Source organism: Anthonomus grandis, chromosome 2 (genome assembly GCF_022605725.1).
Source record: "Anthonomus grandis grandis chromosome 2, icAntGran1.3, whole genome shotgun sequence".
Classification (NCBI taxonomy): Eukaryota; Metazoa; Arthropoda; class Insecta; order Coleoptera; family Curculionidae; genus Anthonomus; species Anthonomus grandis.
The window spans coordinates 25262855-25334943 of NC_065547.1; the positions used below are offsets into that span (position 1 = coordinate 25262855).

The 72089-nt window shown below is 32.1% G+C and overlaps 2 protein-coding genes across 2 annotated transcripts; one reads left to right on the forward strand and one right to left on the reverse strand.

Moving 5' to 3' along the window:
- Positions 1 to 303: 303 nt before the first annotated feature.
- On the reverse strand, positions 304 to 24977 carry LOC126750513 (SUMO-activating enzyme subunit 2). The gene is made up of 8 exons (XM_050460154.1): positions 24722 to 24977; positions 19109 to 19263; positions 18763 to 19050; positions 18494 to 18702; positions 10076 to 10384; positions 9843 to 10021; positions 5268 to 5640; positions 304 to 621 (listed from the first exon to the last, which is right to left on the reverse strand). The coding sequence occupies exons 1-8, from the start codon at positions 24860 to 24862 to the stop codon at positions 464 to 466; spliced, it is 1812 nt and encodes a 603-aa protein (XP_050316111.1). The 5' UTR covers positions 24863 to 24977; the 3' UTR covers positions 304 to 463.
- Positions 24978 to 28039: 3062 nt separating this feature from the next.
- On the forward strand, positions 28040 to 54043 carry LOC126750375 (aldo-keto reductase family 1 member B1-like). Its single transcript, XM_050459981.1, has 6 exons — positions 28040 to 28207; positions 38338 to 38622; positions 38687 to 38881; positions 38940 to 39128; positions 50784 to 50950; positions 53927 to 54043. Exons 1-6 carry the CDS (start codon positions 28136 to 28138, stop codon positions 53955 to 53957), a joined length of 939 nt encoding a protein of 312 aa, XP_050315938.1. The 5' UTR covers positions 28040 to 28135; the 3' UTR covers positions 53958 to 54043.
- The last annotated feature ends 18046 nt before the right edge of the window (positions 54044 to 72089 follow it).

Sequence of the window (72089 nt, forward strand, 5' to 3'; positions counted from 1 at the left end):
GTTCTTTTTGACCTTTTATCAAAAAAATCACAAACTGCCGTTTATCCGACCTATTGAAATCATTTTAAAGGTATCTTCAAAGCCTCTTGGATTAGGATTCGAACCGCAGAATACTTTACATACATATGCCATTATTTGCGTCTTTTGTAACTTTAAAAGATAAAGACACACATTGCAAGTTACAAAACAAAAATATTTATTGTCATCAAAAAATCAAGGTTAGTTGTACTGTTGACTAATCAGAAATATTAAACGTCAAAAAAAAATTAGATTTCCCGATGTTTACTAAGAAAAACAAAGAAAGACCGTTAATAATTTATTTTTTCCAAAATCGAGACTTTCTTCATGGCTATATTGGCCTTAATAACTTCACAACACCAAGACAAAAACTCAATCATAAAAAAATAATAGATTTCTTAAAATATTACAAACTTAAATGTGTAATCATGGCTGTTTGTAGTGATTATACGGGGTTATCAACGATCATAATATCATCGTTGTCCTCGCTCAGCTTGCTCCTTTTGCAAGACGATCCTTCTTGAGGGTCATCAACGGAATCAACTGCGATGAGATCGTCGTCATCGCTTTCGGGTTCTTTTTCAGAGGCGCCATTTTCTTTGCCTGAAATATACAAAAACACATTAAGGAGAGTAAAGGATGTTTCCTTATTTTCCATGTTACTTCTACAGAAACTACAGAAAGATTAAATATCCTGTTTGAAACTTAACCGATTTATAACACAATTTGTAACTCATTAAAGAGATATATATTCCAAAAATCATCTACAGTGATAACCAAGAAAAATATAAGTGCATATTCAATTTCTTTCATTCAAAAATTATTTATTTTGTGTAATGGAGTATGAAGAACATAGAAAACGAGTTGCTATGAGTCGTCGGCAAAAAATCAAGCAGTTTTCGAAATCGACAGTATTTGCTGCAGCTCAAAAGCGTAATGATTCACTTGGTGGGCTAGTGGAAAATCGCATTATTTATAAAGAAAATTTAGACGCAAAAAAAGCCCTCTTTCACGCAACCTTCTATCATTTCAAAAGTATGGGAGACCGCAAGATTTAAAGATCTCTTCGGCAAGGGAAGAAATTCTTCATTATACTGAAAACAATGAAGACTGTCAATTCACGTTATGAGCTAAAAAAGACCTGTATAGCTCTTGTTCCTGGCTGATCGTGAAATCAAAACTCGTTGAAAAGTACGGTAGAAAAAATAGAAAGAGTCAAAGTGCAACTATGATTTGCTGCTCCAATGTTCACCATGATATCTTAAACAAAACATGGTATAAAAATCAAAAATACGATGAAAAATAACAACGTCTCACAATTTTAGAGGCCGCTGCAGCAATAATTCGCAAATATGTTCAATCGACACTTATCAATAGCTTCTACTAATCAAATGTTCGTCAATATTAATTATATTAAAAATATTCCTGAAAATTTACAATATTATATATATTGTAATATATATAATATTATATAATATTTATATTACTTTTTTTATAATATTTATAAAAAAAGAAAGCTGGAGACACTGAAATTGAATAAATTAAAGTGTATTGCTTGGAGTCACTGCATTTAGTGCGTCCACGATCATTTGTATAGCGTTTACAAATTGGCGTATCCGCTTTTCTGCATTGGGGTATAGGCGTATTCTTCAACATAATATATCTATAACATATTATCAAGCTTGAGATTATCATCATCATATAAAGATACAAAATTGCTGCAACTGACCATCCTCAACCGTTCACCTGAAATTGGAACTGTTATACAATTTTGGAAAAAAAACTATTATACGCTGCTGGCAATGCTGATATTAATAGTTATACAATTGATGTCCATAAAACCGTTCACATAATGGAAGTGATACAAATGATTACACCACTCGACTTACCGTAGAGGATCCAATTGTAAGATAGATGGCTATCTTAACTGCTATTGAAGTTGCAAAAATTGTTGAAGCTCCAATTAAAGTTTATGAACATAATGATAACAATGGGTTGAGCAAAATTACTACGGAAAGTCTTGATTTTGAAGATTCCAGACCTCTGTCATTTATTTGCATCAGATAATAGTCATTCATTCCAGATACTGATTTAGTTTATAATATAAGATAGTGCATTAGCGAGAAAAATTATATTTATATTTCTCCCTATTTTGTATATTTAAAATACTAGCTTCAAGGAATTCTGTATAGAGGTTTCCTTGACAAAAAAAACAAATAGGGCAAAATAGAGTATATAAAGAGTTTACATCAGCATATACATCAGAGTGACAGAAGAGATATTCATTGCTTTTCCTAGGAATACATTGAACTGATTTACAACTATTTTTATATTTTAATTAGGATTTTTATTTTCTGATGATTGTAATAGTTTGTGAATACAGTAGAGTGCCGATTTTGCGAAATTCCAGTTCTTTGTTGAGGATAGGGTAATTACGTCATTGGATTAGGAATTCATATTATGTATGTAATGCTTTTTCATGATACACTAGAGTACAGTACATATTATGAATAGACACATACACATTAAAGTAGAAATTGCACATACGGTACATAAATACATATGTCTAAACATTTTTTGGTTAACTGACTGAAAGATGTGATAATAGTACAAAACTAATCTAAAAAAAAGTCGAACATGTTTGCTTGCTTAAGTTGTGAGACTCGTTTTTTTGCCGCTAAATCTCTTAGGTGTTTTAAAGACAGCAACTGCACAGAATCGCACTCGTCTTGGTGTTCCAACCATTTAATAGCAGACTCAAAGCATTTAAAGGCTTCTTCATTGGACGGACATTTTTCAGCTGAGACGATGTCATCACTAAATTCGTGTTCATCGTCGTCATCTTCAGAAACTTGAACCTGTGCTATTATATCGTCGTCTGTCAACAATTCGTAGTCAGGATCATCCTCGTGAAATTCTAGCCATTCATGCATGTTTTCTTGGTCACATTCTTCAAATCCTGAAGCCTCTTTCATCAACTCAACCATTTCTGAAACAAAGTTTTTATTTGTTGGTTCTTCAGATGTAGGGCTAGCTTCGGATTCAACTGCTGGACAAAGCTTATTCCAGGATGTCTTTAGAGTAGTCGCTTTGACATTAGCCCACACTTCTGTTGCCATGTAAACAGCATCCTTCAAGTTAATACCTTTGTAGATTTCAAGAATTGTTTTATCTTCCTCTTGGCCGATTAGGATACTACAAAGCAATGCTTTTCGGTAGTAACGTTTGAATGCTTCGATCACCACCTGGTCCATAGGTTGAAGGACTGAGGTAACATTGAGTAGCAAGAAAATCACCTTAAATTTTCCATCTTTTCTCTCAAGTGAAAGGTTTGAGGGATGACTTGGAGCATTATCAATAACTAATAAAACATTTCCAGTGTCTCCAGTTTCTATCTGATGTGAGACGAGGGATTTGGTCGGCATTCTCTTCCAGTATAACCCGCTTTCGTCTGCATTGGAGACGTTTCATTTCTAATGCCTTTTCGCAAATCAAAGTGTCTAGGTTTTGATTTTCTGCCATTTTCATTGTTTTTCTATGTAAGCTTCCATTTTCACTGTTCAGCATGCAAGCAAACCTTGTGATAAATTCACTGTTTTTTTTTTAATGCCTTTTCGCAAATCAAAGTGTCTAGGTTTTGATTTTCTGCCATTTTCATTGTTTTTCTATGCAAGCTTCCATCTTCACTGTTCAGCATGCAAGCAAACCTTGTGATAGATTCACTGTTTTTTTTTTAATGTCAGTTATCGTTGAATTCCCAACACCAAACTCTCGAGCTAAACTTGATCCACTTCCACTTTTTTTAATCGTTCCAAAATTTTAAGTTTATCAGAACGACTAAGCACAACTCGTTTACGTTTCGGCATTGCTTGGAGTCACACAGCCCAAAAAAAACAGCACGGACCGTTAAAACAACACTGAAGTCAGTCAACGTCAATAGAGAAACAAACTGATTAGACGGATCCGTACTTCTGCCGGCCGCTCGTGTTTTAATTGAAGACACGGAAAATGCCAAAATCATGATGGTCCCTTGGGTCGCTCTCCGAGTCATTTCTATTAAACGTTTCTATTTCATTTGTACTTTTTTTATTCTTTATATCCGAAAAAGGCGTCATGTTTCCTTTCGGTTAACCGACGTTTCGGATGACCGGCTTTCGGATAATCGACGCTCTACTGTATTACGATAGTCATTTATAATCAAAATTAAAGTGTAAGTGAAATATTTGAATTGTGAAAAAAATAGAAAGCAACTTAAAAAAATTATACAGTGCCAGATAGACTTATAGAGCGCTAACAAGCAACAATATTGTTGCTTCAGTGTTTATCTTTTTATTTAATTATAAAAATTTAATTAAATATTTATTGTACATTGTAATACAGATGCCATAATTATTATCACTCGTCTATGCAAAATGATTTTATAATTTTAATAATGTCAATTTTTTTGTTTTTTCTATTAATTATTATTTTTTTTGGCTTTTGTATGTAGTTGTCATGCTAATAAATATTATTATTACATTCAAAATTTTCTTATTTGCCCTCAAGATACAGAATTACAGAGTTATAGTTACAACACAATAATAATACAAAAAAAAAATGTGACAAATAACTACCACCTCGCGATTATATAACCGATCCACAAGACTCGTGTGAATACAAGCTTGTGTGAAGTAGCCTAATAGCTACATACATAAACGTAAAAAATTTCATAAATTATAAAAGTATTTGTGCTTTCGCTCCTCTGGCATTGATTACATGTTTAGTTAAGGTGAAGAATTTACGAAATGACCTCTCGGAAAAATTAACCAAGAGCGGCTACTGTTAGGACACTAGATTTACCTGTTATTTTAAAGACAATCTACCAATATATTTTACTCATATAAGTAAAATATCCCATATAAGTGTATGAAATTATATTTAAGGCAAGCCCTTCATACCTGAATACAATTTTTAATTTTTAAGAAGCCAATAATGGCGGTTAGCACATTAACAAAACTATGGCCCTCAGTAGTTGCCGCAGCAACGTTACGTTTCTCAGTATTCTTACTTTGAAATAATTGTTTTACTTTTGCATCGCAGCAATGACCAAAGAGAGTTGATATGTAACTTTTATTTTCCATTTTCGTTTATTTTCATACGAATTTTTGTTCTTAATGTACTTATTTTTTTTTTAAAGAAGACTAATCTTTTACGGGGTAAATCAAAAGAATATTTTATACAGTAGTTTAATAAAGTGCAAAAAAACCTACCATTTTTATCCTCTTTCGGTTTAAGCTCTTCCGGATCCGCAACAACTTTATAAGGCGGATCATCTTTTTCTACTGGAGTATAATGATTAATCGCGACGGTTAATTCATAATTTTGTAAGAAATCGTCGCATTTTAGCATGCTTCCATCCACGATACCCAATTCAGACAAGACCTTATCATTATTCATTTCAGATTCTCCTTCTTCGGATGAGATGACAATAACACCTTTGCCATCTAAGACGGCATCTGGGGCCACCATGTTGAGTTGTTTCTTTAATATCTCAACATCGAATTCTTTCACTGTCATTTTGTCTACGTTTACGAAGACATTGACGAACGGTTGGGGGCTGCATACGTAACACTTGGGGTTTGCCTGTAAGGAACATTGGGTTATTATAAATCAAAATGTAAGATTATTGAGTTTAACAAATAAGAAAAACTGACCCAGAAAAAAGCGAGATATACAGAAAGCCCGTCTAGAGCTTAACTATGCGAACTGATTTATGGTAAGACACAAAGTCTTTAAATTCTTTAGAATAGAAGAAGTTTAGAAATTTCTTATATATCAAAAAGCAGAACCATTTAAAAATGGATTTGCTATTCTTTGTTATCTTTAATACACTATTTTAAGTATAAGGTTTTGTTTATCATAAGATCTTATGAAAACTAGTTTCTAAGGAGTAAAATTAAAATAAAATAATTGCAAAACAGCCCATATTTTATATAAAAAATATATCATTAATTACAAAAAGATACCAAATATTGATCCACGTTAAAAAAAACTATAAGGCCTAAAAATGAAATGTTCTAAGAGAAAAAATCTTTCTTCTTATCGGATGTTTCCAGAGCCGTACAACATTTTTGAAGAAAAAAACTTACTTAAAGGTAAACGAATTAAAAAGTAAAAAACTAAAGAATAAGAAAAAGATAAAAACACAGCTCAATTATAAATGATTATAAAATATTGGTATTTATAATTGAAATATGTGTGATTACTGCGTTTTCATCTTCCTTTTATTTACAGGGTGTTTCAGAACCCACTGTACATACTTAAGGTGGTAATATTGGATACCTAGGTGTTCAAAAATTAAGCTCTTTAATTAGGTAGTACTACTTTATTGCCAATATACAACGTAGTTTTGTTATTTCTGCATAAATCGCACCTGTAGCTTTGTTAATAGTTATTTTCAGTGTATCTGCAAAAAATTAATTTCGGGGTCGAACTGGAATACTTAAATATTTGTTGCCCATATAAGAGAACATCGCTTCATGGAATATTCCAGCAAATTAAAAACAAAATTGACGAAGCTCCAGGAACTTTCTATTTATGCAAACATAACAAAACCAACCTGTATAGTCGCAATAAAGTCGTATTGACCAATTTAGGCGCTTAATTCGTGAACACCTATTATAAGTATCTCACCTTAAGTATGTACACCAGGTCCTGGAACACCCTCTATATCTTCTAACTTCTTTGATTTTCACCTTTTAATTAAACTTATAGAACCCTTGAAAAAGTCATAATAAATGTCAAAACGTTGGGATAAACTAAATTGAATTTTCTTGCCGCTCAAATTACCACAATTATCTAAACTAAAGTTTTATTAACTGGTCACTACACCCAAAGCCATCCTATATATTTCAACGTTAAAATATATACTTTTTGCTACATCCATCGCTATTATATCCTAAAATAAGAAACTCTTCGAAACTGTGTTTTAAACTACGACTGTATCATAACTATATACGATATAAAAGTAGAAAAAATACTGGTACTAACCGGAAATATTGAATATAAGGATTTGGTTTATATTTAAATACATCTTTCGTGATAAAAGAATCGCGCTCTTTTTAATTCTTATTACTTCTATCTTTTCTAACAGCTAGAGGTCCAACATGTCTAGAAAAAATATCTAATCTAATTTACTATCCAAAGCATGAGATTTATTATTGCAACTGTAGATTTATACTGTGGTTTTTTAATCAAAAGCTTAAGTCATATATTTAGGGGTTTTTGGGTTATTAAATATACAGGGTGTCCGGAAGCTAGATGCAATCCTTTAAGGGGGTGATAGCTGATTTAATTTAAAACATTTTAAACTAAATAATATGTGTAGGTCGAAATTTGTTTATAAATTTTTTATGGCAAATTTTGCATTTTTCTCAATAAATACCAAAATTTCACACTTAAACGGTAATAGAGCGCAAGTTACAATTAGTATCTGAGTTTCAAAGTTTATTTTGTTTTGTCTAATGTGTATTGATAAAAATACGATCAATTTCAAGCTTCTGTGTAAACTTATTAGAAAAAATAGAGATATTGAAACCTAAAAAATAAATATGGAGTTAAAATAAAAATGCTTTGTTTTATGTTTAAATAATTGTTATGAAAATGCTTTCGTCGTTCAAAACTCTCTAAAAATATGCCTAGCTTCGGCCCTTTATTTTAAGATATCACTCATGCTGATGCCTGGCCAATTCTTAGAATTATGGCCTCTTTTGTGCGGCAGGTCATGTAATCAAAACTTACTGGATTGGTTTTCTATTATGGGACAGTTCAGGTAAATATTCAGGTAAATAAAAAGTAATAAAAACAAAATTAAGCAGAGGTACCTAATACTAGATACTATTAGATGTAGGGTAAGGTCGCTTAATAAATAAAAACGTGTGATTTTAGCCTCTTGTTGTTTAGTTTCACTCTCGCCTCTAATTTTGTAAGATTATCAACTTCGTACTGATTGCATCCACTGTTTTTTAAATCGAGTTTCTGCCCGTTTTATTAAACAGTATTGTAAAATGGAATTTACCAACCAAGAGTAACGGTAACCGACGCGTTAACGGTAATGGAGCTTTGGCACGACGCCTGTACCAGGAACGTTATCCAGATCGGAGGTTACCAAACTTCAGGGTGTTTCAAAACACCTTTCGCCGTCTTACTGAAGTTGGCATTGGGAATAATCCGGCACATGGAGTCAACCCTGGCTCTACTAACTAATAATGTAGAGATTGAGGAGCAAATACTGGAAGCTTTTACCGCAGACCCTACTGCAAGCGTCAGCAAAGTAGCTGAAGACCTTGGCCTTTCTAGATGGAAGGTGTGGACGACCATGAAGAAAGATGGACAGTATCCCTTTCATGGTACGGGGGTGCAGGGCTTACAAGAAGAAGACCCTGCAAGACGAATTCAGTTCTGCCGCTTTTTATTGAATATGAATATCGAGGACCCGTCATTCTTAAGAAGTATCTTGTGGACAGACGAATCCAATTTTTCCAGGGAGGGTATTACTAACTTCCACAACCTCCACAAATGGGCTGCCAAAGATGCAAATCCGCACTGGAAAAAACAAAAATCATTTCAGAACAGATTTTCGGTCAATGTGTGGGCCGGAGTAATAGGCAGGACTATTATTGGGCCACATTTTCTACCAGAGAATTTAAATGGTGCCAACTATTTAGATTTTCTACAAAATGATATCCCCGTTCTTCTAGACGAAGCTGGATTATTGGAACGAGAAAGACCAATAATCTTTCAGCAAGATGACAAAAACAAAGGTAAGGACACAAAGTCACGGTCTCATCCAATCTATATAATTTATTAAAAAAGCTTAAAAGCTACACGTGTTTCGCTCCTGTCGGAGCATCATCAGGCCTAGACCTACACAGATCACATTACAACTTTGTTGTACAACAGATAAAGGGCGTTTCAATGTCTCTACTTTTTCTAATAGTTTACACAGAAGCTTGGAATTGATCGTATTTTTATAATTACACATTAGACAAAACAAAATAAACTTTGAAACTCCGATACTAATTGTAACTTGCGCTCTATTACCGTTTAAGTGTGAAATTTTGGTGTTTATAGAAAAATGCAAAAATTGCCACAAAAAATTTATAAACAAATTTCGACCTACACATATTTAGCTTAAAATGTTTGAAATTAAGTCAGCTATCACCCCCCTTAAAGGATTGCATCTAGCTTTCGGACACCCTGTATTATTACCGTCACGAAAACCACATTCAGTTAATCAAGATTGCCAAGAATATTCATTAGACAACTACCAAATTCCTTTTTATGGCACAGTAAATAGATTATAAATTAGCAAATACGAAAATTTTAAAGAATAAAATATACTTAAAATAATATATACATAAAATATAATATACATAAAACAACTAAGTAATCGACAATTCTTTGTATGCCAGTGTCTGCAAAAATAAATTAAGTTTTACTTAAAAACCCGGGTTGAAACAGCTAGTTCCCAACATGAATATACAATGAGAATTTAATGATACTTAAATCTAATGCCAAAAGTTATAGCCTCCGTCTTGATGAAGGAATCTTTATTTAGACATTAAATACAATGTTTTACTATTGCCTATTTTAATGTTTGAAAACAAATTTAAGTCGTAGTTGTCACTAGAAATATTTTTTTATTAATAAATTGCATACTGTCTTAAATTTACCTAGCTATTATCTATTATAAATAAAGAGATTGCCATGATCAAGTTAAAAAATAAAGCACTTTTATATATAAAAAAATATACACACCTTAAACCTTAAACAAATTGACTTACCTTTGTAAGTACCTTATCGGCACTAATAACAGCCTTAGAACTAGTTGATTTCGGTCTCAAATGCACAGGAGTACATTTATCATACTCGGCAATCAACAATCGGAAAGCATAAAGCACCACTAAACCGGCAATTATTGCGTTTGCAGTTGCAATGGCCGGGATAATGTTTCCTGCAATAGCTAAAAAAGAGATAATCAACAAAAAACTAAAACAAACGTCTAAGTTTCACTTACATTTAATTTGGAATCGAGACTTTTGAGTGATAGAAAAGATATGAGAGCGGATATTGGCACATGCAGCAACAAAGTCCATAGCAGGATGATCGTCTTTATCCCAAATCAAGAAGGTTTTATCTGCTAGTGCCTTTTTTAGAGTGGCAATACTCTCGGCGAAAACTTGGGCGCATTTCGCTATCGGCCAAACTTCCATATCTCTTGCTCGAACGCTATCATCATCATTTGTTTTATCCTTGTCGCCTACGAGTTTTTGAGCTTCCGCCCAAGATAATGGTTTAGGTGGGGTGCGTTTTTTCCATAGGTTCTCTGGAAAAATTTAAATTTTGTTCGTGGACATTATAGTAAACACTAAAATGTCTTGATGGGCATTTGACAATATGCAGTGGGGACGTAAAAATCCTGCTTTGTAGAAAGAGATATAAAGGTTAAACAAAAGTAAAGTTCAACCATATTGTGTACTAATTTTTAATACATATCAGGGTACTTATAATAATAATTTTATACTTTTAAATCGCTATTTCTAAACTATGGCTATAAATAAATAAAACGTATTTTTATATAAACTCAAACCCTGGTGCGATAAAGTATAAAGAACATAATATATTAAAACTATTTAGTTATCAGATCAGCACTTTTTCTTCATCACCGATTTATAACAGTGTAATATGTAGTATATCTTCAAATGCCGATAAATCTTCTCAGAATAAAGAATATAATTATATTAAAAAAATACCTTACAAAAACCTAAAATTTTAACCTTAAAGTATTACTCAATCATTAGTATCATTATACAATCAAATAAGCCAGGAAATTAGAAATATTACTCCAGATGTCATTGACAACGTTTAAAAAGAATTTTATTTTTAATGAGTCGAAAAAGTTGAAACAAACATTTCTAGTATCTTAGAAACACATTTCTTTTTTTTTGAAATTACCTTTAATAAAAGTTTTAGGGCCTTGGGTCAAGAAGATTGTCTCTTTATTACCTTTATATCCTTTGCTCAAAACATTTACATCGGTATATTATCTTATATGTTGATTTCATTAATCTTGTTATTGAATTGATGTTTAAAAAGCAATCCCTATGCTTTAGTTTTTATAATTGGTTTCTAGGGAACCAATCTACCAGAATCAGTTGATTCTTAACGCTAAATTTGTGTTTATATCTTAATTACCTGGATTAGTCAAATAATTTTTTTAAACTTTGGAAATTACCATACTCTTATTAAGTTAATTGTTTTATTCATTTCACAGTTTATAAACATAAATACTTTTTTTAATGTTTTATAATTACATGTATTATACCTTTATTAATGTCCAAAACATTTTTACAAGATTATATTTGGATTATTATTTTTTCGAAACTGAAAAAAATAGGCACCAAAATTTGTCTGACCTAACGCGTCAAACGATCTTAATCCGGCCCTGATTATGTGAAAAATTTACCACAAACTCCATTGAGCAGGGATGAAATAAGGTTTAAAAAGTGAAATTTTAATATATTCTGCATAATACTTATATAAAGGCTCTACCGCTTTTAGTTTTGGAATACAAAAAGTTTGAGGCCTGACTTTTCATATTTCCCTGAAGGTACAGAACAGAACTCATGATCAAAAGTCTTCAGTCTCGGGACTTACTATTCTTTTGGCAAAATTCCTCTTTTTCCTTCAACACAATATCTTCAAGAGTGTTATATGTATTTCAATGATCCAATGTATGTATGTATTCCAATGAACATTGTTCGATGGGGGAGAGGACAAACAAAACAAACAACACTTTCCACACCAAAAACCAATAGTCACTAGAGGCCAAATCTGGAGAGCCCTGAAATTTGCTCACATTACACCTATTTTTACGAGTAGAGACAAAATTGATGTAACCAATTATAAGCCCATTAGTATAGTGAATGCTTTAGCCAAAGTATATGAGATGACTTTATGTGAAGATTTATCCATCTTTTTAGGTCCTAAGCTATCCAGATCTTAATATGAGTTGAAAGATTGATCTGATTGAAAGTTTTCTTTAATCTGCTAAAATTTTAAAGAAAACTCAGTTAGATGTTGTTTGTACTTATTGTAAAAAGCAGTAAATAAAGCGAGGCTATGTTAATAGAGGTTGGAAGATAAAGATCATGCTCTGCGTTCCTTAGTGAGTACCTGTGCAGTGGCCCTTCTGAAGTAGCTGTAATGTGCTTACGGATTAAACAAGTAGATTCAAATATGAATAAGGAAGGAAGTGTTAAAATTTTAATCTTTTAAAGAAATCCTGGCAGTGGGTTCTACTGTTTAGCCCAAGTATGTAATGAACAGCTCTTTTTTGAAGCTTGAAAATACGCTCAAATTGAGTAACGCAACACGTACCTCAGAATGGAAGGGCATAAGGGAGATGCGACTCAAAAAGGGCATAATACCACTGCTCTAGCAGTGGAAATTAAGTTCGTTAGAAACTGATCTGAGCGCAAAACAGGCAGAGGTACAAACAGGCATTAATTTTTTTAATAAAGCGTCGATATGCAAATCCCATTTTAAGAAGTTATCCATAATAAGTCCCAAGAATCTTACTGAATCAACGACGTCAATAGTGGTGTTATTTAGTATAAAAGATTGCAACGTACTTTTATATGATGAACCCTTAGTTTTAGAAATGTTAAGGCACAGGAGATTAGAATCGCACCAACACTTTATAGTCAATAAGTCAATAGAAACGATACTGTGGAGTGTTGTGTTGTCCGGATTGCTCCAAGTGAAACTGGTATCGTCCGCGAAGACACAAATTTTCCCGCTAATATTCAGGTTAGCAAAGTCGTTGAAAACATCAGAAATAAAATAGGGTCTAAAACAGATCCCTGAGGTACTCCACATTCATTTGCATTGCAAGAAGACGTCGTCGAATTAACCCTTACAAGCTGGCATCTGAAAACATCTTATCGAACTTGCATTGTCTTATTTATTTAATGTAACACGACGTTTCGGTTGGTAAGTATCTCCAACCGTTATCAAGTGTAAACTGAAGCAAGTTCGACAAGATGTTTTTACTGTACCATTGTCTACCACCTTCAAAAACAAGCTGGCTTCTGTTATTAAGATACGACTTAAGCCATTCAAGAGGCGTGCTTCTGAATCCGTAATACTGTAACTTGTTAATTAGAATGTTGTGATTTACACAATCAAATGCTTCCAACAAAAGATTGTCGCTGTTGAATGATGGTTGTTCAGGCTGGACTACACATTATTAAAAATCCAAACTGATGAGGAGTGAGAATTTTATATTTGGACAGAAACTAAAGACTATATACAGTGAGCTCTATACAAACTCTTAAATAAAATGGTAACAAAGGAACTACATTGGCAATGTAAATGCCAAATTACATCAATACGGTTTTTTAGCAGGCCGTTCTACTGTTACCAATCTCGAGTTTTATGAAGACTGTTTCTCGGGTGTTTCTGAAAATAATTTGCAGGTAGACGCCGTGTATATAGACTTCTCAAAAGCATTTGATAGAGTGAATATCGCTATTATGCCTACTAAGCTCTTATAGTTGAGATTTATGTTAAATTGATTTACACACTTATTTGCTTGGGAGATTTTTTAGTGTGTGAAATGAAGAATTTTTTGTCTAATTTCCAGTGTCCTTTAATGTTTCCCAGGGATCTCAATTAAATTCTCTTTAACCTATCTATTAATGATATTTCAGTGTTTATACATTCAAGCATTAATAATTACAATCTATAATCATTTATGATTGTAGTTTTTTGCTTTTTGATTTTAAATTGTTTGAAATCCATTTGTCATTGTCATTGTCAGTTATTGCACGACTTGTCCAGTTTTTGGTTAGTCGACGTCTTGAAAAATCCATACAGCGCTAATATAAAAGTTTAGGTTTTATATCTAGATTCAGTGCTGACTTTTGATGTTCTGTATTTCAAGCGTTTTGGTCATTGGTATGATTTGGTTTGGATCTCATATTGATAGATACCATTCAAATAGTACAAGATATGTTTTACAAAAATTGTTCCTTCAAACTTAAGTTATAAACCTATTTTATCTAACTAACCTATTTATAATACGATCAAAGGTTGATTTAGGTTTTATTTTTAAATTAGTAAATTGAACTATTGATTTAAGTTATTTATTAGAAAACTTAACTTTTATAGAAATAGAGGCACAAGACTTAGATTGTGCCAAAGCAAAAAGATGCTTCTGGAAAAAAAATTAGGCTAGTCATTGGTTATCGTCATATGAACGACGTCACTGTCGAAGAAAAATACTCCCTTCCTCGAATAGAAGAAAACTTAGATAATCTAGGGAAATGCACATATTTCATAGCCCTAAATTTGACAAGGGTTCTATCTGATCGAAATGCACCCAGCGTCTATAGAAAAAAACTTTTTTAGTTAACCAAGGTACATATAGATCACAATCGATTAATTTTTAAAAGGCTTAAAAAAGTGCAAATAGGTATCATTTCTAGGGCATGTCAACATCCGATGGCATCAAACCCAATCCATAAAAAATTGAAGCCATTCAAGTCAAAGCTAGTTGCTGTTCGGGTAATCGTTCAACTAATTTTGAGATTTTAATATAAGTATATTGTGTGAACTTTTAGTAAATAATAAAAGTTTTTTAAAACGATGTTCGCCGGCTTATATATTTAACTGGCACCTTTTTCTTTGGCACAAACAATTTTTTTATGTTGATTTCTACCAAAGTACTTAGGCCAGCATTGTACAATTATTATAATGCATCGTTCCATTGATTTATATGGATTGGACCAACAGGTTTCGAATTGTACCGGGTGTACAACTAAGAGAGGTCGTCGGCCATATCTCAGTCAACTAGTCATCCCACAGGATAGGGAAAAAATATTTCTCATAAAAGCGGCAAAGAGAAATCGCTGGAAATTATTTACAAGTTTGTACGATGACCGCTAGGGGGCGTAATACAACATTGAAATAGAAAAAAAATGTTTTTATTGAAAATATTCAAAGTGAATCCTAGAGAAGAATGATGCCATTTTAATGTATGATAAATTCTAAACCTTTTTATTTTAAACTCTTTTTTTTTAATCTGTTAAATAATAGGTGGAGGAGGGTTGAATATTTATATCTAAAATTGTTGATAACTTTTGATTTGCGTAACGAATTTAACGAGCTTGCTTTTGTTCTAAAGTAATTATTAGGCTTTTATGTGGTATAATTACTTAGCCGACTAGTTGTTTTGTTAAGCGCTAGAGGGCTGTTTGTATTAATTTGGACTTTTTCAGCGATTTCCTGGCAAATATTAAATACAAAGATGTAATTTTTTTCATTTAGGTTAAAAGAGCATGAAAAACCATAAAAACTGGCGCAAACCGCAACTCGATATCTTATTTTATTCCAAAATTATTAATTAAAATGTTTTTGAATAATGAAATCCGTCGCCGCGCTGGCATTAGGTTTGTTCTCACTGCAAATTTCTTACAAGTTTGAAACTGTTTTCAAACCATTCTTTATGCGCATGCATAAAATATTACAACTTCTGATCGATTTGAAACCGTCTGTGCGAACATCAAATACAGGTTGAGTGGAGAAGAAAAATAACCTCACTTTTTTATGCCAGTGGGAAAAGAGCAATAAAATAAAACATAAACAAAAAAAAAATTACAGTACAACCTTAAAATAGCTGTATATTATTATTAGAGTTTAAGATTATGTGATTATTTGCAACTTCAGGGCTTACTCTAAAATGGTCGAGAAATTCTATTCTATTAAATTGGGACACAGTTTCATCAAAATAGTTTTGATTTTCGGGCCTTATTCGTTCTTCAAGTAAATCTTCTTTAAAAGTCTGTGTCGGAATTAACATAACTCGGATTCAACAAAATTCTGATCAGATTCTTCCGACGATTCAAAATCACTCATTTCCTTAATGTGTATTTTTAGACTAATCCAACAATTTAAAATACAAATTTTCAAAACGAATATCAGGGACTATACAAAACGACAAAATACAAACAACAATTTAAAGGTTATGTTCATATTCCGAAGATCGGCGTTGACCGGTTGACTGCTACACGAATTCTCTGACACTTTGCTTGAAATAAATCCGAAAACAAGTCTGACTATCAGATGACAATCAGAAATTTGTGTAAGAACATCAAACTTTTGATTTGAAACCGATCAGAAGTTTCTGTGCGAACGCATTTTACTCTATTGCGCATGTTTATTTGTCGAAAACTTGTTTCTTACTGCTGTGAGAACAAACCTATTATTGCGTCACGGGTTAGTAGTAGGCTTTGAAAACAAATGAAAATTGATAAATATTTTCGGGGCTATGATAAAACGTTTATGATCGATGTCAAATTTAATGCCAAAGACAGTTTTTGAAATTGTCTAAGATTTTAAAAATGCCAAACGTAATTCCAAACGACGTAGTTTTTGATATGCTAGCAGTGTATTTGATTTAATGCAAAATACACACATTGCAGCCCGTATATATGCCCAAAGATATTTTAACCGAAGACATTATAATAATCATAGAGTCTTTACCGGTTTAGCTACCAGCCTAAGAAATATTGAAAGTATTTGCGGCAATATTCATCGGAGACGAAGGCGAGGACTCATAGAGGCAAACGTTATAAATGTTTTGGCCTATATTGAGATAAACCCTCACATAAGCATCCGAAATATTTCTAGGGAGTTGGTAATATCCCACGGTACAGTAGAAAATATTCTGAAAGAGCACAGATACCTATTTTTATTTGTTACAATACTAATAAGAATCCTAATATCTTATATGTATTGTTTTTTACTTAGACTTCATGCGTATCACGTGGTTCTGCACCAGACGCTTCTCGAAAGAAACTTTGATAACAGACTCAATTTCTGTCATTGGCTGTTAAATATGGTTAGAGAAGATCCCCGATTTATCTCGAAGATATTAAAGACGGACTTGGCTTCATTTAGCAGCGATGATGGTGTAAACCTGCATAATCTGCATTATTTTGGGCAGAAGAAAATCCCCGTTGGATCCGCGAGATTCAACACCAAGGAAGTGTGCGGCATTATTGGCGGAAAAATTATTGGTCCTTTCTTTTTTAATCAAACACTTTCTGGTAATGTGTATTTAAAATTTTTGCAAAATGATCTCCCGGGGTTACTGGAAGTTGTTGATTTGGAAACAAGAGGACAAATTATTTTCCAAAATGATGGTTGACCTGCACATTTTGCAGTTCAAGTTCGTCAATACTTAACGAGGCAGCATCGTTTGTGGATAGGAACAGGAAGTATATTTCCTTGGCCTGTTCGATCCCCAGATCTGACTGTCTGAAAGATTTAGTTTTTGCCACCCCATCTACAACACAGAACGACATGCAGGACGGAATACGCAATGCAATAAACTCCTTACCTACAGCAGAAATCCAGACAGCGGTTCTGTCAAGGACACAACGACTTCGAAAATGAATGAAAACGGTTTGAGCATCTAGGACACCATTAAAAATATAAAACAATTTATTTATTACAAAAATTTGAGTTCTGAAGTTTCATTCATTTGTATTAATCAAAAACATTTCGGTTTGCACCAGTTTTTATGTTTTTTCATGATCTTTTAGCCTAAATCCAAATTAATACAAACCGCCCTCTAGCGCTCAACAAAACAAGTAAGTCGGCTAAGTAATTATACCAAATAAAAACTTAATAATTACGGTTTAAAACAAAAGCAAGCTCGTTTAAATCCGATAGGCCAATCAAAAGTTATCAACAATTATTTTGCTACTGAAGGTATTTTAGTTTTAAAAATTATAGTTTCTCCTTTGTAAATTGGTTAATACCGTTCATAAATAAATAAAACACGTTACAAGTCTTTCTGGCATTCTTTGTTTTTAACGAAGAATTCTTCATTTTCATCCCTTATAAGCAAGAAATTAAAGATAATGATCAAACATTGAGCCATAAAGATTGACACATCCACTTTTATACATAGTTAAAATTGATGAACGTTATAAAGACAATTTTTTTGATTTGTGTCAATGGAGAGAAATGGAAATTATATTTAAAAATGAAATGATAATATCATTATAAAAGTCAGATCTACAGTGTCTTAGCTACATCTACCAGTTTAATTTTAAGTTTCAAAAAAATACAGAGCTTAAAGAATTATTATTAAAAGCGTGGAACATAAAGAAATATTGTCCAAGACTGAGACTCAAAGGGACAAGAAATCAAAAAAACTATTAAATGCTTTAAAGGAACCAATACTTATTTTAGTATTCATGTTTCGACGGCTACTTCGACGGGTAATTTTAAAAAATAAATAAAATAGATAAATGGTTAAGTTACAATGACAAATATTGCAAAAACAGTGTCCAGAACTAACTGATGTTGACGAAATTTAAGCTGTTCATACAAAACCGATTAATTGGTATATTTTGCTTACCCATGCTCAACAAATAGTTAATATCCTCCAAAAAGAATTTATTAAACAATTTCTCTGGATCATAATCAATGTCCTGAATCCACTGTCTCGTAGACACTCTTTTAACATCTCCGCTTTCAGTGACACTATTTTCCCCATCGACTTTCGCTTCTGGATCTTCTGTATCTGGTGAGACATCTTGATCTGGGTCGGCCTCACCAAACAATTGACTAAATATACATTCCATTAACAAAAAATCACATATTTTGGTTAGACAAAAAAAAACCTACTTAAACAAGTGTTTGGCCCACACAATACAATGCACTGGCTCCGACGGAGTGTTTCTAATTGTGCAACCCGGAAAAGTCTTTTGTGCCTCTTTAGGTGAACACTCATAGCACTGAGTAACACCTTTCTTGATCAGATCAACTTGTCCAAAATAACCTGAAGTACCTGACTCAATTAAAGGAATATCGGCAGCCAAACACATCCTGTTGACGTGACTTCTGGCAGTGCGATTATCAAGAGCATTTAACACCAGGTTAAACCTCTTATAAAAGTTTAAGCCGTAGTCTGAGCTGAAATATTAAAAAGTTATTAATATATTAAATAATTAAGGCTTTAAGCAAAAACCACCTTAAAATACTATCATGGTAAGCGACGATTTTTATGTCAGGATTGTGGGCTAGGATGCTTAGACGTGCTACAAATGCTTTGGGTTTGCCCACATGTTCTTTTCTGAAGAGGAACTGACGATTTAAGTTGCTGACATCAATTGTGTCAAGATCAATCTGGAAATAAAGATAGATTATACATAAATAAAATATTTATTAATTATATAACAATAAATGCGTTTTAACCTGTAAATATATGGTGTGTGTGTGTAAAGTGTGACCAGTGTAAATACCTCTTAGTGGATTTTCAAAATTATATTATATCAATATTTTAACAAATTATATCAATAGTTCGAAAAATGCACTTTAAAATCTATAACAATAGTACTATTAGCAACAATCGGGAAGTCCAAAGGCAACAAATTCAAAGGAGGATTTAAATATTATAATTACAAGCAAACGCAATAGACGCCTTACCGCCCCTGAAATCACAGCATAAATCAACAAGGAGCGTAAAAAAGCGGTCAGTGTTTCCGACAGTAAAACGGCGACTTTATAATGCTGGTCTTAATGACTGGAAGAAAGTTCTCTGGAGTGACGAGTCGAAATTCGAGGTTTTTGGAACAAAGAGGCGAGTTTTTGTTCGCCGTTATGCCAATGGAAGGGTCGCTGAGAACTGTATGGTGGCCTCAGTTAAACACGGTGGTGGTTTGGTGATGGTGTGGGGTTGTTTCGGAGGATCTGCAGTGGGCGATCTAATTAGAATAGAGGGAATTCTTCGAAAAGAGGGTTACAAAACAATTTTAAGTGACAATGTACTTCCTTATGGTATTCAAATAATTGGGCAAAACTTCATCTTTCAACATGACAATGACCCCAAGCACACGTCGAAATTGTGCAAGCAATATTTAGGTCAATTACAAAGGCAACATCTTCTGAAAGTTATGGTATGGCCTCCACAATCACCGGACCTCAATCCTATCAAATTACTGTGGGATGAACTGGACAAGGGCGAAAATCATGCCCCACATCAAAAGAAGACTTGTGGAGGATCATCCAAGAAAAGTGGCACAAGATACCTCAGGAAACTTTGGACAAATTAATTAGAAGACTACCGAAACTCTGTGAAGCTGTTATTAAAAATCGAGGCGGACATGTAGATGAATCCAAAATTTGATTTTCTTAAATTTAGAATAACTGATGGGTTTATTAGTTTTAGTTATAACTTTAAAACAGTCATATTTGGGCAAATACTTTTGAGCGGTAGTGTATGTTTTAGACTACATGGCTAAATGATTCTAAATACTTCATTAAAAAGTGCGGTTACCATGTCTCGGGCATGGCCATGGGGTGGGTTGGGTTGGTATGGGATAAGATGGGTTGGGATGGATTGGGTTTGGTTGGAACATTGAGCACATGGGGAGCTTAAGCCTCCCAAGTTTGACAATGTAATTATCAATAGCAACATCAAATAGTCTAGATTAGAGCCATATTTTAAAGAAATAAATTGGAGGATAATATTATATGATATTGCCAGGCCCGTTCCTGGGGTGTCAAGCGCCTGCGTGCATAATATATTTTGGCGCCCCTTATATTTATTTTTAAAATAGTAATTAAAAATAATATTTATGCATTTTGGTATTTAAAAATAATGTATTTTTATTAAAGTTAATTACATATGAGTAAACAGGTTATCAATTAATACTTATACAAAAAGTTATCAAATAGAAACAAACTCTAAGCAAAAATACCTATTAACTAATTTATAATATACATATAAAGCAAGGATATGAGAAACAATTACACATTACAATAAAATACGTCTGGCTTTTAAAGATGCAAACTCGTTTATCATTTCATTGTGATCAATGGCTTCACAAATCTGGTTTTTTCCGTATTCGTTCTTGGGACATAGAAGTTCTTAAATAATTTTTTAAAATTTTTAATTTCGAGAAACTTCTTTCTTCCGACGCCACCGATATAGGTAAACACAAAAATATTCTGAGGGCTATAAATAAATTTGGAAACAAAGATATTAGATTATTTTTGGTAATATAATTTAAAACCTTTATAGGTGAGTCTGCATCTGTTTTAGATTTAGGGTTTAGAGTTTTGTAAGACACGATTTCATTATGCAAATCGATTCCATCAACGTCTTTATATAACTTTTCTTCTTTTTGAATTTGCAAAGCTATGTCTAAATCCATGCAAGATAATCTTATTACTTCTGAATCTAAATTTTGAAAATTGCATAAAAACCCAAATAAATCATTAAGTTGAGAAATTCCCTCAAAACGTCTCTGTAAAGATTGAATTGTGGTATTCAAAATTTGATAATAAAAATTTATTTTAAATTGTTTTGGATCGAAAACAGTTTCATCAGTACTTATGAAAACTGATTTTTGTCGTACTAAGGGAAACACTGGTTCTACATCAATCTTGTGGGTTTCTGCTACAGCTTCACTGATAAAAACATCAAAATCATTATCTGACCGTTTTTCAGTAAAATAACTAATAACATTTTTAACTCCTTTATAACATTCATCCAAATTTAAATTTGGATTTTGGAGCATCTTGCTTATCATATTAATTTTTAATAAGAAATTATGTCAAATTACAAGAGAAGAAATAAATTTAAAAGTTTTGATTTTAGCTAATAGTGACTGTGCCATGTGTTTTGTATTCATATCTCTTGAATTATCTTCTTTTAAATAATGTAAACTTACACGAATTTCATATAATTGATATCTTAAAGGGCGAATAGCATTAATTCTGCTTTCCCATCTTGTTTCACTTACTGATTTTAGCGTCAAATTTAATAAATTCTTTTTTAAAATGTCCTATCTGTAAGGCGAAGCCGAAAAAAGTTGAACAACTCTTGGATAATGGAAAAAAAACCAACAGTTTCATATGTAATTTTAGCTGCATCATTAACGGTTAAATTTAATGCGTGGGCTGAACAAAGCACAAACATTGCTCTGGCATTAACATTTCGAATTTGAGTTTGAAGACCTACATGTTTACCAGACATATTTGCACCATTATCGTAGCCCTGACCCCTCATATCCTGTAAGTCTATATCAAATTTTGGAAGTATTTGTTTCGTGAAAAATGTGAAAAGTCCTTCGCCTGTTGTATTTGTAACTTGAAAAAATACTAAAAAATGTTCCTTAATTTCGACTTATGATGAACAATGAACAAATCGTAAAACAAAAGTAAGCTGCCAACATGGCTAGCATCAGGAGTTGCATCGAAAATTATAGAGTAATATTTTGCTGTTTTTAGACAGTTTAAAATTTCACGCTGAACATTTTTTGATAGTAAACTAATTAATTCATTTTGAAAAGTATTTCCCAAATAATGAGGCATATTTTGGTTTAGTTGTTTAGATGTTCTAATATTATTTAAATGTTCCAATATAACTGAATCGAATTTTGCTTACATTTCAATTAATTTAAAAAAATCTCCATTATTATAATATTATAGGGTCGTAAACTTTACGACTGTCGCCTCTAAACGCTAAATTTCGACCAGCTAAATACTGTACAATACCAATCATTCTTTTAATAATCGCACGCCATCGTTCTTTTTCCATTTCAAAATGCTTTTGCTGTACTTGATCAATAGTATATTTTTTAACCAAACGAGTTTTTAGTTCATACCATTTTTGTACGCATTTCAGATGTTCCATACTATTTTCGTGATGAGAGAGATTAACAGATAAGTGTCTCCAATTAGAATAACCAAACATTAATTTATGAGACTGCAGACTAAATATTTTACAAAAAATACAGAAAACAGCATTTACTTTTTTTGAATAAACTAACCAATCCCTATTTACTTTCTCGCTGTTTGCCAATGTTCTCATATATTGCGTGGTTGAAAATTTTCTGCCAGTTTCATCGACGGGGAAGTTTTCTGTAATCTGAATAGCGCCTTTTGAGACAATGATTTCAGTTAAACGGTGACCTAAAAGATTTGGCCACGTAGCGGGATCGGAAAAATCAACATCTACTGCTATGACCGCTTCAGTAACATTCCCTTTATTAGTGTTTGTTTCCAAAATATCTTCTTGTTCAGTAGACGTTGATGGCTGCTGATCATCAATGTGTAATTGTTCAGGTAGAGTAGGGGAGGGGGCTCAGCATTCGATGGTAATGAATTCAGATTCGAACACTTTACTCCTAAAAACTTTGTTGTAGATCCCTTGAGTTTTTCATTCTCTGATTCTCTCTCCAATTGTATTGTATTATAAATCAATTAAAATACATAAATGATAACTAAAACAACTTTATAAAAATTCAAATTTCCAACCTTTTGCATGTTACATACAGATTTTTTTTAAAAACATTATTTTATATGATATTGAGTTTATTTAATTTAATATTAACATTTATCGTATTTAAAATTTATTGATAATCAGGTTTATTACAAATAATATATACTTACTTGCAATACTCACTTTGCCAAACACTAAATTCAAAAACAAAATATGTAATTATTAAATCAATATTATTAACTAAACTCTAAACTGACTATGTTTTTATTTTAATATTTGACTAGGGTTGCCGTTGCCAAATGAATACTGAAAACAAGCAAAAATTATTTTTATTCTGAGTCGCGCGTGGCTTTTATTTATGGGCTTTTAAAAAAGAAATAATACAGGCGCCCAAAAGAAAAACAGTAAACAAAGCCCGACTCCAAAGGTGCCGCTATCGGTATATATCTATATATTTATTTTATCTATATAAAACCGAGGCGGTTGCTTTTGATAATATTCATTTTTCCCTGTTCTTGCAACTTGCAATAATCAATGTCCCCTTAAACTTATAAACATTGATATTGTTTTCCTTTTGAGTTCGATTATATATATAATAGTAGTATTCTACATAATATAAGTCTCCTGCTTTTACGAAAATTATAATAAAAAATGGACTTTGTTTATGACAGACGTGTCAATGCGAGATCAAATGTGCGCCCCTAACTTTTGCCACCTACATGCAGTGTATTCGCTGCATACCTGCTATGTATACCTGATATTGCTCAATGTTTCCAATAATCTGATTGTAGCAAAAGTCCATCGAGATTTATATTGTATCTTTCAATAAAATAGTTATTTACAAAATTTAAACAAATATAACCTGGAGAGCCTCAACATTTTTTCCCATATAAAAATAAGTTTCATTTGCTGTGGAGTTTTTGCACTGTATGTTTTGAAAATATGTGCAGAAGATTTTGTTTTTTACCTTTATTTTGTTCAAAAACACCCTGTAGCTGCTTTTTGTATTTAGGTATGAAGTACAGATGCTGTTTCACCCTATTTTATAGTCAATTTACCCCACCCAGCACCCCTATTCACTCCTGGGTCCCGAAAGCTTCAAGGGTTAAAAAAACCACAAAAAAAAAACTTTTTTTAAAGCAGCACCAACAGTTTTGTGTTCTATAAAGACACTAGAAAAGGCTTATCTTATCTTAGGCTATTTTTGTTGTTACCTTAAATGATATAAGTGAAAAAAATAAATAAGTACATTTTCTCATAAAATCTGTCCAGATGTTTCTACTTATTTCTGTGCCCTGGAGATAAATGAATTGTAAGTATAATTTTACATTGTAATTAAAGTATAATTTTACATACAATTTCGATATCCTGAAAGCCAGAAAGGGCCAAATTCTTCAATACTTCACATCCTATTCCACCAGCACCTACGACCAGTACTTTTGCCTTTGGAATTATTTCCCTGGAACGTGGATCAATTGAGTAAGGGACTGCAGCCATTTTTATGGAAATTTCTTTAACACAAATACAGACAAGTTTGTATTTTTTAAGATTTTAAGAAAAAAAACTGTTATTTGTGTTAGCGGCGTCGCGCACCTAACCTAACCTTATTATATATTTTTTTGGAGCGATTGACAATTGACAATGACATTGACATTGATAAGCAATAGGAATGTTGTTTGGCTTAAGGCCCTGTTTAGAAACTTACGAAGTATTGAGAAATACTTTCTCAATACTTCGTACAAAGGCTTTTGTATTAGGCTCTTCATCTAATTTTTTAACAATTGCCTGTAGCCCTTGTAAAGTCAACTCTTAGTGCAACTTACGTTACTTACTTTTTCTAGCTCTCATTGTGAATCAGCTCTGTGACGTTTGAAGTTAATATTTGAAGCACTGGTTTTTATTCAAGAAAGGGGACAATACTCCCACGAAGGATGTAGACTGCGTATTTTTTATAAAACCATCAACTTAAGATTGTTTTTTCGTTTCGAGATATATTCTCTGAAAAACAATGATTAAAAGATTATTGAAGGATTTTCAACATGGTGGAGTTCTCCAAATAGTGATGGTGCTTTGGACGTATTATGTTGCGAAGCCCTTTTCACTCAGGTTCAAAATTAAAAAAAAAACTAAAAAAAACGTTCAGTATTATATTATTGCTCGTATTAGTTGATAAGCAATACTGTTTTCAACATATAGAAGAGGCGCAAAAGAAACAGCATCTGATGAAAAAATATTTCCAAAAAGCAGTTTTAAGAGTGCAATAGATTGGATTGCTTGTTTGCAAGTTTTATTTTTAGAAATTCATCGCTTTATGGCCTGGAAAAGCTGACATTCTTGTGAAAACTGAAGATGGCTTTGTCGCTTGGCTAATAAAAATGATAAATAACAAAATGTAATAAACAAAATAATATAAACTCGCAAAGTTTCTGATTTCTTCTTGAGCTTCTCTTTCTTGGCGTTTTCTCGACCATCTTTGCTTTGATCCGCCGACCAGTTTCTTTTAGACATATTACATAATGGTAATAGCTCCACCAGAATGACAGTCTAACTAAAGACTGGCAAATCGACGTACTACATGACGCACTACGAAGTACTGCACATGATAGTTTAAGCAACATAATATTTTTCAGCAAAAATTTGACTCCATTGACGCCAGTGAATCCAGAAGTATATAATCTTTTTTGATCTCTGCATGCAAAAATTCGACTTGTATGTAATCGATCTACACACGTGAAAATTTAATTTACTGACGCACCAATTTCCAATGGCGTCGCTAAAACCATGCATGGGTAAACTAACCATAACTAAGTGCACACACACTGTAAGGAGTTAATTTAATTATAAAACTGAGGAGGGGCGACAGAATGTTATAACTGGCGCAATTGTCTGCCATTTACAAAATAAGCTTGTAATATAAGTGCAAATAACAAAATTAAATTTTGTACAATATTTTTTTTGAAATTAAAAAATCTCTGCGAAAAAAGAGGTTAAAAGCAGCCAAATAGTCTGCCATTTCATTTTGCAATAGTTGTACTCTTTGGTGTGTCCAAACTGCAACTTTGGTACAACAAATTTGAACCTGATCAAATTTTTGTTCCTGCCTTATCTTAAGTGCCGTAATACCAACCTCCGATGGGCTTAGTGACGTCCCATCTCATTTAAAATAGGTATGGGTGTACGACTGAGAAAAATATCAACTTTGGTACAATGAATATGGTCAGACGGGCACTGGCTCTTAGAGTAGTATTTTGCAATATTGGTGCGAAATTTAAATACATCAATAAAAATAGTAAAAATAAATACCGGAAAAATTATTTACTAGAAAATACCGGCAACCTGGAAGCTAAATAGCTAGAAAATTTTACCAATCTGAAAGCCAAACTGCTAGAAAATACCGCCACAGTAAGAAAGGATTATGCTAGGTTAAAAGCAAATAAATTAAAAGAAGGAATTATTTCATTAATAGACGACAGAAATCAAGAAAACAAGAACTACTGCATTACATTCGCAATGGTGGAATGAATCGATAGGCTCATTAATCGGTATTTGGCCAACGTAGTCTCTAGCCACTGAAGAAACTGGAATAGGTTTCTTCATTTGCTTCTGCTGGCATATCGATCGGCCATCCATGAAGGTACAGGTGTGCCTCCGGCTCAAATAGTAATAGGAAAAGAACTCCCGTCTCCCATGCGAAGTAAAATAATCGTATACTTCATGCTTTAATAACAATCCGAGGCTGAGTTTTTACAAGGCAGCTCAGCTCCTTCACATACCTCTAATCTAATATTATCCTAGACTAGTGAGAGATAACATTATTCATGTTACAGTTATCGGTATTGGTCCCACTACCCAGGTCACCTAATCCTAATCGACGAGATCTTTATGTGGAACAAAAATAAAGTCTACGTTAATTCCAAATTAAAAAGAGAAAATTTGATTTTACGAATTCAGCATGCAAATTTAAGGTTGCAAAGAATTCAAGCCTGCTATGATATACCTCGAAATTCGGATGAAGTAACTGCTGCAATGTTTTGCTCTATTTTTAAGAGCTATTAACTAAATTGTTACTTTCTTTTTTACTTAAAACTGTGAGTCAAGTAAAAAAAAAAACAGCATTTTTTTGCAAGCATTTTATTGGTATTATTTGGTGGTTCTCTGTCAGTTACCTGTATAGGCGAAACAAGAAATAGAAAAAAGATATCGGAAAGGGCCAAGAATAAGAGAATGGAAAATCACTAAAAAATCAGGGATAGCAAAATATGCTTCTCTTAATTACTACTTTTTTATTGTATACAAGCTAGAAAGATTAAAAATGGGATGGCATAAATGGTTAGGAGGTTTAGGGCAAAATTCCAAAATGTTTCTTTCCTTTTGTGTGAGTTTTGTTAGCCAGTAATTAAGTTAAAAATAATTATTTTTATACTACAATTACTTTATATTGATCATATATATATATGAAATGTATGAATGATGAATACTACAAAAAAATTTCATTGTCCTTATTTTCATTTTATGTTCTAAGCATTATAAGATACATTTTCACACAACTATTCAATTTTCTATTATAACATTCCAGTTACATACGTAATGGTCGTCATACAAGTAATGTAAATTAAGAGTTATCAGTAATTATTATTTAAATTTAATTTGATAACGACACGCCAAAAACTTATTTCGCATTAAACGTCTGCAATATATATATTGGTTATACTATCAATATTTTATTTTTAGTTTGAGTTATTTTGAAACTGTGAACGTATTTTTTTAACGATGGTGCAGGTTCCACTAATTCAATTAAATAATGGTATAACCATGCCTGTCATTGGATTGGGTACTTGGAGGGTATGTAGCTAATTTAAATTATTAAATACAATAAGTAATAACTAAAAAATATGTATTAAGTTGTGGGAATTCTGATCTATTATATAAACATTAACAGTGTTAATTTGTTGAGCTTCTTGATATCGTTAAGTAATTGTTGCAATACCTTTTCGAACTGCGCCTTGACCTATTATTTTATAAAGAACTTCCATAACATATTGCAAGATTATACAAATAATCCGATAAACGCAAATAATAAATATCCACAGAAATCAAGATAAAGATTGATCCAAATGTAAAGTGATTAAGTAATCCAAAATTCACATACAATAAATTTTGAACCTCTACATAATCTTCATCCACTAGGTACTTTATCATTCTCCTTTTTCTCTCAAAAGGTTACCTTTTTAAAGGCCGGAGAAAATCATCAATAAAAATTGATTTGACTAACATTACCATTACGCAAAAAAATTAAAAAAATGGAATATTTATCCTCTTGCAGTTAATAAATTGTCTCCGCAATTTAAAAAACTAGAGAGAAAAGTACGATTCGAGTATTAAATTTTTCTGATTTATGATTAATGAAATCCTAAAATCCTACAAATTTACTGAATTCGGTACAGAACTAATAAAATCTGATTGTAACGATATTCGTAACGCCGCGATCTTCGTCATTCCGGAATCATCCAGAAGGTGGTCACCGGAACAACTTGGTTTTTGCTGGTGCAAGCGATACCTATCGGTCAAATGTTACAAGATCTGGAAGCTAAATTGCTGGAAAATGCTGCAAAGATGGAAGTTTAGAACAATTTAATGCATAGAATAAGCCTAGCTGCAAATCATAGGCGAGGTGTTTAAGTTCACCATGTCTCAAATAATGACATTAAATCGATTTCCCATTTTTTCATACAATATATATTTGTAGGTGTATGTGTGTGAAGCTAGTGTTCAATCGTATCCAGTAACGAACTCCAAAACCTAGCATATGTCGTTTGCCAGCAACGTATTTAAAGTCCGCGTCCGCTGTTATTTATATAATGTTGTCGATATCATGTCCGTATCTCCTGAAATTCCCAAGAAATTTTAATAATTTTTTGTCCAGATATTAGGAATTAATAAATACATCGATTTATTGTGATTACAGTTTTTTTCTACAAACTTAGTTTATTTGTGAAAACTATTGAAAGTCAAGTGTTAATGAAATGACTAAAGCTTTAACTCCCAAACGATTTGGATATAACTTTTTTTATAATATATAATAAATATCAAAACCGTTATAAATGAAAGTTTTTTTGGTACAAAATTATTGAATTGTATGACAAAGGCAATGTATGATAATTTTACACTGCATATTAGAAATGCGAACATTCTTGTTTTTTATATAATGTCGTTTACCTGTTACTAAGAAAAATAATAACGTAGTCACCGAATAAATAGTTGTTTATTTCTATACAGGGTGTTTCGATCCTCAAACTCCCCAAACATGGGGATCTCGGCATCTCTAACAAATACGAAGATAGTTAAATTGGGGCAAAGTTGAGAATTTTTAAGCTTAACAATATGCCGCTTAAAAAAATTAAAAATTCCGAATAGTTTCTTATTCAGAAGATATTTAAAAAAAATGAAATGTTGAAAAATAGGTTTTATTTTTTTCTGAGTTTATTTCTTATCGGATTTTCAAATAATTAGTAATCAATTTAAGTAATATTTATAATAATTCTGAGATTCCCATACTGAGGGTCGAATTTGAAACACCCTGTAAAAATGAAATCCCAAGTTATTACAAACTGTTAGCTGTTACAAAATATAACTCCTAACATTTTCTAGCGATTTGGATAAAACACTTTTTCTATAATAGGCATTAAAAATCTAATCCGATGAGATGGTTGCAAATGCTATAGTAAAAAATTGTTGAATTGTTAGGTGTTAAAAAATATACCCGGCTATAACTCTCAAAGGAAAACTTTTATCCAAATCCTTTGGGAGTTAGAGCCCTTTTTATTCCTTTAATATTTACTTTTTAATTATTGTTCACAAGCAAACCTTAGTTTGGAGAGGTGTGTAAATAAGTAAATTTAGTTATTTATTGTTAATATTTAGGCAAAAAATTATTAGAACCCCTCAGGAATTTCAGGAGATACGGGCATTGTATCGATTAAATAACAGCGAGCGCGAACTATAAATTGGTTGCTGGCAAACTACATATGCTGCGTTCTCGGCTCGTTCAGGGATATAGATTGGACGCCAGCTTCACAAATTACTTCACACACATTATTTTTGCAGCGCTTACTAGTTCGAATAAGCGCAAGTTAGAAGACCGTAACTTACCTTGTATTAAGCCTGGTAGGTTAACCGAAGGTATGGTATCTGGTTTAAAGCCTCTTCTTGAATCAGGCGTGAATGTATGAGTAAAATAATTTTCACATACGTATATCAAATAGAATTGTTTACAACTGACATTTTAAGGCTGAATAATACTGAGAAAACAGCTTCTTCTTCTCAGAATCCATTTCTTAGTTCTTCTACAACATAACAATTCAATGCTTTTTAAAACTTTTCCTTTAGCCCTCATGTAACGAACTCCTAAATGAAAACTAATAACAGTTGACAAACAACATACTGAACTAAACACCTGGAAAAATTCTGTGCAAAATAGGTATGTAATTTTGTTAAGATTTTTCGCAAAATTTGATTAATGAAACTTAGTTTAAGCATAAGTAAAGAGAAGTTTACAGATCAATTTGACTTACAAGAGGAGCGTTTTTTCAAAACTCAACAAAAGCAAAAATGGCCAAATATGAGTTACACATATTTATATATGGTTTTTTGGGGTCGGCTATTGATTGGTGCACTGAAAATACAGCAAAACGCAACAAACACCGCGCTATAGCCATTTAAAATTTCAAAGGTTTTACAAAACTCAACAAGATCAGACCTGCGTTCACACTGTGGGAACGCATGTTGATATTTCTGTCTCAACTACGTATTCGGGCGGATTGATAAAATGTGCTGTTCTGAAAAATAATATTAAGAATGCACGTTTAGTCGAGAAAGCAAAAGTGTTGCCAAAGTATAATATGGTAAATACTAAAAAAAGGGAAAATGTTAAATCACTATTGGAATGTGTGAATATACCTGAACATGCCAAGCTATTTTATCAAGATGTGATGGCAGCAGCAAGAAACAATAAAGGCGACGATGAAGACAACATAAATAAAGAATATGAGGAAGATGAAATTATTGTTTAGTTATAAACAATATAACTAAACAATAATTTTAGTTTTATAGCAGTTTAGTTTTATAAAACAATGTTAATATGTAAGTTGTTGAGTTTTGGGTTGTTTAATGTTGTGTTTTATTTCATACTTATGACTAATAATAAAATAAATCATAAAAATGCGTTTCCTGAAAAATCACTTTTTTTACCTTGTTGAGTTTTGAGAAAACGCTCCTCACAGGTTTGTGAGGTTTATGGTTTGAATCCCTAAGATGTTGATAGATGAGCCACAAAAGTTAACATAATACAGCTAAGGGGAAAATGTGTCAGCGTAAAAACACTGTGAGAGAGCATTCTAAATTTAATCCAAAATATTTAGCTAAAGTTGGAGCAGTAAGTAACTATAAGTATCTAATAACTAAACGCAATTGCTAAAAGTTCTACAATTTGCAAACATAACTAACCTGTATCTAAAAAGCAAATAAAAAGAGGTTTACAGCATATTATATATATATGAAGCTTCTTAAAATTGACAAAAAATCACTCTTTATTATTGACATTTAATGAGACAACCTTTGTATAGATATAATAAACATATACATGAATTATATATCGCGGTAGGTCTGGCAATGTTGTGACATAATACTCAAAGCAGCGGACCCCGCCGAAGCCCGAAACCAGAGAAAAACAAACCACCGAGAAGGGACAAAGCCGGGACCGATTTTTCTTACGCATGTGCGAGCTTTTTGGTATACCTGTCTTATTGCCGGTCCCCTGCCAGCCGTCGGTTAGTCCGGTAATATCAGAGAAAAACAAACCATGTGTGGTGGTTTTTTTTGGTGGTTCAGGTGGTTTGTTTTTCTCTGGTTATAAGGCCGACCATATTCCCACAGAAAATGCCTTTCGGTATGTTTGTGGCTATATTATGAAAAGAGCACTTGAAGTTCATATTAACTGTGATACCTGCACCAATTTCGGCAAAATGTGTGATGAAATTGATATAAATAGATTATTTCTTCATTTTAAGGCTTATAATTCCAGTATATTTAATTTTGGTGGCTTACAATCTCCGCCAGAAGGGTTTATTTCATAAAGATAAAAATGTTCGAAAACTAAAAATTTTGCGGAATGTATAAATGTACCTAGATTTAATTTAATTATTGCCAATGTATTTTTGTGTTTCATTATACAATGAGCCAATATTATTTCCTCAAAAAATGAAAGTTTTTTTAGAAGAATTTTTGTTTTTTCATTATTTATCCTAAATGGTAATTTTTATAGTTGGCACTATACCGGGTGACACAGGAAAAAGGGAACACGCAATAACTTTTTTATTTTTCAAGATAAACAAATGAAATTTGGTATGTTAATAGAATGGTTATAAAGGCATATTTTGACATATTCAATTGTTTTTTTAGCACTTCCGGTTGAACCGGAAATGACAAGAACTTTCTTATTTTAAATGGGACACCCAGTATATTTTTTCATACATTTGTTTATCTTGAAAAATTAAAAAGTTGTTGCGTGTTCCCTTTTTCCTGTGTCACCCGGTATAGTTTAGGTAACTTCACTATACCAACAGTAAAATAATGTAATAGTTTTCATTTCAAATTCCCAATAAAATTTTTAATCTATTAATTGTCGTATTTCTCTCCGTGTACGGAACTATTAAATTGCCAAAACGATTTTTCTCCGTTACTTTATATGTAGCGCTAGTCATTTAAGCCCGCTCAAGGGCACCAAAATTGGACCCCAGAAAATCAACGGTAAATGCGGGTTTTGTCGCTTCTCGGTGGTTTGTTTTTCTCTGCCGAAACCTTTCAGTATTCTTAAGGCATTCAGCAGTGCACCCCTGCTCTGTGGCAAATTAAAAAAAAAATGTGTTTTGTTTGAGTCTTTGCTGCTGCCTGTCCTAACAGCAAAAAATAAACTAAAAACCGACTGCAATAATGTTAAACTAAATATTGCACAGGAAATAAAAAAAATTATTCAAAATAAAGCAAAAAAATTAAGTTAATTTGATAATATTAAATTAAAATTATCTTATGTCAGGTTCAAAAAGGCCACCCTGTTTAACAGTGCAGTACGTCAATCGATCATAAAACGACCTTATCGTGTTCGACAACATTTCAATCGAGATACTATTAAATGCTTGCCTAATTTTAACACAAAGCTCTTCTAAATTAGTAGCTTGTTTATGTTCGTGCCTATTAATTTGTTCTTTTAGGTATCCCCAAAGAAATAAATCATTGGGGGCTAAATCGGGGCTGGCCATTTAATAGTACCGTTTTCACTGATTGTTCGATCAGGGAAAGACGTTTCGAGAAATTGACGTACCACTAATGCGTTATGAGCGGGACAACCATCCTGTTGAAACCAAACTTGTTCTAAATTGATATTGAGCCCTCGAATAGCAGGAAGAACTTCATCCCTCAAAAGATTAAGGTATTTGTTGGCATTACGGTTTCCATCGATAAAAAAAGGGCCTATAATTGAATCACCTAAAATGCCAGCCCATACATTAACCTTCTGAGGGTATTGTGTACGTGTTGGTATGCTTATATGCTTATTTTCCCTCGAATAACCCACTGTTGATTATGTTTACCACAAATAGAGAAAGAGGACTCATCTAAAAAGAAAATGTTACTAATAAACATTTCGTCCCGATTTGCCCTTTCCAATACTTCATGTCAAAATTCCATCCGTCTCTCATGGTCCTGTGGAAAAATTTCTTGGGTTTTTTGCAACTTATAGCACTTGTACTTATTTCTTTTTAAAATTCTTCTATCCCTTAAAGACTCAATACCCGTTTCTTTGGCAATGGTTGTACTATTGCAAGGAAAGCTTCATTTCAGCAACAGCACAAATATTAACTTTTTGAAGCTCCCTTTCTTCGCCTAGCGGTCTAATAACAGGTGGTTGCTCATTTGCGTAGCATTTCCTGCAATGTTGCAAGCACCCAAAGGTCTCAAACCTATGGATAATTGCTAATTGCAAAAATTGTGCTGCGTACGGGAATGGGACGATTTTCGAACTTGAATGCAATTCTGCCTGATATTTCATCGACAGAACTGCCGGCATAATACTACTTAATAATTTGCTTTTTTTCCTCAAGAGAACACATTTTAACAAGAAAATAGGAGCGGTTATAAATTTCATCTCTGCTGATTAAGCAGGAAGCTAGGAATAAAAAATAACGTTTAAAATGCAATCTCATATTGGCGGTGCAGTGTTATGGGGCTAAGAATTGTCTCGTTTTTCGATGAACGAGCGGAGAGCCGTGCGGCAGAAATATCAGTGTTGCCAAACGTATTAATTTGAAAACGGCATGTATTGTGCCCTCTGTCTGTCTCATGCGGACTCCATATGTCCCCTCGCTTACGCTCATAGACTATTTCCTATAGGCGAGATTTGAATGATTATATCTGTAGATCAAAGTAACAAACTAAATTAACATAGAAAAACGGAAACAGTCGCAAAAATCCAAACGATATAAACATAGATAAACAGTTTATAGGGGTTAAATGGATATAAATGGATATAAACAAAACAAAAACCATATGATAAATGTCAATATAGTCAATGTCAAAGTATAACAGTACCAATTTTATACGTGTACTCAGTAGCGTGCCTTATATCGCTTACGTCTCACTGTTACTTGCTGTACTTGACCTCCCAATTTGTACAGGGAGGTCATGTGTTTGAAGCTAGCATCCGATCCTTAGAACATTGAATCCTGAATTGATCATTGAACATCCGATCGATCCAGCACTTTTAACAGCAACCGAAATCGAGAACGCAGGCTATGTCGTTTATAGTTTATCGATATAGTTTCCGTAACTCTAAAATTTCCAAAGAATTTTAACATTTTTTTGTTGAGATATTAACCATGAATAACTAACTAAATTGATTTATGATAGTTACAATCTTCTAGTCAAACTAAGTTTTTTTGTGAAAATTAATAAAAAATTCAAATATTAAAGAAATGAAAAAGGCTCTAATTTCCAAAGGATTTGGATAAAAGTCTTTCTTCGGGGCTTTGGAGCTTTTATAGGCGTTTATATTTTTGTTAGTTAGCAAATACAGAAAAGAAAATTTTAAAGAAAACGTTTTTTAGCTTTTATAAAATACCAAACATTAAAAAAATATTCAGCGGGTTAAGAAAAATATATATTGTATGAAAAATTGGAAAATCGATTTGACATCATTGTCTGAGAGATGGTGAAGTCAAACACCTCTCCTATGATTTGCAGCTAGGCTTATTCTAAGGAAGCTTTCGATTTCCTTTTTTCCAATATTTACGACCCACTTCAGACTTCTTTATCATTTCTCAGAATTTTTTTTATTTTATTATTAATTATTAAAAAAGAGCGCAGTTGCCAGATACCTTTATCGAAATTTACCAACGCTGTAAACGTAGTAGAAATATTTTATATTTAAAAATATTAATTATTATTAGTGATTAGTATAAATATAGTAGGTACAAAATAGTTTTAGTTTTTAAACGTCAAGCTTTTATTGCTTCATAAGAAAGAATGCAGTTCAGTTTCTTTATTATTAAATACTTAGCATGTTTACCAAAAAAATATTTCCTCTGCTCCCTGTGTGCGCTCAATCCAAAACGACCAATGTTTATTCTAATGTATTCAATGTTCTAAGGATCTAAGGATTTGAAAAAAGAATTGTTGGAAAATTCTGCAAAACTGGAAGAAAACTGTGCTCCACTAAGAAAGAATTGAGGGAAACGCTAAAGTAAAACTTGCGGAGAGGCTAAAAGAGAATTCTGCGAGATTGGAAAAAATATTTTCTAAAATAAGAAGCAATTAAAAAAAGAAATTCTTTCATTGGATTTTAACACATTCGATGAACTGCCCTGTAGATCTTCAGCTTTTCGGCTTGGCAACACGGAGCCTTGCATTCGGAGGTGCGAAAACACGAAAAATAAGGGTTAGTCTCATGTGCGGAAAGATATTCAGGAGAGAACGAGTCTGAGAAATCGGTTAAGCGGATCATTAGGGAGGTTTATGGAGAACATAGTCGCCAGGACTGGAAGTTTGAGTGTCGGAAATGTGCCAAACCTTATATAAAAAGACATTACCGAGAACTAAGGAAGGTCGATGCGAAGGGGTGATCGTCGACTTGTATGCAGCAAGCCGAAAACAGAACGACTTTGTCGGAAAAAAAACGGAGCACTGCAAGCGTGGTCAGAGAGCAGAGGAGAAAGATATCAAGTTATTAAAAAACACCATCGTTATTACATTTGGGAGAATAGAGATCTTATAAAAGACCAAGAGGAAGACCCAATATCCAGATAGACTTAAACTGGAAAGAAGTTGCCAAATATTTTCCTTCCTCAAAACTGGTTTCAGATGCTTGAAAACAAGAAAACGAGAGACTCTCGTAGTCAGATGGCACGATGGAACGAACGCATAAAACCATTAATAGGTGTTTGGCCAAAATAGAATCCAGCTACCAAAAATACTGGGATAGGTTTCTTCATTTGCTATTGCTGGCTTACCAATTGGCCATTCATGAAAGCATGGAAGAGTCTCGGGCTAGAATAGTAATGGGAACTCCATCTCAAATTCGATCTGAAGCTGGGTTCCCCAGGAACCAGAAACCAGGAACTCATGTCGCTAGGGAGGACTACGTCAGTGAGCTGCGTAGAAGAATAGAAGTCATTCCTACTTCAGTTCGCATTTCTATTCAAGATGCAAGCGATCAAAGAGAATGATAGATGCGTATGATGTCAATAGTAAAGACTACAAAAACGATGTCTTGGTTTGTACGACCCTACGAGACGAAAGGGTATGTCACCAAAACTTCCAATATCTAAGGATGGGCCATACAAAGTCTTGGAAGACATCAACGATGTTCTTTACAGAATACAGAAGCCGCCGAGAAGTAAAACTCAAGTCGTTCACTTTAACCTACTGGCTTCTTATTATTAAAACAACGACGACGCTGAGCTAAGGCAAATCCACCCAAGATCCGATTTTAAATTCAATAAATTCATGTCCCATCATCCTAATGGCTGATTGAGTCGATACCGTGTAATCTGTGAAGTGCAGCAAGATCTGTTTACTGCTCCAGCTGAGTATGCTCTAGCATCTAGCATATTGTGTAGCTAAGGACTTACAAATGTCTTAAGCAATAAGCTTGTTGGAAAACTATAAATAAGTCGACTACTCCCATCCTTTTCTAGGAGTTAATATTAATCTGTTTGCTCTAGAGCCAGCTTTATATCCTTAACAGTAAGTTTCTAAAATGAAGAATTATGCTACTTAGAATATTTTACAGGATTTTGTATGTGGTATTTATTAATAAGATTCCTCTAGACTTAAATCATTAGTTTTATCATATTTCTTTTGGATATGCACTATTATACTTTTTTTCCATCTTGTTCATTCTTTGTCTTATATGTACATTCTTTTAAAATGTTTAGCAGGTCTTTGAAATACCTTTTCTACTCCTCAGCTAGTTTCTCATCATTGACCATTTACATCGACTCCTTTGTCTGACGTCTTTTCTTTGATCTCACTAATGTTTTTATCACTTTTCAATTATGCATCGTATTTTCCTCTTTCTACATGTTGATGATTTTTAATAAAATTAAAAATTAAAAATTAGAGGAATGTAAATCGTTTAGTGTCCAATGATGAAAAAATAAATGTTTTGGCATTTGATTGTGATTTAGGTGATATTCCTTTTAAACATGATTTGCTTTTAAATTATGTCTTTGTTCTGGACCACTTTTGCAGTGAGATTAGTACTCAGTCAATAGATGCCTGGAACGGACCATTTATTAAATTGAGACTAATGTTGGGCATAAATCTATCACGGTTCTTTTTAATTTAATCGATTTTTTCTCAAATCGAAACAAAATTGCAAATAGAAATAATAACTAGAGCCTTGCATCAAATTAATATTTTAGGCCCCACCAGGTGAAGTCTATAAAGCAGTCCAAGATGCAATTGACAGTGGATTCAGACACTTCGACTGCGCTATGCTTTATGGAAATGAAGATGAAATAGGGCAAGCATTACACGATAAACTCAAACAAGGCACCATTAAAAGAGAAGATCTTTTTATCGTGAGTAAAGTATGGTGTAACTCAATGAGGCCAGATCTTGTAGAGCCCACCTTAAAAAAAACTTTAAAAAGTCTTCGTTTGGATTATTTAGATCAGTATTTAACTCATTGGCCTATGGGATTTCAGGTATACCCTTTCAGTCTATCAACAAAATTAGGTGTGAATGTAATGAAAGAGAATAAATTTATAGGAATCCGACTCTTTCTATCCGCTGGGTGAGGATGGTAAACTACAACATAGTGATGTCGATTATGTGGACTCCTGGAAAGCTATGGAAGAAGTGTACAGAAAAGGACTGACGAGGTCTATTGGAATATCTAATTACAATCCAGCACAAGTTCAACGGTTAATGAAAACTGTGTCTATAAAGCCAGTTGTAAATCAGGTAAATTTATTAAAAAATACCGTTGTAGTGTCTATACAGTTACTAATTTTTTTTATAGATAGAAGTTCATCCATATCTAATCCCACAAGATTGGCTGGATGTTTGCAAAACACATGATATTGTAGTTGTTGCCTATTCACCACTGGGTTCTAATGACAGACCTTGGGCTACAAAAGATGATCCGAGAGTACTTGAGGATCCTGTAATAATGGCCATTGCGAAGAAACACAAAAAAACTACTGCACAGGTAAATAAAAGTTTAACGATAATGCTAAATCTTAGACAGAAAATATTTGAACGATTGCTTCGAGTTACGAGTATCGTATAGAAATGGGCCGTATTCATATGTTTCGTGCCAATCATAAAAATCTGACCTGTCCGTCGATTCATACGAGAAAAGTCTTAACATATAAATGTAATAAATCATTATCAAAATAAAGAATTCACATAGCCAAACCATTTAGAAAAAATGAGATATATTGGAACTAGGTTTGTTTACAAATACACTAATAAATGTTTATGCAAAAAGTTGTGTAATAAAGATAGAAAATAAAAATAGTTTAAACAACTTTAAACAAGGTGGAATGAGACTAAAATTAAGGAGGCTGATCTCCGCCGAACCTATAACTAGGTTCTTAAATAGCTACCTGGGCGCTGTTAGTCAGAAGTGTATCTCCTCTCCCTCTGATTGGCTACTCTGCATGGGGCAGTATCCTGCCCAATATGGCTAGTTTCTGAAACTAATTATCCTTTATTTTTGAGTACACACGCTTAATATACAGATCTCCTTATATGCATAGAATAGCCCTGATTTAAATATCTTCAGCTTTTTACTGACCCTCCCAGTCTTTTTGTCGATTTTATGACTTTAGAATCTTTATATCGTAAACTTTCTATTAGTTTTGTCTATCCCTTTTATCTTCGTACATTAGTCTTCGTACATTACGGGCGCTTTTCAGAATTCACTGGTAGATACATCGGGTTGCACCGGTAGTAACCGAGGCGTTTCAGAATTAACCCAGTACAAAAAACCCCACGTTTCAAAATTAACCGGTGAAATCAGCTGGTTGCGACCGACGAGGCATCGGATTAACCGGGATTTTAAGGTGGAATCTCGGTCAAATATATTCTTCCCAAGATTTCTAACCTAGTTTTGTAGTTCTTTGCGGTTTAGTTTTTGTAAATTTGATGTTGTTCATTTTTAATTTTGATTTTTTTGTGGATATTTTAATTTGGTAAGTTTATTTTGACGGTCGAGTGAGGATAGTAGAAGAATAACATTAAACTTTAATACAAATTTTTTTAAATTTTGTTTGTTTATAGATACCGACTATAAAAGCCACAAATTGATTGCAACAAAAACTGAGACCCTTACAATGGAACCGTCTCGTTTTTATTTGGCTTTTAGTTTCTTAAACATCAAGATACTGGCAACCGTTCTAGCATTTTCCATAGTTTGTTTGGTTTGCTTTGAAAAATTTTAAAATATAAACATAAACAGAAATCTATATTATTAATACTGCCAACTGTCAAAGAAATTCTAAGAAAATCAACAAAACGCTTTGTTTCAGAATTTTTAATTAACCCAGCGGCAAACTACGATTTACCGAAAAATGTTAATGTGATGAAAATGTGATTAACCGGTTTATTCAACTGGTGAATTAATGGTGAATTCTGAAAAAAGCCTTTTTTAGGCAAACTAGGTTAGTTTTGTCACTGTGTCAGTTGTCATCTTTTTAAGCTCCCTTTTATTGAACTATCTATGGATAATTTGTCAAGATGTTCTAATCTTGCTAATCAGCCAATCAATTTAAACTTCTTTGTGAGCCAACCAGTCTTTTGTAGTCAGTTAAAAAGAATTGTATTTTAGGTACCTTTGTTTATGTTGTCATTTTCTGTAATTTTATATTATTATTAGAGCTTGCATGCTTATTAATATTTATATTAAATTATATTTGTATTGGGAAATAAGCCCGTTGAGAGATAAATAAATAAAAGACACTTTTATGTTCTAAAAAATATAAAGGAAACTTATTAGTAATTCTTTTTAGAGGTACTTTATCCAATATGATATTAGCTGTTGAAACATAAATTGTATTAATATTTTAAATCTTATCATTAAAGTTAACGAGTGCTGATCAGTCAAACAAACAAGATTGATTGATCATTATTGTTTTCCTATTTCTATGCCACATTGGTTTTATTTATGCACAAGTTCACATTGTCTTGCAGTCCTCTGAATTAATTTTTGTGCATTGTATGAATGCTTCTTAAAGATATCAATCTCAATTGAGAAAATGCGACCTTCTTTAAATTATAGACATATTATTTAAATCATCTACTTTATTTCTTAAGCTTCTTTTCATCATTTCGACGATAGCTTCCACTTTCTGATAAGAGTTGTAATCCTATTTAAATGATTGTCAAAAAAATGCTAATTTATATTTGTATAAGTAAGTAATAAGTAATAAATAAGTAATATTTGAAGATTTTTCCGTTAAACATATAGGGTGCTTTTAAAAATTGAGTTATATATTTTAGCAGTTTGCAGAAATCAAAAAATAAGCTGAACCGAAAATCATGGACAATATTATAAATACAATATTCGATATAAAAATAAATAGGAAAAAATATATTTTCTCGATTTGCTTAAATTTAAAGCTTTTCTCAGCATACCTCCGAACCTCACAAGCGAATTCATTAACATCCTGATGTGCACAAATAAGATCATAAGAATTTTCTTTTTCATCTTGATACACAAAATGTTTTAAATAGCCCCACATAAAAACATTGGTTTTAAGTACGGGGAGCATCCAGGCCAAGAAATGGTGCCCTATTCTATTAGATGTTGAGGATCCCTTTGTCTAAAAGGTAAGGGAACCTCAGCATCTAGGAAATATATATCTGTCTTACATTAAAAGGAACATCTTTTAAAAATTTTAGCAGATTTTATGAAAATGGAATAGAAATCTATATTGAGAATTAGTGTATTAGAAATCTGAAGAGTAATGCTTGGAACTCTGTGTTGTCCAAAGATTTGGATTCTAATATGGGGTCGATGTTACTTCCAGATGGAGCCTTCGCGACTAATAAGTAGAAGACCTAAAAGTTATGCTATGTACACACTCCCCGGACTCCCACTCGTTTTACGAATCACTTTTTAGCTCTCGGATTCCATTTCATACTACCAACGTGATTGCAAGTAAAATAACCTACGACAGGGTTAAATCCTCCTCCTCAAAGCCCTAAATGATAAAGTCACAGAGACTCAGCACTGCTCCAGTGATAGATCTTTCCTTTCTAAACCCAAATTTTATATTTTCCATATTTTTTTTCAACAGGTTACTTTTCAAGATATGCATAGAGCTACTTTTAAAGGAGATACTCAAATATTTGAGGAGTCTCGTACCAAAAAAAAGGGGTCGATAGTTTCCAGCCGGTTCCTATCGTCTTGTTCAAAAACTGGTACGGTTCTGCTTATTTTCAGCTCTTTTGGATATACACCTTGTTGAATACACCTGTTTCAGATGACTGAAAGCAGATAGCTGATCAATTCACTAAGTTTCTGTGTCAGCACTATACTCAGATCGTACAAGTCTTTGCTATGCTTTTTTTGGGTTATTTTTAAAGCTAGATAGACACCTTGTGGAGTTACTTGAGAGAATAAGAAATTAAGGCTGAATTTCTTATGTGACTGTTTTCTAGGTATAGAAGTCCAGAGTTATTGGCCTTTGGTAAATTATTTACGAGGTTTTCAGCAATGATGGAAAAATATTTAATACACTCATTTGAATCCAGTTTTACAGTAAAGATTGGATTGCTGTTTATTGTATGTTTCTTTATTAAACTCCTGAATGTTTAAGCAATGTTCTCTGAGTTTTGGATATTATCAGAGTTCGATTTTTTCTTAGACGTATCTATTTCAACTCTATATCTGTTTCTGGTTCCTCTCCGCTCACAGCAATGGGCAGTCAGGCAGCAGTCTCCTCGCACATCTGGTTTAGGGTATGTAGCTCAAATCCCACTTCCTGTTTAGCTTTTGTGTACGTTCAACCACCGCGGATGTCTCATTTCGATAGGTTAGAGATTTGTCAGAAGAAGTGCGTCTTTGTACGCACTTCTTCTTACGACAAAAATGTTTCAGCATCTCTATTTGTCATTGGACGACAAAAGACGGAACCCAGATCTAGCTTTGACTCTATGATAAAATTATTGGCTTTTAACTTATATTCAATTGCACCGTTATGACCTGACAGAATCTCTCTGATCTAACTTGAATTTAATTTAATTATGTTCACAGCACCTATTTTACAGCAATTTTGAATTAGATATTTGGGTATATATAGGTGATTTATCTTCCATACAGGGCCATAAAGACTAGTTGAACCGTTATGTTTGTCATTTCCTCTACAAAAATATGATCCCATTTTGTAATCACAAATTGTCAGGTGATCAATTTCCTCCTAGGCCAGATGTTGCTCAGTAAGGCAAAGAATGTCATACTTGGTTCTCAATTTTATTATCGCCTTTATTTACCCAATTTTATTTCTGATCGAGCAGATGTTTGCATAGAGTATATTGCGTTTTGCTTGTCTTTTTTGTTGAGTTTGTTGGTCTCCCTGGGGACAAACCTGTGTATTTGCTAGAAAAAATGTCCAGCATCTTCAGAAATTCTGAAATCAGAAATTCTGTATGTTTTGTAAAGTTGAATCTTAATGCCAACTAACTAAGGTCAGAGGTATGGCTCATAGAGTTCGTCTCTTCTAGAGATGGGTGCTACAACAAAATATTTTAGTTTATTTGGATAACTAGGAATTTCCTTAACGACAACTTGTGCCTTTTTAAAGCCTGGTTTTGCTCTTATGTAATTAATTATAATTTGTTCGGTGGTGTCTCTTCTTACTCGCTTCATGTAGAGCCAAGCTTTTTGCCCCTCGAGAAAACCATTTGTCTTATCATCTGGAGATGTTTCAGCTTGTCTATGACATTTTTTGATTCTGCGTCTCTGATTTCTTCAAGTCAGTTCTGGTTCATTTCTACTTGTGATCCGGGCGTATCTTCCGTCCTTTCTGTACCATTTGTTGCATCTGAAAATTGGTTGGGATTTGGATGTGTTTTTTGTATTGGAGGTGGTTTTTCACATCTAATCTTAGAATCTTGGGGCGGCTGATGTTGCTAGCTTGTAGCGGCTAGTTGCTTTAAGGGAACCTTTCTCTGGGCTTATACAGATTTGTTTTAGAGATTTTTACTCCTAACAACTATTTTGTAGTATCCTTCATATCGTCAAACTGTTTCTTCATTTGTCAATTCCTATTCCATCTTTCGAAGTCCCTTTCGAGACAATGTGCATAACACCGTAACAAATTCTACATGCCTTTTCGACTCTGTTTTTTTAGGTGTCTCACCATCATCCATCATTCCAGTGTAATTACCTTAAGCTTTTAGGCATTCAACATAAATGGGAAAAAATGCGGATGTGGATCAATACACGTTCACATGTAAACGTGCCTTGATATGCATAGTTGCACCCTGACGATTTGGCAACGTTGGTTGATTTTGGTTTTTGAACGCTGTCGGCTGGCGTTGATCAGCAAAGGCGGCAAACCGCTAACCTCCGAAATCCAAACAGGTTATGTAGCAAAATGTAAACAAAGAAATTAGGGTTAGCTGATCCAACAAATTTTACGGATCAGTTCCGAACCGATCCAGTACAAACAAATACCTGTTCCATGGATCAGTCCCAAGTTCGAGTCCCAATATACATATACCTACTAAGGGACTCGAACTTGGGCTCGTATGTTTTCTAGTGGGTCGCTTCTTCTACGGTTGCAACTGTAAAGATCAGTTCCGCAGGATCAGTTCCAGTTAGGCTTGAGCTAAGTCGTGAATTTGAATTCACAAGTATAACTGTTAACGCGATTTTCTATTCACTGTGAATATAACCTGTTTCAATTCACGATTGAGCGCCGGTTGTCGAGTTTGCTTATCGTGTAACTTAATATCATGGCAGTGAATTCGCATAATAATAAGAAAAGTATTACTATTCTGTGTTTATTATGTTAAGGATAGTTCATACCTAGATACAAATATTAAGGGGGCTAAAAGTAAATATCATTGACAATGACAACAATTGTCGTCACATTTGAAACAATATATATTTTCATAGATATTTTTAAAGCTAATATCACGATGTCCTAATAAGAAATATTTGTCTTTAAAAGTTTAAAATAATGATAAAAACAAACATATTTTAATATTCGACCTTCCTCAGAAATTGATAAATTAAAATATTCTATCATAATAAAAATCCAGTAAAAAAAACTAAATAAGCATGACAATATAAAATATAATATATGTACAATAAAAATAATTTATAAAAAATAATTGTTCTCTCGTTTTTTCCCACAAACGAGAAAGACGGATAGACGATGGGAGTCTGTTTAACGACGGCCAATCGCTGATGAATGAATTACTTCTTTCGGTTAATTTCAACGCGCATTCGTTTGTCTTTATGTGAACGCGCCTTTCTCATTCACGTTTTGACATTTCACGGTTTATTTTTAAGTTGTCATCAAGTCGTGAATGTGATTTTTTATTCACAGTGAATGATTCACAGGTAGTGAAATTTTGCTCAACCCTAGTTCCAGTATTGGGTAGGCATTCCTAAAAGAAATGCTGTCACCTTCAAATGTGTAGAAGAGATATTTCACAGAAAAGGGATGATTTCAGAATGTGTGAAGCTAGCGTCAGTAAGACAATGCATTAAATTATAAGCATTAAATTTATAAGTGACTTGCTATTTAAGTTTTCTTCGTAAAAGTGTAATTTAATGTCTAATTTAATTAAAAAGTGTACATTTCTGTTATAATCCATTATCTTACTGCCGCTTCTAGCGGTTACTATGACAACCGTCATGCTCAACTAATCAACAATCCTTGAGCCGTGTTTACTATACGGGTTTTAATATTAGGCCAAATTTAAACTGCCAATATTTCGGAAACTATCAATTTTTGGACTAGATAACCCTATACAAAGTGAACCTTATTTTTAATTATCTTTATGAAAAAATTATAAAAATAGGGGGTTTCCATTTAAAAACATTGACTTTTAATGATTCTTTCATTTTAATTTTTAATGCTAGTTTTTGACCCCCCTGTATCTTTTTTTTAGCCAAAAATTAAAATAGTCTTTTAAAGTGGTCCTTCCTTTAAAATAAAACCAAAACTAACCAATAAATAAAGGCTACTAAAAGGGAGTAATCGGTAATTATGTTAAGGCTTATAAACATAGTTTTTCACATGAAATTAAAAATATGTCAAAAACGGTTACACTTAGGTATAGGACATTATATACAAAATATACCTAGAATTTCACGTGGAAGCCAAAAATGTAAAAATAAACAGGGTGTTCCATTTAAAATAACGAAGTTGATACATACTTCCGGTATAACCGGAAACGTCACAACTGTCAAAATATTTTAGTTGTGTAGCCCCCATCGACTGTGCCATGTTGCCAAATTTTCAAAATTTATGAAAAATTGGTTTCCGAGATATCGATCGCGTCTATTCGTCGTGAGACACCCTGTATAATAAAACAAATTTCCTATTCTTATTGCAACTTTTTCTGTCATCGTCAACTTTGATTTTTTAAATATGCCCCTGGATCGTATGTTACGGATTTTAAGAGCCTTTTATGATTATTATCCTAATATAGCCTTTTACCTATATTAACGATATATTGCACTTTCAAAAATAAATATTAACAAAGAAAGCAAAAGTTACAAAAAAAACTAAAGTGACATTTTTTATACTTCGTATCGAAATTCAAAAACGGCTTTTGAGTGTTATTTGTTAGAAAATCCAGATAGACGGCATCGGCACCCGCATTAAACGTATTTTGTTTTTATTGATAGTAATTTAACTCATTATGGAAGTTGTTCCATAATGAGTTAAATTATGGATTGTTTTGATTGACATTATGGATTTGTTCTTAATTCTTGTTTAACAAACAAGAATTAAGAACAAATTTTCTTAAACAATTTAAAACTATTATCACGTTGAAAATAAAATGAATAATTTCAAATAATTTTTAAGGCAAATAATAATCCTCGAGCTTCAATCAGTTTTCTCAAACGAAGTGGTATTACCGCGAATAGGAGTTTGAAGAACTTTAATTAATCGTGAATATAAAATTTTCAAAATGTATATACAAACACTGATGATCAGAAGTTTAACTGGCGGCCAAATAAAATCAAATGAAAATGCATACATCCTAAGTAAAATGTTAGTGACAGATGATTGCAATTTTATAACAAATGAACTATTTAATAGACATAACATAATAGGACTGCTGATCAATAGAAACCCCCAACGCAGAATCAAAAAAAAAGACTTCGGGGATGACAAATATTTAAAATATGGGTCGGTATGTAGCACTATAAAGTTATCGACCCATTTTTTCTTCAAGGAAATATAACTTGCGAAAGATAATATGCAGAATTACAAAGATTAATATAATGGAAGAACCTTTGTATGGTGGCTACCGGTTTGCATCCGGTGCACCCCTCATAATAAAAGATAGATCACCAATTTATAAAATAAATTGTTTTCTAACAAATGAATTCAAAGCCCTGTCCTAAATCCTCTATATTACTTTTTTTGGAGATTTGTTCAACACTGTCTTTATCGAAACAAATAAGAAATTTACGATTTTTTTAAAATTTCAATTCAATTTCAATAATTGAAGGTAATTTTCAGTTTAATCAAGGTTTTTTTTTACTAGTTTCTACGTAAAAAGATAATAGTCTATTTTTTATCATCTAGATTTAAAATAAGAACTACTGACTTTATTTGTACAATTTTTTTTAAAATTAATTTGTGCAGCTACTTTTCTAGTGGTTCCCCAACAAAATCCAAAAATTTTTTTTTTATTAAGCACTTGAAAAATCCAACGTTAGCAAGCTCAGTGTATTTCTCTTAAATCTACAGTCCTCAAGACATAAAACAAATGAATTATTTCTTTTATTAGAAGAGCTAAATTTTCCAGAAATTTTCGCTGTAATTGAACATTGGATAAATATAAATGAGCCAGTGTTTTTTTAAATTAAATTATAGTAACTAGACTTAGTAATTATCTCATGGACGAAGTAATTATCTCATGGAGATACTACGATACTCTCTACTAACAACGACTTCTCGGCGATAACGACATTTGATAATTTATCATCTTAAATAAGATTTAAATTTTCGATTGTCTACCATAAGTGCTATGACCTTTATATTGTTTGCATTTACAAAACACCTGAACTTGATGTACATGAATTCTATCAAAAATTACTGAGCTTGATAGTATCCCTGCCTTTAAAAAGTAAATTTATATTATGTGGCGATCTCAATATTGATTTCTCCAGTGTGTTTAAAAATCTCTTCAGCCTATTTTCGATTATCATGCATATTAACTCACTTACTAGAATAAATAAAACAACTTTTTCGCTGACTGTAATGTTTTTAATTCTGATATCTCTTATGATGAAGCAGTACTTAGTAGTAGTAAGTAAATTTTTTATGAAATCGAAAATAATAAATAAGACACTCAAATTACGATGTATTTTTGGACGTACAAATTTTGTAAACTTCAAACACTTATGTCAAACCAGTGATTGGAACTGCATCTATGATGACGTCGATACTGAGTTTTCTAGGTTTACCAAGCCATTGTTTAGCCTTGCTTTCCAAGCCTATTCTTTTCGGCCTGTCAAAATCAAACATCATAACTCTTGGTCCACTAGAGGATCTATCTGCAAAGAATAAGCGCTCATTATCACGCAATCATTCTCTAGCAAACAGCGCCGCCGCCAGAAAAAAATGTAGGGGGGGTCACAGTGGCGGCTCGTGGCTGATAAATGCGGAGGTCTTGCAAAAGCCCGCCGGCGCAACCCGCAGGCGCAACCGGAGGCGGAAATTTTTTTTCAAACCCAACCCAAGTTGAACCCAAAATTCATTAAACCTAACTCTATTTAGATGACAATTTTAAAATTACATTACTTAATTTACTGTATCTCTCATCTAAAAATATGTTTAAAAAATTTACATTTAAAAGTAAACCTTCATACTTAAAGTAAAACATCACACCATAAAGAAATAAAAATAAGAGAGGGTTTAAAAGGATACCCATCTTTGACACAGTAATTTTGACATATTTGACATTTATCATTAGTTGAAGAACTTAGTTTCGAGGGCGCCACCAGGTGACAGTTTACAGATGATTGACTTGACATTAGCAAAAGTGGTGAAGGGAGGGCGAGGGAAATTCAGGGAAAACGGAAAGAACAAAGAAAAACGTAAAGATTTTACGTTTGGTTTGGTGTTGGTGCTATTCTGCAATTAGTTTTCACTGTTTTCACTTTTCTTTCTGATTTGTGTCATTGTGACAGTTTTAACTAAATTAACAAACTAAAATAACAATAACACTACTCAAAAGCCGGTGTTCAAGACTGCCCAATATCGCACCCTATTGCCTATTGGTGAAAACCCTCTGATGTTTCGTTGCTATGCGAGACATTATTCGTCTTGCGATTGGGTAGAGGCGCCTTGTGAGTCCACGTGTAATATCGTCAATATCGACATTTATTGAAATTTTCAGTGGCGGAGTTTTCTTGCATTTCGCGTTTTAATTCAGATGTGATTTTAAACTTCGTTCAGTGTTCTGTTTAAGATTGTTCTGTTTATTAACTTGTTAGTTATAGAGTAAATTCGTTTTTCTTTAAATTTAAACATTAATTTAATTACCTATTTTTAAAATTAAAAGTTAAATTATTATTTGAAAATTGCATATACGCTAATGGGCATTCAATGAATGTTTTATTTACTACTGCGTTTCCAAACCCATGCCGCGTAGCCAGAGCTCCGTCTGTCATATACAGACTGTAGATAGTTATATACCTACGCCACCTTTTGCCGGTTTTTAGAACAATTTTCGATTTCCGCGGTTTTGAGAGCATTTTTGCATCACTCGTATTTATATAAGTATGTTATATTTTTATAAAATTTCAAAATTTCGTTTAAATTTTTGATAATATTGTTAACACTGTTTTATATTTAAATAGCCAGGGGGGGTAGGACCCCCCCTGCCGGCGTCCCTGCTAGCAAATATAAAATATGAACTCTTACCTTTTTACTCATATTTAAATCCATCTGCTTAATTCGTAAGCATGTACAATGCTTACGAATTAGGCATCAAAGAAAGCAAAATAAGCATCAACAATTCCCAAAATGACATCTCATAATTACCCACTTAGGAATGGGGGAGCATGATCTTTATCTTCCAACCCCAGGGTCAAAGTTAGGTAAAAGCTCTATACTCTAAAATTAAAAAAAAAATGCACAATCATCCGCCATTTGAAATCAAATCCATGTCATCTTTTCCCACATTCCGTAAGGTCCTAAAATCACACTTACTGGAGAGAGCATTATATACAGTGAACCATTTTTTTATTAAAAAATGTTAGAACGTTAAAAATATTAATTTATTTAAACGTTTTACTTTTCCTATTTTTTCTTCTTTTCTTTTTAATTTTTTGTACCAAGATTATGTACGATAGTTATATATTGTGACCGCGAACAATTTTCATTTTATTGTACAAAGATTTATAGCATGGATTTATGAGTATTTATATTTTTATGTTTTCTGTATTTTGATCTTTTATTTGTTTTTCTTGTATGTTTTTTATTATTTTAGCTTTTTCAAGTCAAAAAAATTGTAAAAATTTTTTTGACATTAAAACAGATCACCACTGTGGATGGTGATCTGTAACCTATATAGTTACTGTAGATATATTAAATCGATTATAAAATATTCCTTTTTTAAATTTTTAAAAGAAACATTTAATTATCTTAAATTTTAGGTTACCCTTAGGTTTTTAGTTCAGTTGGGATTAGTTCCTATACCAAAATCTTCAAACCCAAAACGTATTAAGGAAAATCTCGAAATATTTGATTTTGAATTAACCTCAGAAGAAATGTCTGAAATACGTGCACTGCATCGAAATATAAGATATCACAAACATGTAGAGTAAGTATGTTATAGAAATAGTTTTCATTAATTCATCATATAATTTAGATTCCTTTGCAAAACGTTTAACATTACGTATGCAGATGATGATTTTATTAATAGTATAGAGGCATATTTTAGCCATCTTATATTCAAAGGCATTAAGAGTAATAGACATGTTTCATTCATATGAATTGCGATAAAACATATTTTAAGCTATAGGAATGGGAAAATACAAAACATATCTATTTAGTAATATTCTATGCTATTCGATATTTGACCTGATTTGGTTACCAGTGGCATGGAGCTTCAATCGTTACACAATACAAGGTGTCCCGGTATGAGACCTGATGTTAAAACCCAATAAAATATTATTGGTTGTCGTTCTACAAGGTGTTAAAACTAATTTTATGACAGAAGCTATTAATTGAAAGGTCTCGGAATCTGTTAAACAAATTAAAGAAATTTGAGACACTTACATGTGTAATACGAATATCATATTTATTCTACCATTTAATTCAATTCTCATCTCATCATCACTAGAGGGGGCTACATGAACAAGAACATTGGTTAATTAAAATGGTCTTAAATTTTTTAACTTCAAAATTGCGAGTGAAAATATTAAAACAGCATTAAACTTAGCAAAAAAATATTAAATTTCTTTGTTTATTTTTTTATCTCTCAAAAATAGACCATTTTCGAAATAAAAGCATGTTTTATTAATTTATTTAAGATGCGCATGAACAAATCATTAGAGTTTTACAAAGAAAGCATTGCTTATGATATAGATGATATCATCATAATTACAATATGTCAGCGATAAGTAATATTAAGTAAGAGAAAGCTTAAAATAAGAAATCTCTTTTTCACTTTAATTTTAATACTATCGGTAAGTGTTAAAATCTTCAGAAAATTCGGTAAATAGCCGATGTTTGTTCACTACTAAGATGTGCTTAGCTTCCTCCTTCGTAACCACCTGGTTACGATCCTGATACTGATAGAAGGCACCCAAACCATTAAACATTGTATGATAAATACAAATGTTAATTAATATTTTAATACAGGTATTCGTGCAGGTATACAGGTATTATGTATTGGTCTGTATTACCCAAAATCCTCAAATCAACTGACGCAATATTGCAGCAAGTAGTTAAAGCAAATCTTTGGTGTCCAGCCTTAAACCCATATAAAAAACTATATCTGTACCACTTAATTCCAGTTCAAAATCTTATTCGGTAACTTTTCCTACCTTTTTATAGGAGTATTAGTATTAATTTACTATACTACTAGTTCAGTTCGTTTTTATGAGAGCGGCAAATGACTGATCCATTTTTTAAATAAAGTTGTATTTATAGATGACCCAGAAGAGCTGTTTTTTATTGTTATAAAAATCATATCTCTTCGATGGAAAAATCTTATTTAACGTGATAACATGTCAACAATAAGTGTGATATCTTGGGAAAGATGGAAAAAGTAATCAAGACTTCTTAAAGAGCTTTTAGACTTAACAATATGCAAGATGTGAAGTCAGAAATTACTTATATGCTATTTATCTAAACGTATTTGGTTAGAAAAAGAATATTTGTGGCCTGCGTGTACTCCTGATATGAACCCTTTAAATTTTTATTTCTGAGACTATTTGCCTAATAAATAAATAACCGTTAGCAGTTGTGGCAAAAGAATATGGAAGCAGTCAGTGCTATCAGGACCAAGATTCATTATTCGTAGTCAGGAAAAATTTTAACAATACAATTATAGATACATTCTATTAATGAATGATGAACGTATTGAAGATTTATTATAATTAATAGCCTGTTAAAACTGTAGGTTGTTCACTGAATTCAGGTGTTTAAGTGAAACTTATTACAAAAATGCGTTTATCTCGAACAGGACCTAAGTTCTATTGTTTTAATTTTAGATCTAGTACCACGTTTCGATTCGGAAGTATCTCCAAGCGTTATCAAGTATAAACAAATAACAAATATGTATATACTACAAGCTTATATTCCAGAGTTGTGTGTGGAGGTGTGAGACGTCTGATCATGTTTGACGCGCATTATGTCTTGCAATGTCCTAATAGTAGGGGTTTCCAAATGTTGGGAAGATCAACACTGGCCTGGCTGAAGATGCTTTAGTTTTGCGTAATGTAAGAATCATCTTTCGTTCCAATGTTGCTCCTTGTACAAAATGTTTGCTTCTGTCTAATATATGTATGTTGTAGCCATTCGACCAAGCGTGTTCTGCTATTCCTGACCTGGAAATATTTCGTGCTCAGGTTCACTTTCGATGTTCTTTTGTCCTGACTTCCAGTGGTCGCTTTGTCTAGCCTAAGTATGCCTCTCCACACTGACAAGGGATTTGGTATACGCAGTTCTTGGTCTCCAGGTTTAGTCTTAGATACTAAAGCTCATAAGGTTTTATTCGAAGTAAAGTCCATCTTGATGTTGAGTTTTCTGGCGTTCACTTGTAGATTGCCGTTTGATTCATAAACATAGATTAATACTTATGCACCCTGCATGCTGCTTCATTAACAACTTAAACCTCATTTCAATAAAATACCTGACATTAATACGATAGACTTGAAATACATCGAGTTCTACTTCATAGTCCTTAGATTCAACAGCTTGCTTAGACCAATGGATTCTTTCTTAGGTTGAGATGGAGATGTTTTAAACACAACGAAATATACCATATTTCGGCATTTAAAATGCAAATTTGTTTTCAAATAAGACACCAAAGCACGCCTCTGAAATACATGTGTGCCTTTAAATAAATATTTGAGAAAGGCGGGCGTAAAAACAGAACGGGAAGTTGCCAGTGTACCTATAATTTGCGAAAAGATCCATTTATTTTTATGTTATCATCAATTATTATTTGCTTGTACTTTTAATTGTGTAATTGACTTTTACATCGTTAATAACTTTCATTAATATATTAATGAAAGGTGGACTTAAAAATTATGATTTGACAATATTAAAGTTATGTGTTATTTTTTAGAGCTCTTGGACATCGTCATTATCCATTTTAGCCGAGGGTCGAATAGAAGAAGAACATATGAGAACTTTATATTATTGGACTCTAATTATTGATAAAAATAAAGTTTTATAATTCAAAGTGAATTTTATTTACATTATGAAAAAACCTTAAGTTTAAAATAACTTTATATCTATCTCTATAGATTATTAGGGATGAAAGGCTTTCGACATGAATTATGATTTTATTAAATTCGACAGCGAAAATTCGATTAGATGCAATGCATTTCAATTCTCAGTAAATAAAAACCAGAAAGTCTTTGCATATCTATTAATCCACTGGTTAATAATCCAACTACTCTATTTTACATGTTAAAAAAATAAAAAATAAAAACATTGTTGTATCAAGCGCAATATGAAGGCACTAATAATTGACAAAAAAGAAACTTTACAATTACAAAGGTTGACTCTTCGATTTAACATAGCCTTTAAGTCATTTTGAGAATCAAAAAAGAAATCTAGAAAATCTTTGGTACTAATAGTATTGCGATACATTATCATTCTGCAAATTGATGAAAACTGAACTGTCGGTTTGTCGGAATGGTATAAGGAAAAGACCTGGGGCAGTTTAGGTATAGATCTAAACTGCCCATAATAAGTCTATAATATCTGCTACTTTCCTCCTATTTTTGCTTGTAAGATAAACTATTCAAAAGTTAAATTAATGCATTCTTTCAATTCGATTTTCGTTACTGGAGTAAAAAGGATTCCATATAATTGAGGCAATACTTCTCTACTATTGATAAATGCATAATAGAGAAAAATTTAAAAAAATTGCCTGTTTATAAATCCGAGCCTTTGAAAGCATTGTGGAACCAAGTAATTAATACGTTTATCAAGTAATAATCGTCAAAGATCATTCCAAGTCTCTTACTCCCTGAACTGTCTTTACAATTGAGTTAATTACGAAATAATTATAATTAACACTGTTTTTATTTCTTGTACAACAGATACAATAAAAGCATGTACTTACGTGTATTACCAAAATAGTTCCCAATAATTTTCAAGCGTGTCAAATCTTTTATTGGATGGATCCAACCGGTCCAAAGATCATCAAAACATTGAAAAATGCCATTGATATAGATGATAAAGAATTAAGATCCAAGATGAGATCCTTGAGGATTTCCGGATGTTATTTTAAATCTGTTAGAAAAAGTTCCGTTTATATACCTATTAAACTTTGCGATTAGTTAAATACGAAGTTTACTAAATTCGCAAAAATTGTTTACTATAATAAAATGTTAAAATATTTTGCAAGTAAGGTAAAGATTTCTAGAAAGGATTTGCTAAGAATAACAACGGGCTAGGTAAATTAAACTTTATTATTTTAGGTGCTATAGTCAAACGAGACCTTTTAGATGCGACAAAGTTCCAACATTTTTTAGAATTACTCAGCTTCAATATGTTCAATATAATTATTAAACTTTCGTTTAATTAATTCCTTTGGTCAAGATCTTAGCAATTTAAATGTATTTAAGTCGCCAAGATTTTTATAAGTTTTCCACTTCTTATGAAACTTATTTTTTTCTGTAATAACCTTAAATGTAGCGATAGAAAATAAGGAAAACTACTCGCTTCTTATACTAAAGAAACTCTTTCTCGATTAAAGCCTATAAGAAAATTGTAGGTAAAATAATGCTAACGTTATGATTTAGATCATTATAAGAAAGTATTTTTTTCCTATTTAGATTTTGAAGGTCTATATTAAGAAGTTTAAAATTTGTGCTGTACTTTTTAAAGATCCTTCTAGATTCAGAGTTAAATCAAACTTCTTAAGCTGTTTAATACAAAATTCTTATTATATAATATTAAAATTAATATTTTGTGACATACATTTGTTATAGGTAAAATTAAACTGCCTAAGCCTGGAAAAGATAGGGGGTCAGTAAGATCGGAGTGCACCTGGGCCAGACTAAAGGCACTAAATGATTGATGGATTGTTGTTCCCATTTCACAGAAGTTTTTAGTCAGCCTTAAAAAGATATCACAAATCGATGTGCAAGCTCTCTGTGCATAAATAAAAAAGTCTTTAAGTTTGCAAACTTATACCGTTGATTGAATACTTGGGAAGATACGCAACCTTATGGGCTAAAGCGTGACCGCAAATATGCGTGACAAATAGATGGCGATTCTGTCCAGTATGCGTGAAAATAATTTCGTCCGTCGCTTCTCATTAGTAATCGGCCGATCATCCCTGAGTCGTGTGGGAGTTTTTGCACAGGTTCGTGTTTGCCGTATTACAATTTGGTAGTTGTTAAAAAATTTTCTTGCATATCATAATCACAAATAGATAGATATATGTAAATGTGTTTAGGTTGTGAGACAATGGCTCCTTTGGGCAAAATTAATCAGTGTGCGTATCGTGGGTGCAATAATGTAAGAAAATGTAAAAACAATGTTCTCAGTTTTTTCAAATTTCCGATTTTAAAACCAGTGTTGCTTAACCAGTGGATAGAAAATATAGGCAATGTGGAAACATATGTTATGGATGAAAATTTATTAAAAAACAAAGTGGTTTGCGAGAAACATTTTGACAAAATATATATTGCAGTAGGTAATAAGCGAAAGAGACCTTTAAAATCAGCTGTACCAATTTCATGGAAAGGTATTATTTTTGATATTTTACTGTTTCCTTCCAAATTAGTGTTATAAATTTACTCTAAATTATAGAACCGGCCTCTAGAAACACAATTTCTTTGCCTGATACCTCATGTAACGCTCAAAGCCTTGAGAGTTTAGATGTAAAAGTTTTATCAATAAATTGGGAAAATGGTAGGTAAAGAATATTATAATATTACCTAAACTTGACACTTTATTTTTGATAGGCAGATTTTTTTAATTGTTGTATTAAAAGTACATGAGTGGGTATATTTTTAATGCTCATTCTCGAGCTCGCATTACTGAAAATATTCCTATTTGCCCTTTTGCATATTTTCAAACCCTTTTACAAGTTGGTGACAAACCTTACCTATTACGACAATAAGTATTATAATATTATTATAACTATAATTATTATTATATATTACTTACATATAGACAGGATAATTCTTTTAATGCACAAATGTAAATGGACGATAGATCTCATCATTTTAGGATAAAAAGTTTTTTTGTTTTTTAGCAAAATTTGGAAATGCCTATTTATTTTAAGAAAGCTTCGCTTTTCAAAAAAAGTTCTACAGCAAACAAATATTTTAAATTTAACAGGCCAATTTGCTAACTAGAAGATGTTAAAGACGTATCACAAACATTTTTGGGCGGGATAAAGAAGCTTTTTATAGGATATTACTTTTTATTTATAGGGTCTATATTTATATTTATAGGTATATATTTATTTATGTAAGATTTATGTTCATTAATTCTTATTGGTAATGAATTTTATATATTAGATTTTTATTAAGTTCATTTTAATTGAAAGGTTAAGTTTTTCTTAATAAATATCGTAATGTGTTTTGTGATTTAAAAATAATTCTTATGTTAAATTTTTTAGCAATGCTTTTTATCTTATAAGAAAAACCTGGAATAGATAGTAAAATAAGATTTGTCGTAAAAATTGGTTGATTCAATTTTATACGTGCATTATCAAACTCTAATTAAACTAACAAACTAAAATAATTATTTTGTATTAAGATATCTTTAATAAAATCTTTTGCAGTTGTTAAATATTGATTATTACAAGTAATGTATTTTTAATGGTATTTTATAAATTGATTTTTGCTATAAGTGATGTAATACCCAATAAAATAAGTAACTTATAACAGATCTAAGTAATAAAATACAGTGAAAACTACTTTTGGGTGATTACTTTTCAATTTTCTGTTAGATACTTTAGCCTTTGACGGTGTTTCGAAAATCGTAATATTATTATATATATTTATAATAATACTAATATTTAATAAACAAAAAACTGAATGCACTGGTCAATTTTGAGCACTTGTACTTAAATGTCTCTAAATTTACCAGATAGTATAATACAAGTCTTTAGAAAGTTTTTCTTTGTAGATACAATTGATACAAATGTATTGCCTGGCACGCATATTCAAGTTGATATTTGGCAGCACAGTCCAGTTATTTTTAAATTATGTATTAGTAATATGTCGATTAATGTGCCTATTTTATATCATAGAAGTACCATGTCAATAAGTAGGTACCATGTATTTATGAATAAAGTATGTTTTGAATTTTTTGAAATTCGAAATTGTATTTAAAAGAGAGAGGTATATAATATTTAATAGGGATGATTCCAACTACTCACTAGAAATTACCTCGTTGAAAAAGTAATTAAAAGGGTTATTTAAAACTGCAAGTGGCCAACATGGCGTCGACAAGAAGAAACAAAGTTGATTATGACTCTCTAAAGAAGGAACGTCAGATTTAAAAGTTAAAGATGTTAACTTGTAAATGAGAGAAAGTATTTACAACAATGTATAAATGATTTTATTTTATATTTTCAAATAACGCCAGAAAAAAATAACAAACCATTTTGCCAAATTTCACCTTTTTCCTGAATATTAGGAAGTATTTGGCATTTTTCCAATTTTTAGATTGCATTTATTCAATCATTGCATTTGTATTGCGCAACTTTCGCCTAATTAAACCATTTACTGCTCATCCCTATTTTGGACATCCTATATAATCGCGATGAGACCCTTCATACTGTTAAACAAAATATTTGTTTTTTTTTCTTATTAACTTTTTACTTAACTTTTTCTAGTTTTAAGAATTAGTAACTAAGTGTTTGCCTGTATTGCAAATTAAAATGTGGCCTATTTTCTATATTTTATAGTGTTGTTACACCCTTATTCAAAACCTTTTAAATTTTGCGATTTTATTTTTATATTAATTTCAGTTAAAGGTATCTATTTTTCAATATTTTTGTCCAAAAAAAGTGTACTTCACAGATCTCACTACCCTACACAGTTTTTGAGATATTGGCTGGTTTCACAAACCCGTATTGTCAAACTATCAATGCCTCACAACAGAAATGCTTAATAGAAATAAACACTAAACATTCTCGGAAAGAAAATCAGAGATAAGCCTAGATGAACTCTCAACGAAAAAACACGCGACAGTAAAATTAGTCCGAAAGCTAAAGATCTAATGAAACGGAGAATACAAACAGAAAAGCAAAGGCATACTAACTAGAAGAACTAAATATGGAAATAAATAAAAATATCAGAAAAAGGTAAGGCAATACAATATGAACCTAGTAAAAGACACAATTCAAGACAATTAAAATATGAAGGTTTTAAAATCACAAGTTATCGCAGGTAAGAGAAAAATAACAAGCTAAAATATAACACGGCACACTCGTCAATAACTTTTTATGAAAAGTTATATAAATCAACAACTCAGAACTATCAACAAAACACACTTTTAATCCAAACATAGGATCTAAATCAATAATCGTCCACCTATATATAATAAAAACAATGAGACAAAAAAGCCAGAATGTAACGTGCCATTACATCTGTCCTTTGTAGATTATTGAAAATCCTTCGATTCTGCCCAAGCATGGTCAATTCTGAAAACCTTAGAAAATGCAAGGTTTCACTCTAGATATTCAATCAGCTTTATAAAACATATCTGCAGAAACGCTTCCATTCAAATTAAGAAAGATGCAGAAATTACACTAAAGAAAATACCAGTTCATAAAGAATACGCAATAACAAGAAGATACAAATCTCCCGTAAACTTTTTACATTAGCTCTGGCAGGCGTATTTAAAGAGCGGAACTGGCAAAACAAGACTACCGAGGTGGACATAGTTTGTATCCAAATCATCGTAGGTAGCGCAGCAAAAGATCTTAGACCCATGGTAGAAGAACTACTGAGGAAATCTTTAAACATCAGAATTGAAATGAAATATCTAGAAGAATAGGACTAAACTGGACTTCGGAACATTGGTATTATGTATATTTCTCGTTTTCATATATGGTATCGAAACAACGGATATTAGACGCAAGTTTGCAAACAAGCTTTAAACTACATAATGAATTATAGAAGGATTGATGGTTAGAGTCAGCATAAGAGGTAAAGTATGTAATGAAGACATATGAAGAAAAACTGATAGACGTTCTAGGCAGAAGCTCAACTTAAGTGGCGGTGGGCTAAGAATATATAGCGAGACAAAATCTTGAGAGATAGAAAAATAAAATATGAACTTAAAAGCCAAGAAGAAATGTGAGAAGACTTTAGAAGAGATGACGCAACGATATCCAGAGCGTCGCCGGGAAAAACCACAAAACACAAAAATATAGAGAAGTGGTGGTTGCATACAAACTGATAAAAATTCTTCTGACAAATCAGATAGCGTCCTCTCGCTTGGCAACGAAAACTGTTGTAACTAACTTGACAGTTTGTCGTGCCTAATTTGACCAATCAAAATGGTAGAAAAGCGTGGCCAAATTAAGGCGGATAATCAAATTTCATTTAATCCGATAATCTTATTATTTAAGTAACATCTAAAGCAAACACCTAATCAAAAAGGCTACTTATTGAGAAAGGGGCCTTTTTGATTGGTGTTACCATCAGACATGATCAGAATAAACATAAAATTCTTCAGCTTTATTTTACATATCAAAATGAAATAATTTACTGCGATAATCAATTCACAATAGTGTACTACATAACACCACTTACAAAATGGAAATAAAAAATTGTTTTGCTTTAATACATTTATTATTTAATTTTCCTGAAAAAAAAATACTTAAAATGATTTAAGTAATTTACAATAATTTATAACAGACTTTATATAAATTAAAATTAATAATGTTTAAAAGTATTTTGTTAACACTGTTAAAACTATCCTAATTTTTAAATAGATTAGAAAAGGTTGCGAATATTTTTGTTCTATTTTCTTATCATACATCTAAAGATATTACCATTATGTTAATAATATCCCTATTTTACTAACACAAATATATATTCAATAGAGGATGAATTATCCTTGTTTGTGTTTCCTAAGAAACATTAAACATATTTTAAAAACTAATTAAAAATTTTATAACAGTATTGTCCAAAGAAACAATATATCTCTCTACAAAACAAAATAAACTCTTTGAAAATGAAAACAATTTATTTTAGTATAAACATATATCACTTAAATAGTATGTATTTGTTGGTCTCTTATAATACTAACATTTTCATGGAACTTAATATTAATAAAAACTTAATTGAAAGACACATGTCTAGATAAAATAAAAAGAAATTCTTAAAAAAACTTAAAGAGAAAAACATTCATTCTGATTGATTGTGAGTGCTCAGCTCTCTTAGTCTCTATACCAATGTCTCGTCTAAGTCTAAATTGAACACAGGAAATTGTAAGATATGAACATGAAATAAAATGAAAAAATAGGCAGTGCAAACCTTATAAATAAATTCACTCAATGATTCATTTGAAAAAAAAACAAAATAAATGTTTAAATAAATATGTATCGTAGTGTAAAGCCAGCAGTATTAAAGTAAACTTTTTATTGTGGAAAAGGAAATGAGAGGCCAGACATTTTGTAATATGTATTTATAATAATCAAGTTAAAAATTAAATACTTGAAAAGTGAAACTTCTTCGCTGAAATCAACTGAATTTGACTTTATTAAAGACAAAAAATTGACAATACAAAAACATAATAGTAATAAATAAAGTCAGATTTTTGTACCACAAACCTGGAATTGCTTCCTGCAAATCAATTAAAACATTACTTCCAATATTAAAAGGCAACTTTTAAAAAAAAAGTCATGAGTTTAAAATAACATCTTTAAAACAAATAGCGAACGCAACCCACGCTTCCAGCCACAGAACACAAATACAGCACAGACACAGTACACAGCATTCTAGTTATTAATATATTATCTATGATACACAGAGGAAAATAGTAGGGAAACGCAAACCTAACTGTCAAAAAACAATTGTTCCAATTCACAGCCGCAGGATGGCGCTGTTATGGCTAAAATATTACAAAATTCTGTATTGCATTAGTTACGTAATGGCGCTACAAGATGTCGTAACATGCAGCTAAATCTTATTTTAGGGATTCCCAGTCGCGATTTTAATATTTTGATATTCCGATTTTCTGATAGTTTTATTGCGGTTGTGTTAATTAGTTTGTTTTGTATATTATAGTGCTACTTCTATAATAGGTAGTGCTAGCTGTGCTAGTGACCCTATAGTGCCCTTTACTATTTATAATTTGACTATTATTATTGGCAAGAGGTGGAATGGAGGAGGAGGACCACAGTTTTCAGAATAACCCTCCCAAAAGGATAAAACAAAGACCATGTTGTGTTCAGGGATGTACAGATTTCTCTAGTAAGCGGCATCGGTTTCCGAAAAACAATCGCAGGCTCCTAAGGGCTTGGATAAAAGCTGTAAGACCAAAACATTGGGATGTTTTAACTGCAGCTGAAATATATGATAGATATTTAGTGTGTTATGCTCATTTCTCCAGAGAAGATTGTGTGCCAGGCACAGTTCGAGGTCTTAGAATTAATGCAGTCCCTACTATTAATCTACCAGGTAAAGTATTATAGTAAATTTGTATACTTTTAGTAATAATATTATCCGGAGTACTGTCCCATTCTGGGTGCCATTATATCATAAAATATACATAATAATTTCCTTAATAATAAGATTGTTTTTATTCTTTCTTCTTTCTTCTGCCTTATGATAGTTACATTACCCTTGACAAATAGGCTCTCATATAGGATACCCTGTAATCCCTATAAATTTTATCATTTTAGGTGCATTTACTATAAAATCTTTCTTAAACAAAATTGACAGGCACCTACCATGCAAATAAATGCATGTATAGAATTTTTGATGTTTTCCACCACTGATGATGGGATAATGCGGGATGCACCTACCAACTGCAATATATTTTTTTTTAACATTTTAGTGGGTCAGGACATCGAAGTAAGGGATGATTTGTTTGAAAATACAGTAATATCAATTGATTGTGACAGTTCATCTATGGGAATAGATCTTATAACACTACCAGATCCCATACTTGGCCAAAATTACCCTTTAACAAATATCAGTGAACAAGAGAATAGGCCCATGTCTGCTTCCTTTAATGATTTAGGAAATACTTTTGCCTGTATGCCTGTTCAGAGTTTAAATGCAGTTATAGCAGGTAAGTGGTGTCCTCTTATTTTTTTCAAATTTTCTATGAAAAAATTTCTATGTAAATGTGTATGTTATTTTGAAATCTGTTTATAAATAACTCCCGGAAAAATTATAATTATTATTTCAAAGAAAATATTGTTATTTTTTTGCATATTTCTGGATCTTGCAGGATATTTTTTTTACTGGCATATATTTGATCATGTAATGCGCAACTTTGCCCTAATTAAACTGATTTTCTTTGTTTTATAATAACTGAGATTCCAATGGTCACTCTGTCCGTGTATACATACATACATAATATTTTTTTTGTAGATCCTTTAAGGATTCTTAAATTTCTTGAGGAAATATTAAATTTTTAATTTTATCCACCAATTTTAATTTATTTATAGAGGTCCCTCTCAAGGTCAATATGTATCGGCAATAAGATGGATCTAAGTGACTTATAATTGAGTTACAAATATTCCAAAATAATAGAAAATCATCCCAACAGAAAATTACCCAGTACTCGTGGTAAAATGAAAATTTCAGGAGAGCACTTTTGGTGCTTACATTATGAGACTTAACGAATGTAGACTAAATGTAGAAAATACATGGACATCCCACCTTTTTTCCCTGTACTTTTCATATTTCATTACATTACAATTACATTTTATCTTGAATATCCCATAATTTTATGTATGAATATAATTTCATATGATCATTCATTTTTCATGAATCTAATTATAATTTCATGATAATAAACAGTTTGTAAATAAAATATGGATATAACTTTAGATTTTTATATATTCTTGTATAAAAAATATTAAATAGTTTAACAATTTTTTAACAATTAAAAAAGCTAAATATTTAGCTTTTTCACTTTTCAGTATGGTAACCTTAAAAAATATTTTTACAAATAGAACTGTTAAAGTCTTTTGAAAATTAAACCAAGAATTTTGACCCATAAATTGGTGCATGTCTTCAGAGGGTAATATTTGTTTTGTTTCAAACTATTTAAGAAAATCACAATACACCTACATACGGTATGCCAAGTAGGATTTGTGATGTCACAAATGTTTAAATTGTCATTGAAATACAAGGAGAGATTATTATTTTTATTATTATTATTATTATTATTATTATTACATCATTTTGTTCACCAAATATTATATTAATTAGAGATAAATTGATGAAATAATGGCAAATTTAAAAATATGACATCACGAATCGTACCTAGCTTACAGTGTGTAGGTGTATCGTCAAAAAATAAAAGTAATAAAAAATTGTAAGTAATGGTGGAGGCGCCGGTAAAAGATATACATTAGTTTAATTAACGGCCGTTTGATGGCGCTCGGAAAAGTTTTAATGATTCAATACGTGCGTGTCCCTACTATTTTCCTCTGTGTACTGTGAGCACAGAACACAAAGAGAACTTGATCTGTTTTCTGAAACTTGGTGTGTTTTCTGTGAAATATCTATATATTTCGTGCTCGTGTCACAAAGCAACCACAAATAGAGAAATTTCTTTAATGAAGCTGTCAAATTATTGTTAGGGACTGGCCCACCCACCCGTGATCCGTGGCGCTCGTGTGCGTGTCATGTCAATTGTCATTTTGTTGTCAGTATGCCGGTGTTTCACACAGAAACTGAAATTTTATTATTCGATTCGATTTATAATACTATTTTGAGTATTTTGTTTTGTTTGTGTTGTGTATTTAAATTATGCTAAATTGTTTCGTAAAACAAATAGCCTAAATACCGCTTAACTTGCACTTAACTTACGTGCTTGCACCTCGGCCCACAATTATCTATAATGCCTAAATACGTGAAGAAGTGTTGTGTTCCAAATTGCAGAGACTTGTAAAGTAAAAGACACCGATTTCCCAAGTCAGAACCCTACCTCTTTGATCTGTGGTTAAAGAAAATTGGAAATAGTAAACTGAATAACCTTTGTAAAGGACAAATATACAAATCCTATAAGATTTGTGAAAGACACTTTAAAGACAATTGTATTGTGCCAGGTACCCGAAAAGGACTTGTAGAAATGAATAAGAAAATCTAGCAAAATAAGGACAGGTAATTTTTGAAAACTATATTTCTTAATAATACGCAAATCATTTAAAAAGTAGGTTTAACGACTTTACTCCGCCATAGCGGGAACGCGTTAACCAGAATAGTCCGAGGAGTCGCTTACAAAAAAAAATATTTTGTACACATGCTTTGCAGTGTTTCAAAATTCTTTTAATTTTAAGACACTGCAAAGCAATTCGAGGCACTGCAAAGCATTTAAAGATACTGTAGAACAATGCATGATACTGCAAAGATGACTTTACCACATTGCAATTTGGTTTCTTCTTCATGAATATTATTTATGAAGTCGTTGAACTTACTTTTTGACCTACCCATATAGTACCACCAAGTACTGTTCACTAAATAACAACATGCAGAAAAAAATAACATCTTACCAGACAAGGTTAGCTCAAGCTGAAGCTTTTGCATCTTCTGACACTTTTATAAACTTAAAAAAATATGTAAACTCTACTACATATTCTTTTATAACGTGTCAAGTAAAAAATCAGACTAAGAAGCCACAAGCCAGAAGATTTACAACAGATGAAAAAGTTCTTGCTCTTTTATTTTTAAAGTGCGGTGAAAGAGGCTACAAGTTGCTTTGTAAAATGTTTGCTCTACCAAGTAAGGGTACGCTTACCAAATTCCTCAACAAAATTCCATTTAAAACAGGAACTGATAAAAGAATATTTGATGTTTTAAGGGAACCAGTCCAGAAAATCAAGGCTCATGAGAAATACTGTGCAGTCATGTTTGACGAAATATCTCTTAGTGTAAACACACAGTATGATACTAAAGAAGACTGCATTGAGGGCTGAAGACTGCATGATGATGGAGCAATAAGGCAACCATTGCTGGCCGATCATGCAAATGTGTTTCTGGTCAAAGGGGTTTTTCGTAGCTGGAAACAGCCAGTTTCTAATACACTTTCTATAAACACACATTTTCTAATAGTCCTATATTAAAGCATTAGCCCTTAAGAGATTATTGACAGATATTATTAAAGAATGTAACAGAATTGGACTCAAAGTCATTTGCTCCATATGTGACCAGGGAGGAAACAATCGAGCGGCAATAAATTCCCTTCTAAAGGATACGTATGAAAGGTGTAAAAGAAATAACATTGAGAACCGCTATCATGGTTATTTAATAGACGAAACGGAGATCGTTCACATATATGACATTCCTCACATCTTCAAAGGAATTCGAAATAATTTATTAATAAAAAAATTGTATTTTGAGTTGAATGGTGAAAAGAAGATTGCCAAGTGGGAACACATCATAAAATTTCATTACCTAGACATAGAGGAGGAAAACAAAATATGTCCCATCCTAACAGCTGCCCATGTTCTTCCTGAAAAGTTAAAGAAAATGAAGGTTGCCAATTGCACTCAAGTGTTGAGTAGAATTTCATATTTGACCATATACGATACGACCTAATAATTATATAATATGTATTATGATATTATACAAATTTCGCCAATAATTATCCAGAATTGGCATAATATACATGATGTTTTCTATATAGTAAGATACTTATCCCCGTATTCTCATTCACTAACAGGCTGTTATTTTTTTAACTTAACTTAAACTTAGAGTTAACCCAATCCTGACAATGACGTTAACTATAGCTCTTAAAAATTTAACAGTCTGTTAGTGAATGGTGAATACGGCGGTTAGTTGATTTTTATTAGAATTTTTCATCGCAAAAAATTGCGGAAAATTGTCAAATGACGCTTTCAAGCGTTTTTTTCGAAAACACCTCCATTTTTTATTATCGAATTAATTCCATTTAGCTGATACACACATAGTATATTGTAACCTATATATTTACTTCTTACAGATATCAAAGGTCCACAAAATTTACCAAGAGAAGCGTGTGATACTGCAGCACTCATCCTATTTTTGGATAAATTATTTGATAGTTGCAATTCCCATTGTAAAGTGGCTCCATCCAGGAAGCCTCTAAAAGGAGCTTTGAGCTGCTCATCCATCCACGAGGAGTATTGGTTAGAGCAAATAAAGGTTGAAGTACTTTAATAAAAAAAAAAAAAGTTTGATATAGTGCCCTCAATAAGTAACTTAATTGCTAATCTTAAATGTTTTATTTATATTAAAAAAAAATATTTAAACAACAACCTAAAACTTTATCTTTGTCTAAGAGAACTTAACCAAGATCCATTAGAGAATTTTTTCAGTTTGGTTCGAGCTCATGGGGTAAGAAATATTAAACCATCTGTGTCACATTTTAAAAAATCTTTCATATCATTATTAGTGACAAATTTTCTATCTTCACATTCATGTCATTCAAATTGTGAAGGGGATCAAACTGAAGGGGCTCTCGATAGGCTTAGATGTTTCATAACAAGTAAAGCAATACCAGGGGTTATACCATTATATCCAGCAATTACAGTTAATAAAATTCCTGAATCCTGTAATAGGAAAACTAGAATAAGTCGTTCCACAATTAATTATATTGCTGGATTTTTGGTGAAAAAACTTAAAAATCTGAATAACGGTAAGTTTTGTTATCACAATATAACTAATGTGACGAAACAAAGTGATTATGACGAGTTCGTATTAGCAAGGCAATATCCTAACTCTTTCCTTACTAAGCCTGGTACAAATTTCTATTTTTTAACCAGTATTTCGCACCTCCAAAGGAGTTGCAGGTAAAATGGAATTGGCACCTTTGAGAATTTTATTTCGCAACTCCTCTAAATTTGTTGGCCTGCTAAATTCATGCTTGTAAATGGTCTGCTTAAGGTAAGCCTACAGATAAAAGTAATTTAAAGACAAATATGGAGATCTAGGAGGCCATTTAATATCGCCAGTCCCATTAATAAGGCGGTTAGGAACAGTATTTGTTAAAAATTCTTTAACCCTAGCCGCGTCATGAGCAGGACAGCCATCTTGCTGAAAATAAACCGATCCCAGGTCTACATCAGGTAGGATTTGAATGGCAGGAAGAACTTGGTTTTGCAGCAACTCAAGGTACTTTTGGGCGTTTAAAGTGCCATCAATAAAAAATGGCCCTATAACATTGTCGCCCAAAATACCTGCCCAAACATTCAATTTCTGAGGATACTGGGTACGAAACTGAAAACTTCTGTGCTCGTTTTCCTGAGACAAATAACGAACAGGAAGGATTGTGTTTGCCATGTAATGGAAAAGAAGATTCATCAGAAAACAAAATATTTTTTAAAAAATATTCGTTTTCATTTGCCTTTTCCATTATGGTTTCACAAAACTCCATTTTTTGCCACTGGTCTTTAGGAAATATTTCCTGAGTTTTTGAATACTTGAAACATTTGTACCCATATTTTTTTCCAGATACGAGCAACAGTTTTATTGCTCATTCTCAGTTCCTCTCCAACACTTCTAGTGAACCGTGTCGAATCAAGTTCTAGGGTACTGCAAACCATTTCTTCCCGCCGTTCTATATACTAGACCACTTCAACAGGTGGTTCTTGACGTTTTATGTGGCATTTTTTACAATCTTGAAGACAAAAAGATGTCTCAAAATTTGTAACCACATTTAAAACCGTTTTTGCACAAGGAATCTATCAATTCTCAAATGTCACTGAAAACAAATCTTTACATTGTGCTACCGAATTGCCTCCATAAAAACATTTAATTAGTTGAACTCTTTCGGAAGGGGTATAAACAGCCATAGTGAAAAAAACACGAAAATAATGCTCAAAACTTATTAATGCAACGTACAGTAACAGCAAAGTGAGGACTGCTGACTCCCGGTTCAAAAAATAAAAACGAAAAATTCCGCCGCCTGCAAGCCGCAACCAAGCGGTGTTGCCATTATTTTGGGTAATACGTAGCTCACGATAACACGATCGATTCTAAAACCACGATTCGACACGATTACTCGATATGACTGATTCTAAATAAAATTTTCAGTCGTGTGTGTCTTGCGGATTGCCTAGTTTTTAACGATTTGTCGACGACACGCTTGCGTATATCGTATACACCCGACGATATAGCTTCTTCCTTTTTTAATACGTGTATAATGTGACAGCATCCTTTTTTAAACGTATCTCCGTATCTGTTCCATTTATTGTTTACGAATAGTCATAACAGGTTTTCATTAGTATATTAAGAAGCTTTCTTAAACACAACTAATAGATTTAATTCTACCCTATTTTTCACAACCTTTTGTTAATAATAAAGGCAGAGGAAGTAGAGTTACCATTAAATGGGCTGTTTTGGTATGTTAAGATTTTATGCCACAGATTGTTACCAAAGAAGCATTCGACAAGATTTTAAATTTGGAATTAGCGAAACTACAAGGATCCATAAAATCACTGAAATTATTGACAATCACCTTGCTGACCAATTCATTAATTTTTCAAATATAAGAGATGAGAGACAAATTAATAAATTAACATTCATAGAGAGAACCAATTTTCCTTGTGTTATAGGTAGGTGCTATTGATTGCACCCATGTTGCCATATTAAAACCAAAAGTGGATGAACACAACAAGTTTGTGATTTTCCATGAATTCAATCATTATTTTCCTATGGGTAGCGGTGGTTTAAACGAAATTTTTTTTTATTTTAAAGAAATAATATGGGCATATATTTAAATAAAAACACACGGAGGCGAAAAAAATTAACAAAATAAATATAAATTCTTAGTGTTTACCAATAGAAAAGACAATTGACGTTTCTATCTGTCAAATATTAGGGAAAATAACAAATATATACCAAGAAACCTAAATCAAATCGAATAAAACGAGTTTAGCCGTAGCCGATCGTTAGTTCTAGCCGTGACACTGGTTTCGTGGCGTCAAAATTGAACCGGAGTAATGTTAGCAACGGAATACCAGCAACGGCGGTTGCCGGGTGGTCACGAGTCGCGCGCGATGTCGAAGCGGCGCTTATGAAAATTGATAGTTTATTTAACACATGCAAAACTTTAGATGCATTAAAACTTCCATTAGATGCATTTTCTCAACGCAAAAAATTCCTCTTTACTAATTTTATTATGTCGGCACAATTAAAAAAATTATGAAAAATTTTATCGGAAAAAATTATTTTAAACTCGATATAAGTCGTTTAAAAAGCAAAAAAAACACCGTTGGTATGGTAGCAATTTGAGGATTTTTTTAGGGATGACAACTCAATATCTCTACTAACTTACTGGATATACCGTTTGAGAAAGTCAACCAATTTTAAAAAACTAGTTTTTCTAAACTAATTTTTTTACTATGATAAAAGAAGAGTCCAAATTCGGTATATTCGACATTTGAAGGGTAAAAAAACACCGTTGCTACGGGTAAAAAATTAGGATTTTTTTAAGAATGATAACACGGTATCTGTAGATACTTACTATGTATGTCTTTTCGAAAAGCCGACGTATTTTAAAAAACTAGATATTTTTTAGTTTGATAAAAAAATAGACCAAATTCGGTATATTCGACATTTGAAGGGTAAAAAAACACCGTTGCTACGGGTAAAAAATTAAGATTTTTTTATGAATGATAATACGGTATCTGTAAATACTTACTATGTATGTTTTTTCAAAAAGCCGACGTATTTTAAAAAACTAGAATTTTTTTAGTTTGATAAAAGAATAGACCAAATTCGGTAAATTCGACATTTGAAGGGTAAAAAAACACCGTTGCTACGGGTAAAAAATTAGGATTTTTTTAAGAATGATAATACGGTATCTATAGATACTTACTATGTATGTCTTTTCGAAAAGCCGACGTATTTTAAAAAACTAGAATTTTTTTAGTTTGATAAAAAAATAGACCAAATTCGGTATATTCGACATTTGAAGGGTAAAAAAACACCGTTGCTACGGGTAAAAAATTAATATTTTTTTATGAATGAGAATACGGTATCTGTAGATACTTACTGTGTATGTCTTTTCAAAAAGCCGACGTATTTTAAAAAACTAGAATTTTTTTAGTTTGATAAAAAAATAGACCAAATTTGGTATATTCGACATTTGAAGGGTAAAAAAACACCGTTGCTAGGGGTAAAAAATTAAGATTTTTTTATGAATGATAATACGGTATCTGTAAAAACTTACTATGTATGTCTTTTCAAAAAGCCGACGTATTTTAAAAAACTAGAATTTTTTTAGTTTGATAAAAAAATAGACCAAATTCGGTATATTCGACATTTGAAGGGTAAAAAAACACCGTTGCTAGGGGTAAAAAATTATTATTTTTTTAAGAATGATAATACGGTATCTGTAAAAACTTACTATGTATGTCTTTTTAAAAAGCCGACGTATTTTAAAAAACTAGAATTTTTTTAGTTTGATAAAAAAATAGACCAAATTCGGTATATTCGACATTTGAAGGGTAAAAAAACACCGTTGCTAGGGGTAAAAAATTAAGATTTTTTTATGAATGATAATACGGTATCTGTAAAATCTTACTATGTATGTCTTTTCAAAAAGCCGACGTATTTTAAAAAACTAGAATTTTTTTAGTTTGATAAAAAAATAGACCAAATTCGGTATATTCGACATTTGAAGGGTAAAAAAACACCGTTGCTAGGGGTAAAAAATTAAGATTTTTTTATGAATGATAATACGGTATCTGTAAAAACTTACTATGTATGTCTTTTCAAAAAGCCGACGTATTTTAAAAAACTAGAATTTTTTTAGTTTGATAAAAAAATAGACCAAATTCGGTATATTCGACATTTGAAGGGTAAAAAAACACCGTTGCTAGGGGTAAAAAATTAAGACTTTTTTAAGAATGATAATACGGTATCTGTAAAAACTTACTATGTATGTCTTTTTAAAAAGCCGACGTATTTTAAAAAACTAGAATTTTTTTAGTTTGATAAAAAAATAGACCAAATTCGGTATATTCGACATTTGAAGGGTAAAAAAACACCGTTGCTAGGGGTAAAAAATTAAGATTTTTTTATGAATGATAATACGGTATCTGTAGATACTTACTATGTATGTCTTTTCGAAAA

Excerpts from the sequence above, each read along its gene's own strand:
- LOC126750513 (XM_050460154.1), bottom strand. The coding sequence starts at position 24,862 with ATGGCTGCAGTCCCTTACTCAATTGATCCACGTTCCAGGGAAATAATT. Across the intron at positions 18,703-18,762 it reads TGGGCCAAACACTTGTTTAA|TCAATTGTTTGGTGAGGCCG; the intron begins GTAGGTTTTTTT and ends ATGTATATTTAG. Across the intron at positions 10,022-10,075 it reads GTCTCGATTCCAAATTAAAT|CTATTGCAGGAAACATTATC; the intron begins GTAAGTGAAACT and ends TCTCTTTTTTAG.
- LOC126750375 (XM_050459981.1), top strand. The coding sequence starts at position 28,136 with ATGGTGCAGGTTCCACTAATTCAATTAAATAATGGTATAACCATGCCT. Across the intron at positions 38,623-38,686 it reads ATTGGCCTATGGGATTTCAG|GAATCCGACTCTTTCTATCC; the intron begins GTATACCCTTTC and ends ATAAATTTATAG. Across the intron at positions 39,129-50,783 it reads ACAAAAAAACTACTGCACAG|GTTACCCTTAGGTTTTTAGT; the intron begins GTAAATAAAAGT and ends CTTAAATTTTAG.